The sequence below is a fragment of the Dipodomys merriami genome, unplaced genomic scaffold (genome assembly GCF_024711535.1).
Source record: "Dipodomys merriami isolate MVZ:Mamm:240054 unplaced genomic scaffold, mDipMer1.0.p SCAF_492, whole genome shotgun sequence".
In the NCBI taxonomy this organism is placed as follows: domain Eukaryota; kingdom Metazoa; phylum Chordata; class Mammalia; order Rodentia; family Heteromyidae; genus Dipodomys; species Dipodomys merriami.
In genome coordinates this window covers 456,410-528,498 of record NW_027206060.1, presented here as the reverse complement: position 1 = coordinate 528,498, position 72,089 = coordinate 456,410, and the positions used below count along the sequence as shown (strand labels likewise).

Sequence of the window (72,089 nt, the reverse complement as noted above, 5' to 3'; positions counted from 1 at the left end):
ATAAAAGATGATTGGTTATAAAATGAGAACAAGGATGTGGTTCACACAGGAGGGTTCCTGTCAATAACTACATGTTCTGAACTCAGACTTCAGGGTTTACAAAAAAAGAGATATTCTTTACTTTAAAGCAATAAAACCTAATCGGTTATATTTTCTCAAAATACGTAATTCTAAATATTTCACTATTCTTGGCAATAAAACTATTGCAAATTTTACAACAGATGAACAATTTTAGATTCTAATCAGTCAAGCAAGCAAAACAAAAAAATACAACTTTGGCCAGGTGCTGGTGGCTCATGTCTGTATTCCTAGCTACTCAGGAGGCTGAGATCTAAGGATTACAGTTCAAAGTGAGCGTGGACAGGGAACTCTGTGAGACTTATCTCCAAATAACCTCCAGAAACCTAGAAGTGGTGCTATGGCTCAAGTGATAGAGTGCTTTTCTTGAGCTGAATAGCTGAGGCTCTGCCCCCAGGCCCAGAGTTCAAGCCCCACGACCAACAACAACAAAAAAAAAACTTTGTAGGACTACAGGTAATATATAAATTTACTCATATAAAATAGAAATAGCAACATAAACAAATAAAACTTTAGAACAACAAAACTGAATCTAGTTATATAAAAGACATAAAAAGACGAACACCATAGCCTGACTTCAAGCCTCAGGACCAGCACAAAAGAAATAAAGAAATGTAGAAGAAGGGAAGGAATAGTCAGTGACAGAGTTTTGAATTAATCAATCACTGGTGGCTTACACAGGTTGTATTAGCTACATAGGAGGCTAAAGCCAGAAAATAACATTTTTTTTCTTTTTTTGTTGTGAAAATACTATTCAGAAGGGTTACAATTAGATGGGCAAGATAATGAGTACATTTCTTATCAAGCATTATAGCCTCCTCCTTTGTTTCCCCTTCCCATCCCATCCTCCTCCCTGTCCCCCCGCCAAATCCTCCTCCCCCGCACCAAAGTTGTAAAGTTCGTTTTCGACATAACAACTTGTACGTATCATTGTTGCAATGGGTCCACATATATCCTTGTTTAAATGATTAGTTTTTTCCCTTCCCCTCCACAAATTATAACAACATCAGATACAGTGAAAGTAGAGGTTATACCGTGGGGGAGGGACATAGAAGGGAACAAAGAAATAATCTTATAAATGTGTTAGAAACAATCACATGAAAGAAAAAAAAATATTTGAATACATATCTTAGGGTTCAATTCGTAACATCAACTTATCTGACCTTTTCTGCTTGTCTCAGACATATACTAGTAATTGCAAATAAAGGAAATCATGGGACCTATGTTTCATTGGGCCTGGCTTACTTCACTTAATTTAATTTTTTCCAAGTCTTTCCATGTCCTTACAAATGGGGCAATGTCATTCTTTCTGATGGAGGCATAGAATTCCATTGTGTATATATACCACATTTTCTTGATCCATTTGGAGTTGATTCTGGTTCACGGTGATATATGAGGATCTAGATTTAGTTTTCTACACGTGATTAACCAATTTTGCCAGTACAATTTACTGAAGAGGGTGTCTTTCTTCCATTCTGTTTTTTTTAGCTTCCTTATCAAAGATTAGATGGCTATAGGTCTGTAAGTTCATTTCTAGGTTTTCAATTCTATTCCATTGTTCCTGAGGTTTATTCTTGTGCCAGTACCAAGCTGTTTTGATTACAATGGCTTTGTAGTAGAGTTTGAAATTTGGTATTGTATTCTTCCAGCATTTTTCTTTCTTTTGAGGATCGTTTTTGCTATTTGGGGTCTTTTATGGTTTCAAATGAATTTTTGGTTTACCTCTTCTATTTCCTTGAAGAATGAGGTTGGGATATTGATAGGTATTGTTATGTCAAGGTCGCAGGATCCCCACCAAGAAGACCACCGAGAGTCAAACTCTATGGCTGTTTTATTTAAATGGGCTGCAGCTCAGGCCTCATTCTACACTCCGACACAGTGGAGCCCTGGAGGAAAGCCCCAAGATAATGATTTTCAGGTCTTATAAGGGCACACAACCAGGTGGTTTAGCACCACGTGTTGCTCTGCTCTGAAACAAGCAACAAATGGTCACTGCCTCAAATACTCTAAACTTTCATTCCCCCCTCCTTGACTTCTGGTCCTGAGCCCCAATCTTATGGCTCTAGCCCAAAACTAAACTCCAACAGCTCTTGATCTTGAACGAGTATACCAATAACAATCATTCCATGTTTCTTTAGTTGAGGTGTATGTGGATTGGCTGAGTAGGATGCTTGGAGACTTCCCATGTTTCCCCACGGTCGTTCAGGGCAAAGGGGTCAGCTGGTCTGGCATGGGGGCAGTGGATTCAAGCAGCAATGCCGTCCACCTTAAGGGCAGTAGGTGTAGCTAAATAGCACCATGTAAGGTCCCTTCCACAGTGGTTCCAGGGATCTCAAATTGTGCATTCGAACAAACACCCTGACCCTGGTTTAAACAAATGGGAGGTAGGAATAGAAGCAGAATCATATAATGCTCTAAGTTGGGGCCACATACTCTTATGCACCAGCTGTAAATAGTCAAACTTACACAGAATTTCAGTATCATCAAAATCAGCAAGCAGTTCAGTCTGAAGGCTAGGGATAATGGGTGGAGTGTGTCCATACATTATTTCAAAAAGAGTAAAGCCAAGCCAATAGGGTGAATTTATTATTCTAAACAAGGCAAAAGAAAGGAGCAATACCCAGTCTGTGCCAGTCTCCAAGGCCAATTTAGTTAAGGTCTCTTTTAGAGTCTGATTCATTCTTTCTACCTGCCCTGATCTTTTCCCAGTGTCACGGCTATTCCCTGACTTACTTTTGAAAAGAAGGCGGGTCCATTGTCCCACCCGATGGTGGATGGGAAGCCATACCAGGGTACGATTTCTCCCAGCCCAGGATCTTCTTAGCCACGAAGTTCATTGTCTCATGCTTTGTTGGGTAGGCTAAAACCCATCCTGAAAAGGTGTCTACAAAAACTAGCAAATATTTATATCCAAATTTTCCAGTTTTAATTTCTGTGAAGTCTACTTCCCAATACACAACTGGCCTATCTCCACAGAGGTGAGCTCCTTTTGTAACCTGTTGATTGGGGGTATTGCTAAGCTGAAAGGCTTTACAATTTTTAACAATTTCCTCAGTGAGTTGATTTCCTTGCCTAATTTTACTTCTGAGTGTCAGAGCAAGTCCTGCAATCTTCGGGTTCCCATGTGAGAGACCCGATGGATTCTCTTAAGAATCCCTTTGCCCAATCTTTGTGGCAAGATAAGTTTCCCCTCACCATTTTTCCACCAGTCTTTTTTTTCCTTCTCTGTCCAGGGGTTTAGAGGCCACGGGAGTTTTCTTTATCTACTCCAAGTCTTCTTGGGAGTACTGAGGCTCAGGAGTCAAAGTTCATGGCCCTGGGTCTACTAAAGTCAGTACTTCCACTCTGGATGGAGGGCTGCCTCCTTAGCTGCCTGATTGGCCAAGTTTTTTCCTTTGGTTATAGAATCAGTTCCCTTTTGATGGCCAGGACAGTGCATAATGGCAATATTTGCTGGTTCCCATATGGCCCGGATGAGGTTTAAAATTTCTTATTTGTTTTTAACATTGTTTCCCTCAGCTGTCAGCAGCCCCCTGTCTTGGTAAATGGCTCCATGGGCATACACAGTGGCAAAAGCATACCGACTGTCCTTGTAAATGTGTAGTCTCTTCCCTTTTCCCATTTGTAGGGCTTTTGTTAGTGCCACTAGTTCTGCTCTTTGTGCAGATGTTCTCTGGAGGAGAGCTTCTGCCCACACTACCTCAGTGTCCGTGGTGACTGCTGCGCCTGCATACCTTTTTCCATCTCGAATGAAACTGCTGCCATCTGTGAACCAGGTATGCTCAGCATGCGATAGTGTTGAGTCCAACAAATCTGGCCTCTTTTCCTTGGCCCAGTCTCTCTTTTCATGCTCAATTTCATGTTCTCTCTCTTTCCTTTTCTGTCTTTGCTCCAGTCTCTCTCTTATTGTAAACCTTTTCTGCCATGGCTACTAGATCCCTAATAGACTTTTCACCAAATCTGTCTAGAGCTTGCAACTTTCGCTTTATGTTTGGTGCAGCTTGATTTGTATAGGCAAACATAATCATCTGAGCGACTCCTCCTTCTCAAGATCATATGGTGTATATTGACTAAAAGCTTCCATAAGCCTCTCAAGATATTCTGCTGGACTTTCACTTCCTCCCTGTCTTACATCATAAACCTTGGCCATAGTAATAGGTTTGCAAGCCGCTGCCTTGAGACCTGCCAACAGAGCCTGGTGGTAGACGAGGAGTCACTCCTTACCTTCATCCATATTGTAGTCCCATGTTGGTTGGATCTCAGGAAAATAGGCAGCGATCAGGGCAGGATCCACGGTGGGCGCTCCTGTCGGGACAGGGATATGTTTCCGGGCTGCCTCTCGGATACCATCTCTCTCTTCGGTGGTAAAAAGGACCTGTAAAAGCTGACTGCAAGCATCCCAAGTGGGCTGATGAGTAAAGAGAATAATTTCAAGGAAATGAATTAAATCCTGGGGTTTCTAAGAAAAGGGGGCATTTTGGGTGAGCCAATTGTATAGATCACTAGTAGAAAATGGCCAATATTGGAGTTGCTGTTGACCCTCCGCATCCACAGGACTTACAGCTTTTAAGGCAAAAACAGCTGCATTAAAAGGGGGGTTGATACCATGGCATCGTCGAGTAACTAGCCCCTCAGAAATTTTAAAGGCAGGTGCCGAGGGTTCTATAGTTCCCTCCTCCTCTTGATCATTCTCAGATTCTGCAAAAGGAACCTGGGAGTATGGGAGAGGAAACATTTCTTCCATGTTATCTCCCTGAAACACTGGGAGGTACAATTTCGTTTCCTCTATCTTAGTTTCTTTCTGTAAGTGTAGGAGGCCAGATGGAGTGATGCCCATGTTTTCCAGTCCCATCAGCCTCACAGAAAAAAAACAAACAATAAACAGTACAAATAAAACACACACAGGCCTGACAGTTATGAAAAAAGCTTCACACGGCGGGGTTCCAATGACCCTCCCCACCCACATGGCGGGGATTCTCCCGCCCCACACGGTGGGGTTCCAAAGACCCCAGCTCCACACAGCAGGGTTACCCCGGCCCCAAAAGAGGATCTGGGACATCTCCCAGTTCCTCCAGGTTTGTAGAGCAAGTCCGTCCCCTTCGACAACCCTTTAGGAATCGGAGCGGCCATCCTCACAAGAGAAAATGAAAGCAAAACAGACAAATGACAGGACAAGACAAATTAACAAAGAAAGCACAGTTTTACCTTTGGAGTCTGAAGTCTCTGGGGTCTTTGCGGGGATCCTGGATGAGCCCCCACTAATGTTATGCCAGGTTCGCAGGACACCCACCAAGAAGACCACCAAGAGTCAGACTCTACAGCTGTTTCATTTAAATGATGGGCTGCAGCTCAGGTCTCACCCTACGCTCTAACACAGAGAAGCCCAGGAGGAGAGCCCCAAGCCTAGGATTTGCAGGTCTTATAAGGGCACACAACCAGGTGGTTTAGTACTACGTGTTGCTCTACTCTAAAACAAGCAACAAATGGTCACTGCCTCACATATTCTAACCTTTCAGGTATCACATTGAATTTGTAGATAGCCTTGGGAAGTATTGCCATTTTTAAGATGATGATCTTTCTAAACCAGGAGCATAGGGGTTTTTGCCACTTTCTAAGTTCTGTTTTGATTTCCTATTTTAAGTTTTTAAAGTTTTCATCATAGAGGTCCTGCAATTCTTTGGTTAATTCCTAGGTATTTTATTTTTTGTGGGGCTATTACAAATGGGGTTGCTTTCCGAATTTCAGCCACACATTTCTCATTGTTGGCATACAGAAAAGCCATTGACTTGGGGGGGTTAATTTTATACCCTGCTACTTTGCAAAGCTTTGAATCAGCTGGAGAAATTTGGGACTGTCGTCTATGTGATTCTTTAAATACAAGATAATGTCATCTTCAAAGAGAGAGAGTTTTACTTCTTCTTTCCCAATTTGGATCCCCTTTAAGTTTGTATCTTGTCTTATTGTTGTACCTAAGCATTCTAAAACCAGATTGAAGAGCAGTGGAGAGAGTGGCCATCCTTGTCTGATTCCTGAGTAAAGAGGAAATGGCTGTAGTTTTTCACAATTAAGTATAATGCTGGCTGTAGATTTGTCAGCCTTTATTTTATTGAGGAATGTTCCATGGATTCCTAATTTTTCCACAACCTTCTTCATAAAGGGATGTTGGATCTTGTCAAATGCTTGTTCTGCATCTATTGAGATAACCATGTAGTTCTTATCCTTGCTCCTGTTGATGTGATGAATAATATTAACTGATTTTCATCTATTGAAACAGCTTTGCATCCCTGAAATGAATACGGTTTGATCGTGGTGTATGATTTTTTGGATGAATTGTTGAAGTCTATTGGCCAGAATTTTGCTGAGAAGTTTTACATCAATGTTCACCAAAGAAATAGGTCTATAGTACTCTTTCTTTGATGAGTCCCTGCCTGGTTTGGGGATGAGGGTCATGATGGCTTCATAGAATAAGTTCAGTAGTGAAATTTCTCTTTCACTTTCATTGAACAGTTGGAGGAGTATTGGTGTGAGCTCTGCTTTGAAGGCCTTGTAGAATTCCGTTGTAAAGGCAACTGGTCCTAGGTTTTTCTTAGATGGGAGGTGTCTTATTGCTATTTCTATTTCAATGCTTGATATGGTTCTGTTAAGATGATTAAACTTATGTTGTTTTAGTCCCGGCAGGCAAATATTTGCTAGGAAAAGTTCCATTTCTGTCAAGTTCTCAAACTTATTAGCATAAAGTTTTGAGAAGAATTCCCTTATGATGTTCTGAATCTTGGATGTTTCTGTGGTGATGTTTTCATTCCCATCTCTGAGTTTATTTGTTTGGGTGTGTTCTCTTCTTTTTCTGGTAAGTTTTGCTAAGGATCTGTCATTTTTAAAAATTTTTTCGAAGAACCAACTCTGTTTTGTTGATACCTTCTAAGTTTTTTTGGATTCTAATTCATTTAATTCTGATTTAATTTTAATTATTTTTTCCATCTACTGGATTGGGGTTTATCTTGCTGCTCTTTATAAAGGAGGCTCAGATGTCTCATTAAATTGTTGGTTTCAAATCTCTCCAATTTGTTGATGTAGGTGCTCAGAGCTATATACTTGCCCATGAGTACTGCTTTTGCTGTGTCCCAGAGGAGCTGGTAATTTTTTTTGTTCATTTTTGTTGAATATCATGAACATTTGAATTTCCATTCTAATCTCTTCCATGACCCACTGGTGATTCAAGAGTGTGTTGTTCAGCCTCCATGTGTTACAGGATTTTCTTTGATGGCTTTTGGTGTTGAGTATTAATTTTCTTCCCTTTCTGTCTGAGAGAATAAAAAGTAAAACTTCAATGTTTCTGAATTTGGACAAGTTTGCTTTGTGGCCTAAAATGTGGTCTATTTTGGAAAATGTTCCATGTGTTGCTGAGAAAAAATGTGTATTCTGATGCTGCTGGGTGAAATATTCGGTAGATGTCTGTTAAATATAGTTGATCTATGCAGTTGTTTAGATCTGTGGTTTTTCTGTTGAGTTTTGGTCGAGTTGATCTGTCTAGTGGGGAAAGTAGTGTGTTAAAGTACCCAACAATTATTGCCTTTGGATCTATGTGAGATTTGAGGGAAAGTAGTGTTTCTTGGATAAATTTGGGTTCTCTATTGTTTGGTGAATAGATATTTGGAATTGTAATATCCTGCTGAAGGAGAGATCCCTTAATCCCTTAATCAGTATGTAGTGACCTTCTTTATCTCTTCTCACAAATTTTAATTTGAAGTCTTTTTTATCTGATATTAGGATTGCAACTCCCGCCTGTTTATGGGGGCCGTTTGCTTGGTAGATTTTGTTCCAGCATTTCAAACTGAAAACATGTTTGTGTTTATGGGAAAGATGTGACTCCTGAAGGCACCTGATTGAAGGATCATGCTTTTTAGTCCAACTAGACAGTCTATGTTGCATAATTGGAGAGTTAAGATTGTTAATGTTGAGAGACAAGTATTTGGGAGTTCCTGCCATGTTATCCATCTTCTTAGGGGCTGGAAAAACTGGGTTCTTCCTATGGTTCTTGGATTCTCAGTTTGGGTGAGGTTTCTTGGCCTTTATTGTGATCTTGTTGGTTTTCTATGTGTAGGACATCTTTAAGGATCTTTTGCAGGTCTGGTTTGGTGGAGATATATTGTTTCAATTTTTCTTTGATATGGAAGGTTTTTATTTGACCTTCGATTATGAAGGAGAGTGTAGCTGGGTGCAGAATTTCAAGCCCTTCTTGCTTTGATTGTGCCCACTGAGAAATATGAGGTGAATCAAATTGGTTTCCCTTTATAGGCGATTGTTCTTTTCTCCTTGACAGCTTTAAGGATCTTTTCCTTGGTCTGAATTGATCCTGTGTGGATTATAATGTGATGGTGGGATGTCCTATTCTGGTCTATTTGGAGTTTTAAAAGCTTCTTGTATCTGAAGAGGCCTATCTTTTTGCATGTTTAGGAAGTTCTCTCCTACGATCCTGTTAAACAAATTTCCTAGACCATCAACTTCTGTCTCTAGGTGCTCCTCTACACCCATTATCCTCGTTTTAGGCCATCTGATGGTATCTTCCAAGTGTTGAATAGATCTATCATATTTCTTGTATTTGTCTTGGATGCTTGTATGTCCTTTCTCTGTAATATCTAGGTGGCCTTCAATTCCAGAGATTCGATATTCTGCATAGTCTAACCTATTAAGACTTTCTACATTTTTATTTCTTTTCCTTGTAGTTGGTCAGCTTTCATGGATTCAAATTTTTTGTTGGAGCTTTGTTTTAGATCTTGTATGAACTTCTTTCCTTCCTTAATTTGGTGTTCATTGTTTATTCTCAAATCACTTATTTGATTGGTTATGGTTTACTTGTACTCCCATTATTTCTCTTGGGTTCCATTGAACATTCCCTTTCTGGTCTCCCTGACTTCTTTCAGCTCTCTGTTTATGGATTCCATGAATGCCTTAGGTGATCTTTCTGTATACTCATCCTCCGCTCTCAATTCCTCCATTACTCTTTGATTAGCTATTTCACGTTAACGCAGTTCCTGGAGTTCTTGTTGCGTGTTCTCAGCCTGCTCATACCATTCCTTTATTTTTATTTGAGTGTTCTCAAGCTTCTCACGCAATTCCTGTATCAATCTTTGAGTAGCTTCCTCATGCTCATGATATTCCTGTATTAACCTTTGTTTTGCTGCCTCTCTCTCCCTATGACACATACCTTTGCAGGTTTTCAGTCTTTTCATTTACAATGTCTACAAGTAGTATTTTTAGGGCTTTTTGGGAACTCTCCTTTGGATTATTCATTATCTTTTCTGTCCCCTAATTATCATGAGTGGGAGTTGAGATAACTGGACTTGTCATTTTTCTTGTGTTTTTCCAGGGAGCTCTGCCCATTTGGGATGAAAGTAAACCAGTTTTGTCCTAGCACACTATTTTAAGGCAAACATCAACCAAAGTGTGTAATTGCACAGTCAATAGTCTGCAGATACAATCTAGTTCAACATCAGACAAGTATGTATTAATGGGCTATGAACCGCAGAGAAGAACTTGGCAAACAGAAATTATTAGGTTTAGGGAGAGATGTGGATAAAAATAGGAATAGAGGGATGTGGAAAGACAGAGGGTGAGTTAACTGAGTCATAATCTCTAAGCAGGAAAAATGTTGGATAGAATGCTAGCAGAGGGAGAGGAAAAAAAAAGAAGAAGAGAAAGAGAAGAGACAAGAAAAAATAGAACAACAAATATTAAAAATTAAGAAGTGCAATGCTTAAGAAGTATGCAAATTTGAAAACAATATTCAGAGATGAATATGGATAGAATAAGAGCAGGGGAGGGATAGAAAGGAGCTGTGGCAAACTTAAAAATAAAAATGCTTAAAATATTATATAGGTATAAAAAAGTAGTACTGCTATTAAGAAATTTATGTCTAGGCAGTTTTCAATTGAGCAATAAATTTCTGGACTAAGTGTGTACAAAATGGGGCTAAGATCTAATAATCGACTACGGGTACATCTGAAGATGAGGAAAACAGCAATTAAGTCTTGCAAAGAATAATGAAAGAAAAAAGTGAAAAGAATGAGAAGGAAAGAAAAAAAGGATCAAATGATCAGTAGAGCTAAACAAAAAAAAAATTTTAAAGAAAAAACAGTACACACACATATACCCCTAAAATTGAAATTACAAGTAGAAGAAAAAGAGTTAAGAGAAAACAAAAAAAATTATAGTTAAAAATTTAAATAAAAAAAAACTTTTAGAAAAATAATTTTTTAATAAAAGGTACAAAAAAGAGTTCTTTAAATTTTTTCGGAGGATGGGACAATCCAGTATCTCCCTTGTGTCCGTAACCAGTCTCTTGTTGGAGTCTCTAGTCTGCTTGAGGTTATTGATATTCCTGTAGCTTGGATGGTTTCTTAAGTCAGTTTGATCAGGCAGAAAAATGCTCTGCTTTATCAAGGAATTTGTGATCCTCCTTCCAGGCTACTTCAATGAGAGGGAGATCTGCTTTCAGTATCATAAAAAAGGGACATGGCTGTTTCCTCCAGTTTGGATATGCTGTGAGGAGTCTAGGTTCTGAGTACAGTTGAAGCCTTTCAGCAGTGTCTTCCCTGAAGAGGTAGCTTCTAAGAAACTCACATAGCCCAGCCTGGAGCCATTCTCAGGTTTTATGTTTACTGAATTTCAATTGATTGTCAAGGCTGCTGTAGGGAGGGGCAGCCTCTGGCTCTGTTTACCCAGTGAAGAAAGCCACTGCTGGGGCTGGCGGCCCAAGCTGGTTGACTTTTCCCTGGAGGGATCTGAGCCTGGACGGTCAGGTTAGGTTCCTGTGACCTGCTAAATGACTCTTGTTTTTGTTTTTGTTTTTTTTCCAAGTCCTGATTTGGAGTTAGCTGCTCAGCCAGGCTTTGTCAGTATCAAAGATGGAGATTCCCGGTAGAGGGAGGGAGGGGTGGCCTTCCCTCCTCTTCTCCCTGAGAAGGAATGAGGATGTCAGGCTTCTACTCACGCTGGAGTCTTGGTTCCTGGGTCGTCTCTGGTCTGTGAACTGCAGGATGAAGATGTGTGCCCCTTGTCAGTTCTTGCTGGTGTTGAGTAGAATCTGCTCGCCCGCCACATCTGGCACCTTTGTCCTGGACTATCTGTGTTGTAGGTATCGTGGCTAAGGCCGCCGCCACCGCCACAGCCACGCCTACCGGCAAGTACTCAGATTTGTCTCCTTGCCTCAGTTTTCTGTCTCTGGCCTAACTCTCTATACTGTGATGGCAAACTTCTTTGATTCTCTGTCTTAAGACTGTTCACTGGAACATTAAAACTGCTTTGTATACAAAAGCTTGTTTAGCCTCCAGCTTCTCCTTTGCCATCTTCACGGAACTCATCAGAAAATAACATTTAAAGGCAAGCCCAAGCAGGAAAGTACATGGGACATTTTTTCTGTGTGTGACGGTCATGGGAGTTGAATTTGTTCTACTTTACTCAAGGCTAGTGTTCTATTACTCTCAGCTCATTAGTGGGAGCGCTACCAGCTAATTGGTGGTAAAGAGTTTCATGGAATTTCCTGTGCAGGCTGAATTCAAACTGTGATCCTCAGATTTCAGCTTCCTGATTCATTCTGTGATTTGCATGAGACTCTTATCTCCAGTGAACCACCAAAAAGAAGAAAAAAAAAAAAACTCCTGGAGGTTGTCCTGTAGCTCCAATGGCAGAAATGAGACAATGATTTCTGGGACAGGACCCACACCTTGTGATCAAGCTCCAGAACTAGCACACACAAGAATAAAATAAATAAATGAAAACAAAAGAGGAAGAAGAAAAAGGAGAGCCAATTTCAGAGTTGAAAATGAGCAATACTGAGGTGGCTTACACTTGTTATTGTACTTACTCAAGGGTCTCACATCTGAGAATCAATGTTCAAGGCCAGCCAAGGAATGGCAGTGCATGGACTCAACTCTAATTAGTCAACTACAGTTTTTTTTAAAGCTCCAAATTGTGCTGTGGCTCAGTTATTAGAGGGCTAGTATTAAAAGTGTAGTGGGATGGGACTGGGAAGGTGATTCAAGGGGAGAGTGCTTGCCATGCATGCATGAGGCCTGGGTTCCATTCCTCATCAACACATAAGCAGGAAAAGCCACAAGCGGCACTATAGCACACGTGGTAGGGATCTAGCTTCAAGCTGAAGAGGTGAGGGAAAGCGCCCAGGCCCAGAGTTCAGGCCCCTTGACCAGCAAAAAAAAAAAAAAAGGATCTGGAGCAATACCTAGGCTCTGATTTATAGCTAGAAGCCCAGCATACATACGGAAATAAAAAGTAGAAAATAAAGAAATGTGTAAGAAAATCCAATTCAATTTTCAAAATGAGTCATGAGTTTTTGGTTTTTGAGTGTAATCCTACATACTAAGATACTTAGAGTGTTATGGTCTCTTATCACCAAGTCACCAGCAAAACAAACATGAAAACAGAAGTGAAGTTGTAATTGGAATTGTAAATCACCAGCCTTGAGTGAGAAAGCTATGAAACAGGGTCCTGGCCCAGAGATCCAGCCTCAGGTTCACAAAAATGTTAATAAGAAGAGAACCTGGGGCTGGTGACTTATGCCTGTAATTCTAGAACTTCAGGAAGCAGAAATATGGGTATCCAGTGTAAAGGCCAACTCAAGCAGGAAAGTCCAGAAGACAGTTGTTTGTTGGCCATCCTGGTGCTAGAACTGTAATACTCCCACAATTTTGGCAGTAATTGGAGGTAAGGATCTTAGATTCCCTGCTCAGCCTGGCTTTGAACCATGATGGTCAGATTTTAGCCTCCTGAAACAGGCCATGCCTTGCATGAGTTCTGGCTCCAGCACCAGCACACTCACAAAAAATGAAATGAATACATGCAAAGAAGGCTTGAAGATAAGAAGAACCGATACCTATGGGCTGCAATGAGTCTATCAGCCCCGCACTGGTGGCTCATAACTGTAATTCTGGTTACTTAGGAGAGTAAAATCTGGATAATATTTAAAGGCCAGACCAAGTAGGAAAGTCCCTAAGACTTGTGTGTGTGTAAGTATGTCTGTGTGTGAGTCCTGTTGCTTGAACTTGTACTGTTTTGCTCAAAGCTCTACTAATCTCAGCTTTTTAGTGGTTATAATTGTAGATATCATGTACTTTCCTGCCCAGGCTGGCACCAACTTTGATTCTCAGATTTCAGCTTCATAAATCTGGTCTGGCTCTACATTATATTCATTTCTAATTAAACACCAAAACAGAAAAAATTCCTGGAGTTTAGCTGTTGTTCAACTGGGAAAAAATTTCTGGAACAGCACCTAGACCCTTAGTTCAAGCTGGAGAACAAACAGAAGAAATAAAAAGAGGATTGAAGTACAAAGAAGAGTCAGTGACAGAGGTTGAAATGAATCAAACATTGGTTCCTCACACATGTTGTACAATGTACTCAGGAGAATTAAATCTAAGATTCACCGTTTATGACTTGCACAGGCAGGAGAGTCCATGAGACTTAATTGTCTAATTTGTCAGCAAAAATAAGCTACAATTTGTACTTTGGCTCATTCGGTTGAGTGCTAGTCTCAAATAGAAAGTTTGGGCAGCACCCAAGTTCTGAGTTGAAGTCCTAGACATGCATTTCAAAACAAACAAACCAAGAAAACACCACTAATTTAAAAATGATGGGAAAAAGAGAAAACTAAGATTTAAAAATGAGCCATGGTTTTTGGTTCCCATGTGTATTCCTATCCATTCTAGGTTAAAAGCTAGACTGGGCAGGAAAGTACATGAAAATGTTCACCCCAACTACCCAACCAAAAGCTGGATGTGCAGATATGATTGTATATGCAAACTACTGTGTTAGGTGCAAAAGCTAATTTAAAAAAGTGCTGACCCAGAGTTCAATTCTTAGTGCTAAAAAATTGTAGGAGAAGAGAAGAAAGGCCAATTGTAAATTTAAATATAAGCCTGGTGCTTATTTATCATGGCTGTAGTTGATCCATGGGTGCAGAAATCTTGAGATCAAGTTTCAAGCCAACCCAAAAAGCAAAGTCCAGGGGACTTTGTGTGTGTATGTGTGAACGTTTTTTTGTGTGTGTGTGTGTGTGTGTTTCTGTGTGTGTGTGTGTGTGTGTGTGTGTGTGTGTGTGTGTTTTCTGTGTGTGTGTGTGTTTCTGTAGTATCTTTTGCTTAGTGCCCTTGCATTCCCAGTTTTGGGTGTTGACTTGAAGATAAGAGTGTCATGGACTTTCCTGCCCAGGCTGGTTTGAAACATGATCCTCAGATTTCAGCCACCTGATTGAGCTGGAAGTTGAGCTATGGCTCAAATTGCAGAACTGGGAAAATATTTTCTGGGACTGCACCCAGACCCTGAGTTCAAGCCCCAGGACATGCATAGAAGAAATGAGTAGAACTAACCAAGGAAGAGCAACTGACAAAGGCTTAAATGAATCAAGCATCGGTGGCTTATACATGTTTTACTAGCTATTCAAGAGCCTGAAATCTGAGGATGATGGTTCATGGCCAGCCCAGGCAGGAGAGTCCATGACTCTTGTCTGTAATTAAATAACACCCACCCAAAAAGTGCCAAAAAGTTATATTGTTTCTCATGTAATAGAGGATATGCTTGAATAAAAACTTCTAGGACAGAATATGAGCCCCAATTTTAGACCCAGGATCAGCAGCACATGCAAATAATAAAAAGTAAACAAAGAAGTTAGTGACAAGCACATATTAAAGTTTTAAAATGACACAAGGGTTGTTGGTCCTGTGTATAATCCTAACTACACAAGAGTTTGACATCTGAGGATTGTGGTAACAAGTCAGCCTGGGTAGGAACGTGCTTGAGATGCTTATCCCAGATATCTAGCACAAAGCCCTGAGCCAGAGCTGATGTGGTAAAGGAATAGCCTTCAGTTAAAATCTAAGAAACAGTCCCCAGAGGCAGAGGTCAAGCTGCAGGGCAACTAAATATTACAAACAACAAACAATCAATGCAAAGGAGAGTGGAAGAAGAGAGACTGAAATCTGAGGATCCACAATTCAAAGTTAATGCATGCAAGAAAATCCATGAGACGTTCTGTGTATGTGTGCATCTGTGTGCCATCTTGCAGCTTGTGTGTGAGCCTCCTTGAATTTGTGCTAGTTTGCTAAAGGACAGAGCTCTATCACTCCAAGAATTTCAGTGGTTAATTGGAGGTCACGGTCTCATGAACTTTCCTTCTCAGCCTGGCTTGATTCATGCTAGGCTTTCCTTAGAGTCTTATCTCCAATTAATTGTCAAAAAGAAAAAAAAGTCTGGGAATTAAGTTATGGCTCAAGTGGCAGAATTGGGCAATCAGTTTCTGGGACAGTAACCAGGCCATGAGGTCAAGCCTCAGGACAATCACAGAAGAATTAAAGAAAAAGAGGCTAGAACTGCAGAAGATCCAATGACAGAGGTTTAAATAAATCAAGCATGGGTAGCTCACCAATATTCTATCAGCTACTCAGGAGGATGAAATCTGAGGATCACCATTGAAGGCCAGCTGAGGTAGGAGAATCCATGAGACCCTTATGTCTCATTTGTCACCAAAAATATGACACTAGCTGTGCTCTGGTTCATGTGGTACATTCCTAGTCTTAAACAGAAAGCTCTGGTACAGCACACAGGCCCTGGTGCTGAGGTCCCAGCACAAAAACATACAAAAACAAAGAAAAAAGAGCACAAATTATGAAAGATGAGAGAGATAAAATTATTATTTCAAAATGAGCCATGGGTTGTTGGTTTATTTGTGTATACTGAGGAAGTTGAAATATGAGGATCACAACTCAAAGCCAGACTGGCTAGGAAAGTGATTGAAATTCTTATCTTCAACTACCTAGCAAAAGCTGGAAATGAAGGTGTGATAGTAGTTATAAAGTATTGAAATTTGGTGAAATTCTGGAAGTAGTTTCCTGGTCCAGAATTCAGGCCAAAGTCGACCAAAAACAAAACTGACAGAAGAGAAGAAATGACCATTTGAGATTAAAAAAATAAGCCTGGCACTGGTGGTTCATGTTTATAATTTTAGCTCTCAGGAGGCTGAAGTTTGAAGATAGTATTTAAAGGCCAGTCCAAACAGGAAAGGCCATGGGTTTTTTTTCCTGTGTATGCCAACCTAGGGCTTGAAGTTGTGTAGGAGATCTACCACTCTCAGAATCTTGGTAGTTGATGAAAAGAATCTCAGGAACTTTCCTGCTCGGGTTGACTTCATACTATGATAATCAGTTTTCAGCCTCCTGAGTCTTGCTGGGCTTTACATGAGACTGTTATCTCCAAAAGGAAGAAAAATAAAACCTGGAGATTGAGCTGTGGCTTCAATGGCAGAAATAAGAAAATAATTTCTGATAAAGCACCCAGACCTTGATATTAACTTCAGGACTAACATACATACAAAGAATAAAATAAATAAATATGGAGGAGGGTGGGAGAAGAAAGAGCCAATTTCAGAGTTTAAAATGAGCTAGGCATAGGTGGCACACACCTGTGATAATAGCTACTCAGGAGGCTCAAATCTGAGGATCACAGTTGAAAGCCAGCCCAGATAGGAGAATTCATATACTCAACTCTAAGTAGCTACTTAAAACCAAATAACATAAAAAAAATAGCCACAGTTGTGCAGTGGCTCATGTTTTCATTGCTAGTCTTGAGTAAACACCTCGGGGATAGCACCTGGTCTATTTTGTAGACCCAGGACCAGCATATTTAAGGAAATAAAAATAAAAATAAAAAGGTGTAAGAATAGCAGGAAATATGGATTAGTGCTAGAATGCTTGCCCAGCATGTTTGAATTCCTGGGTCTGTTTCCTCAGTACCTCATAAATAGAAAAGCCTGAAAGTGGCACTATGGCTCAATAAATAGAGTCCTCAGCTTCAGTAAAAGAAGCTTAGGAACAGTGCCCAAGCCCTGATTTCAAGCCTCAAGGGTAGGGAAACAAAGAAAAAAGGTGTGAGAAAATCCAATTAAAGTTTAAAAATTATCCATGAATTTTTGCTTGATGTGTATAGTCCTAGTGATTCAGAAGGCTGAAATCTAAAGGTTGTTGTTCGTAGCCAACCTGGGCAGGGAAGTGCCTAAGTATCCAACTAATCAGCAAAAAAATCCAGACATGAGGTTGTGCTTGTAGTTGGAAAGCAACAGCCTTGAGGAAAAACCTATGAAATAGTGCCCTGTCTCAGAGATCCAGCCTCAGGATTACAATAAGCGAATTAAGTGATTGGAATTAGAGAACCTTGGACTGTTGGCTCATGTAATTCTAGAAATGCAGGAGGCTGAAATATAAGATCCAGTGTAAAGGCAAACTCAGTCAAGAAATTCCAGGAGACTGTTTTGTGTGCGGTGGCAACACTGGAGGTAGGTTTTGTTGATTGAATGGAAATGAGTTTCATGGACTTCCTTGCTCAGGCTGCTTTCAAACAATGATGGACAGATTTGAGCGTCGTGTATCAGGCCAGGCCTATCATGAGTTCAAGCTCCAGGACCAACAAACACAAAAATAATTAAATAAATGAAAAGAAGGCTAGAAGAAGAGAAAAAAGAGGCAGTACCAGAGGTTTCAATGAACCAATCATTGGTGGCTCATATCTGTGATTCTAGCTACTCAGGCTGAAATTTGAGGATATTGTTTAAAGCTCAGCTCAGTTATATGAGTACATAAGATATCTCTCTCTCTCTGTAACTATCTCTCTTTTTCTCCCTCTGTCTCTCTCTCTCTCTCTGTGCCAATCCTGGTGTTTGAACTTTAACTATTTTCTTTAATGGCATACTTACTTTCAGATTTTTAGCGGTTAATTGGAGAAAAGGGTGTTAAGGACTTTCCTCAATTTTCAGCTTCCCGAATCTGGCTTAGCTCTACATGAGTCTCTTGTCTCCAATTAACTTCCCCCCAAAAGCCAAATGTTATGGTTAGTCCCATATATGCACCGAGACAGCATCTGAGCTGCAATTTCTACTCATAGGACAAGCAAAAATGAAGACAATAAGAAAAGAAGGTGGAAGCAAGCACATATGAAAGTTTTAAAATGACACAAATGTTGCTGGCCATGTGTGTAATACTTACTATACAAGAGGCTGACTTCTAAGGATTGCAGTGTCAAATCAGTCTGGGCAGGAATATGCTTGAGACTCATCTTCAGCCACACAGCACAAAACCTTGAGCTATGGCCGAGGTTGTAAAAGCACCAGCCTTGAGTGTAAACGGTAAGATACAGGTCCCAGAGTCAGAGGTCAAGCCACAGGACCAATAAAATTTCAAAGAAGAGAAGATGAAGAGAAGATGAAATCTGAGGATAATGGTTCAAAACTAGCCCATGCAACAAAGTCCACGAGCCTTTCTCTGTGTGTGCATCTGTGTGCTGTCCTATGCCTTGAGCTTGTGCTGTTTTGTTCAAGGATAGCTCCACCACTCCCAGCTTTTCATTGATTAATTGGAGCTAAGAGTCTCATGGACTTTCCTGCCCTAGATGGCTTTGAACCATGATCCTCAGATTTCAAAAAACTGATTCATGCTGGGGTTTGCATAAGACTCATCTCCAATTAGCTACCAAGAATTAAAAAAAAAAACCTGGAGTTGAACTGTGACTCAAGTGGCAAACTGGGCAATCAATTTCTAGGACAGCACTCAGGGCCTTATTTCAAGCACCAAGACAAAACATGTATAGCCACAAGTTATATTTTGGCTCATGTGGTAAGCCATTAGTCTTGCAGAAAAAGCTCTGGTATTGTATCCAGCCTGATTTGTAGCCCCAGGACTAGCACATAAACAAAAATAACAAACAAGAAAAATTTTAAAAAGAAAAATGGGAAAAAAAAACACATTAACGTTTTTAAATGAACAATAGGTGTGTGGTTCATGTGTATAATCGGAGCACTTCAGGAAGCTGAAATCTGAGGATCATGGTTTGAAGCCAGACTACCCAGAAAAGTATATTAAAATATTATGTTCAATAAGCCAGCAAAAAGCTAGAAGTGGAGCTATGGTTGAGTTGTAAAACAATCCTTGAGTCAAAAAGCTAATAAACATAGGGTGCTGAGACTCTAGCCTGTAATCCTAGATATTCAGAGTTTGAGATATGAAAATCATGGTTCAAAACCAACCTGGGAAGGAAAGTTAATGAGAACTTATCTCCAGTTAAACACCAGAAAACCTGAAGTTTTGCTGAGGCTGAAATGGTAGAGCATTCACCTTAAGCTGAAGAGCTCAAAGACAGCACTCAGACTGAGGGTTCAAATCCACCCTCCTTAAAAATAGGTAAGAAACAGTAAAGAAGCCCAGAGATCAGGTCTACTGACCACAATTAAAAAGCAATGAGGTTGAAGGCAAGAAAGAGCTGAGTAAAAATATTAAAATGTCAGAATCTGGTTGCTCATGCCTGTAGATTCTAGCTACGCAGGCCGCAGTTCAAAGCCAGCACTAGCAAGAAAGTCCATGAGACTTGTGTATGTAATTACCAGTACTAGGGGTTGAACTTGCCCTGTTTTACTCAAGTCTAGAGTACGACAATCCCCAGCTTTTTGGTGATTAATTGGAGATAAGAATCTCAGACTTCATCTGGGAAGTTGGCTCAGTGGTACAGAGCTAGCCTTGCATGCATGAGGACCTGGGTTTGACTCATCAGAACCACATAAGCAGGAAAAGCCGAAAATGTTGCTGCCGCTCAATTGATAGAGCACTAACCTTAAGCTGGAATGCTGATGGATAGTGCCAAAGCCTAGTTTTCAGGCTCACAACCAATGGCAAAATAATAATAATAAAAAGAACCTCAGACTTTGCTGTTCATACTGGCTTCAAACCAAGATCCTCAGATTTCAGCCTCTTTAGTTGTGCTGGGTTCGCATGAGACTCTTCAAAAAGAAAGCAGCTGGAAGTTGAGCTGTGGCTCAATTGTCAGAACTGAGCAAAATCTCTGAGACAGTGGCCAGTATCTAGATAGAGAAAAAAAACATAAAAAATTTCAAAAATTAATAATAAATTGTAATACAGAAAAAATCATGTTTAATATGATACAAAGGAAACCTATTTTTTTAAGGGCAACAAAGAGGAACATACTACAAAGTTTCAAAATGACATACAGAGAGTAAGGGGAAAAGGGAAAATTTAAAATTCATGTAAATATTAATTCCAAACTGTCATGACCAAAATCTAATATGATCAGAAACTTATCTCTCACTTGTAATTGCTTACAAAAAATTGTACCTCCAGTTTCAGCACTAGCATGGGGATTTAGGAAGTACCTTTCTATGAAGCCTTGACTGAATAGGGATCTTCCTGCTTTAGCCTCTTAAGTTAGAAATACAGGCATTGCCCTAATTTTAATACACACATTACACTTTAAAACTCAACATCAATATTCAAATAATGGATTATGTGTAAAAGCATGAGTAAACATCCATCAGAGAACCTCTGAGCAATACAATCATAACAGTAGAGGAGCACCTACAACTTAAGGTAGATAATAGAAGGATGATTTGGCATTTTTTGTATGTGCAGGGGGTTGAACACAGGGTCTCCTGCTTGCTAGTTAGGTACAAAATTCAGTGATTAATTATTTCCACACTACTTTGTAACTATTACCTTTTCTTGTGAACTTTCTTTTCAATACTGATGGAATCCACACAATGACCTGCACCAGAAAATTATTTTTTTGTTTTGTTTTTGGTCAGTCATGGAGTTTGACCTCTGGGTTGGGCACTGTCTCTGTGCTCTTCAGCTCAAGGTGAGTTCTCTACTGCTTGAGCTACAGCACCACTTCCGGTTTTCTAGTGTTTTACTGGAGATAATAGTCTCACAGAATTTCCTGCCCGGGCTGGCTTTCAACTGTGATCCTCAGATCTGAGCCTCCTGAGTAGCTAGGATTACAGGTGTGAGTCACCAGCGCCTAGCCCAAGGCCCCAGAAAATTTTAATCATTCATTTTTTCCTTATGGAATGATTGAGTCAATATATTTCACATAAATAGACTATTTTGTGTCCATCCATGACAGACATATATTAATTGCAGCCTTTTGTGGATGTCATAATTTATGCACACCTCATATTTTATAAACCAATTCATCTGGGCCCACATTCAGCAGCTTGTTCTGAGAAGAATAGTAGCTATTTTGCTAGCCACCTCTATCCTCTGCCATCTCCTACTCAAATTAGTCTTTGGTATCAGTTTGAGTCTGCTCAGAGGGTAGAGCCAGCCTGGGCTGGCTTTGAACCATGATCCTCAGATCTCAGTCTCCTGAATAGCTAGGATTACAGGCATGAGACACCTGCACCAGGCCATCATTACTTCCAAGAACATTTCAGGAGGATGGAATAGGATAGCACCACATACATTCATTAGCAACTGCCCTATGGTGAGCCAGATGCTCAGACCAAATCAACTGACCTTGATATTGTCTGGTACTCGTGTATGATTTGTTTTGGTGTAAGTAGTGAACAGCTCTTACAACATGTGTGACAAGCCTCCTGGCTTCATCCTCATACAGGCGGCAGAATTTTCAGATCCACCCCAGGAGGTACCCCTAGTGGCCAGTTCCATGATGAGATACACATACTCTTCCTTCTCCATTACCTGGTACAACCTGATGATGTGTTTGTGCCATACCTTTTTCAAAATGTCCACCTCATTCTTTATCCAATGATGAGGACTCTCACTTCAAGAGTATTTTAAATGCCACGTCCTTGTCTGTGAGCTGGGAATGGGCCAGCTTCACTTTTCCATAGGTACCTGTGTCAAAGAGCTCTTTCTTCTGGTATTGTTTGATTATTTCCTCCTTCAAGGAGCTCAAGGATGATTCTTTCTGTACTTCCATCCTTCTGCTACAATGGCAGGTAGCAAGTCTACCTAAATAAATTAAATAAAGTAAAGGAAAACCCAGAAAGAGTAAAAAGAAATACTAAAATCCAAATAACAGCCCGTCCCCACAACCCAAAAAATAATTTAGCTTTGATTCAGTCCAGGGGGTCATCAAGCAAGAGCTCCAAGCTCTGTTAACTGACATAGGTTGGAGCACAGTGGCTTACTGTATATCCTGCATGACCTCACACAATGGAGCAATCACAACTAGGCGTCATAGAAGAAATGGACCAATCAGAATCTGGGCCAGTGAGGTCAGTGAAAAAGTGGACCAATTACAGCCTGCCAGCATTGAAACACTAGCTCTTAGGCCTCAAAGACTGTTACTAAGGAATCCATGTGGCTTCATATTGCTCTGGTCATTCTCGTGGCATTTCTAAAACCAGTAGTACAGTGGTCAAAATCCTCTGATTTTCTAGAAGACTCATGAATCTTATAAATTGCTTTTCTGGAGACACTAGCTAATAGCCTCCATTCTTGATGCCCACCTTATTCTATGACTTGTTCCAGCAAAAGCACTGCACAAAGGCCTCCGTCCTTCTCAAGGACAACTCTGTCCTACAACTTCCTCCTGAGGGGACATGTTCCAGGGTGGCTTTGAGCCACCACCCTCACAATTCACCTTCCTGAGTAGTTAGGATTATAGGCCTGAGCCATGGGTAGGTACTTAGCACATCTCTTACATTTGGAGGAAGTATATTTGTTAGAAAGGTGGGTTTTACATATGTCCTTTTAACACTTTAAATTTTTTGTCCTTACTGTCTAATAGTGAATCTAGTTTCTGATGAGAAATTTGTCTTAATATAATTGAAGATTACTTGTGTGTGATGAGTTGTGTCTTTGTACTTTGGGATGTTTTCTGTTTTTGTTTAATTAGAATGTATCAATTTGGACCTGTGTAATTATGTTAATTGACTTTTTTGATCTGATAGATTGCTGCATAGGAGGGTTCATGCTTTCAATCAAAATTGGGAAGGTATTGGTTTTTATTCCTTCAAATCTCTGTATACATATATGCATTATACATTATATATTCACATTGTATATGTGAATATATATATGCCTATATGTTTATATTATATATACATTTATATACATATATAGTTTCACATAGCTCCCACTTTTGTGATTGTTTATGGTAGGAAGTTTAGATTGATCCTAGCTACTTCATCAGAGTTAGAGTTTGAAGTTCTCCTCTTTATTTCTTGATAAAAATATGCATTACTCGGCAAGGATATTGAAATAAGTATAAAGCACAAATAGCTTCTCTCTCTCTCTCTCTCTGTCTCTCTCTGTCTCTCTGTCTCTCTCTCATTTCCTGCCTTAGTCAGGTCTCTAATCACAGGGACATTGCTTGTCGGGTTCTTCTAGTGTGCTGTGTTCTTCTGCAGTGTCATATTCTGCTTCAAAGGCCGCCAGGCCTGCACCTGTAAGAGAAGCTTCTCAAAGGCAGCCTGCATGGGTGCACCTTCCTGCCTCTGTCTTGATGTCAGAGCCCCACAGCTACTTGGGGTGGCCTTAGCAGATGCCCCTGTGCCAGGACTGCTGACTGGTGACTGTGCCAGCACAAGCACAGCCTCTTTTTCTTACACATCAGAGGTCTGCGTTGGAACCGGGGGTATTCCCTGGTTGGTGGCTATGCTTGGAGCAAGGCTGGGGGCTGCAGAAGCCTCACTGTGGCCTGACTTCAGGGGCACAACAAATGCCAAAGGTTTCTCTGGGCTCTTTTCTGAATACATGGGCAGATTCAAGAGCAGAATCTGAGCTCAGGGGGGGCCCTAAACACAGGGTGGGCAATGGAGCTGGGTGGGGCAGGGCTGTCCAGGCTGGCAGGGGGCAGATGATGAGCTTATATTAGTAGTCTGCTGGCTCCAAAAAAAAAATTAGACTTGCTTGCTATCCAGAAATATCCCTCTAAATCTGGTTGCACCACATAGTTCCATGCTGGTGGGAGGAAACTGCTGAAGACTGCAGTAGATGGATCAGGAGTACTTGGTGCTCTTTTTGGGCAATTCATTGCTGGCCTGGCAGGGGGAATCTGAAGTTTCCATAATATTACAGCTCCAAGCAGACACTAGGCTTGGCCAGCTGCACACTGGGCAGGCTGGTAGGTGAATCTTTGCTGCATGGCTTTGCAGAGTCCCCTGGCCCACCTGCCAGCAAAAGAACCTGCCTAGCATCTCCTCAACCATAGAACTTGGAGACAGCAGCCCTCACAACATGGACATGAAGTGTCCATCTGGCTAGATTCTGCTGTGTTCAGTGCGAGTCTGGGAGGAGCGGTAGGCCTGCTGGTGGAGGGAGCAGATGCCCCTTCCAAGACATCTGGGGGAATAGAGGGCCCTGGAAATGGGCTCATGTAAGGCTAGTCTGTCCTGTCCAAAGACAACACCTCCAGCTTGTATGACTGTTTGGTTGGGTGAGGGAGTCACCCTTTGGTGGCAGTGTTATTAGGAGACAGTGTTGGCGAGATTATCCCAAAATTAAACCAACTTTTGAGCAAGCAAAAGAGTAAGTCTTGTTGAACTGATATGGCAGGTGGAGTTGAGGTCATGGCTGCTTTTGTCTTGAATGACCCCGAGGCTTTGTCACCAAAAGACCTGTGACTGGATGCTATCATGGAGTGCGATGGTTTTAGGAAATTTATGAGAGAGCCCCACTTGGCTTGTAAGTCACTCAATAGGGCTAACACTGGGTGCGGAGTTTGGGCTTTAGAGCTGGGCACCACAAATTGATCTTTTTTTAATTTTAATTTTTTTTATTGTGAAAATAGTGTACAGAGGGGTTACAATTACATGGGCAAGATAGTGAGTACATTTCTTATCAAGCATTGTAGCCTCCTCCTTTGTTTACCCTTCCCATCCCTTCCCATCCTCCCTCCCCCTCCACCAATCCTCCCCCCAAGTTGTAAAGTTTGTTTTCGACATGACAACTTGTACTTCACATTGTTGCAATAGGTCCACCTGTATCCTTATATAAACGACTTGTTTTTGATCTTTTTGAAGGGCTGCCGACACCATCTGGAAGCTGTTGGACATTTAGGAGGTGTGAGTACATCACGAGATAGGTGTGGGCCTCTGAGCTTCATCCATTGTTTGCAACAGGGCTGAGCCCTCCAACCCATATTGTCCTGGTGCCTTCAGTGTGTGGGCTGGTTTCTGGCAGTGAGAAAAGTTTAATGTGTCCTCTATTCTCTGAGCCTCACTAGAAAGTTCTATTGTTGGCAGGGATGATTCTGTCATTGGGAGGTCTGTGTGTTCTCTGAGTAAGGGAATCTACAGTTCTCAGAACACATCTTGGCTTTCTCTCTGAATATTTAGTTTCTGTGAAAGACTGGTCTCTGAAAGGCCTAAGTGTTTAAGGTTTCAGATGCTTTATAAGTTTCCAGACATATCCAGGGCTTGTTCTTTTTTATCTGTCAATGACAGCTCTAATTTCCTCCTTTAGTCATGGTCTATTGACCCCTTTGACTCTGGCATAAATGAGGAAAGACAGGCAGGGCTGTTGTGTTGCTAAGGAAAGCAGACAGGGCTGCTTTGTTGCTGAGAAAAAGCAGGCAGGCCTGTCTTGTTACATAGTTTCATTTTATTCCCCGATGTTGATAAATAAAACCTCCAGATTGGACTTCAGGAGCTGCCCATGATCATTGCTCCATTTCTTTCCCCTGCTCTTACCATATTGCCTTGTTATTTAAATTCATTTTTACTTTTAATTTTTGTCAGAAACAAAGAGGCAATTAAAAATCTATATGTAATGTTAATTTTTATTCTTGAATTACTAAAATACATGAAGAACATGTCAATTAAAGCAGCATAAAATGACAGATGGCGTGAGCTTGATCACTGTCCCTCTACTCTGTCTCTCTTGCTCTACCTTGGGGTGACCACTGCGACTAATTAGTAATGTATCCCTGCATCTAAACTAAATGTGGTCAAACAACAGGCTATTAAAAAGAGACTTGCCCACAGCTATCCAAGTCACTCAAACTTCTATCTTAGTAGGAGACCAAATTTCCATTCACACCATTTAGATTCAAAAGTCTACACTCAGGTTCACAGACCTGAGCCAAGTCTGTGGTGGAACCAGGACTGAAGGTGCTAACTTATTGTTCACTAAGGGAGAAGTCTGAAATAGCTAGAAATCTGCCCTTTGCCTTTGCCACTAAGTCACAGTATCAGGTCTAAGGACCAAGGAGTTACACAGGCCTTTTAGTGGTTACTAAACTGGGTTTTAACTTTTGTAATTCCAAGTTTCTCTTCAGATCAAATATTGGGCCTGCACAACAGCAGCCCATTAGGAAGTGATGTCCAGACCTTGTGCAAGTGTCTCAGACTGTTTGAATTTGTTTTTACTGAATTGTCTTTTTGCCTACAATCCACACCTATGGCCAAATAGAGGCTTTGTTACAGCTAGCTGACTGAAGACACTACACTGGAACTAGTTCTGCAGACTTGTTCTGGAATATGGCTGTTTCAGTCTTAGATTTAGAACTCCAGTCTTTCTCTCCCTCTCTTTCTCCTCCCTCTCTATCTTTCAATAAACTATTCAAATAATCATTTGTTGAACAAAACCTTGGAAAATTGTCATAACATTAAACCATAGTGTCCACCTTTCAAGTCTGGCCATTTTGTTAACACAAGTTGAGAACAAGCAAGAAAAACCATAAATGCACATACAGATGCACACACCCACACCCACACCTATACTGGATAGACACATACATACAGAAACACAAAAAAAATCAAAGCACATTTAAACCTTGTTTTTTTTTAATACTTTAAATACACCAAACCATTTGATGCCATCAGGAAATCACTAGCTCCCTCTCCCCACATGCACCACACACACAGACACACACAGATACACAGACATAGACACACACAGACACAGACACACACACACACACACAGATACACAGACACACACAGACACACAGACACACAGACACAGACACAGACACACACACACACACACACACACACACACACACACACACACACACACACACTGCCAGTACTGGAGCTTGAACGCAAATGTGGGTAATATCCCTGAGATTTTGTAATGAAAGATACCATTTTACTCATTTGCACCACAGCTCTACTTGCGACTTTTTGGTTGCCAATTGGAGATAAAAAAAAACACATGGACTTTCTGCACAAGTTGACTCCAAACCTTAATATGCACTTCTCAGTCTCCAGACTGATTGAACAAGTTACATCCTCACCAGCAGTGATAGAGCTCCTTTTGCCACATCCATGACAGCATTTGTTACTAATCACATTAAAATGTTTTTATTGTCCTTCCTTACTGCAGTGACGTAGAATTAGGGTGTTGTTTTTGTTTACATTTCCTTTATGTTCAGAGATATTGAACATTTCTTCTTGTGTTGATTGGCCTTAATTACTTATTCTGAGAAGTTTGTCTTTAGGTCATTACCTCATTTATTAATTGGGATGTTATTTCATGGTTTATTGGGGGCAATTTTTGTGCTATCTACATATTTTTTTCCTATTAGGATCTCGTTTGATGAATAGCTCATGGAATTCTTCTCCCATGCCATGAGTTTTGTATTTGGCTTGGTATGTTCTTTGTCAGGCAGAAACTTAAGTTTCATGCAATCCCGTTTATCCAGTCTTTCTTGGATTTCTTGTGATCATGGATCTTTAGTTAGAAAATTTCGACCTGTGTTGTAGAAGTCATAGTGTTTCCCCTGCCAGTTCTTGTAATATTTTCATGGTTTCTGGCCTTATATTGATGGCTTGACATATGTGGACAGCATTAATTTAATCTGCCTACAATTCCTTGGTTCACAGACACAGCAAAGTTATACCCCTTCTAAGTAAGATGAGGTGTTTCATGATGGTTTGGAAAGGGGATGTCTACTCAGAAGTGTGAATATGGAAATCATAGGAGGTAGGCTCAAGCATAATTATTTTTAATTACATTTTTAATTGTAAGTACAATGAATCCTAATCTGTGATACTTTTTTCATCATCTCCCCATCTCTGAAACAGCTCCTTCCTCTCAATTTTCCTAGTTTCATTGGATATGCATTGAAAATTGTGACTTCATTCACCTCCTACCCCCCATTCAAGTGCCAGTTTCCTCATTTACATTTTATTGTACTGTTGGATTTTCTAAAGAATTACACCATTTAAATTCTTTCCAACATATACTGTACTTCATGAAATATATTTAGGTATACGTGCATACAATACTCTGTATGTTTTCATATAGACCAAGCTTCCCCATTTGAAAGAAAACATGCATCCTGACTTCACAAAAAATTTTCCAGTTCATCAATTTCTTTATAAATGATGGAATATTCTAATTCATGAGTAATGTTACTCTGTATATATATATATATATATATATATATATATATATATATATATATATATATATATATAATTTTCTTGATTCATTCATCTATTGAAGCTATTTGTGCAATATAAATACCTTGACAATGAACATAGATGTTTAGGTGGCCTTACTTTATCGGGATTTTTAGTCTTTTAGATAAATGCCCAAGAATGGTAGTACTGAACCACAAGGTAGGTAAAGTTGTTTTGTGGGTTTTTTTCAGTGTAGTTAAACAAGATTACATTCCTACCAACAATATTTTATAATCAAGCTTAAATGAGATGTAAAAAGAGAAGCAAGTCAAGTGATTCTGTTTTTAGTGTTGTTGTTATTGTTTTTGTTCGGTTATGGGACCTGAACTCTGGGCCAGGGCACTGAAACTCAGCTCCTCAGCTCAAGGATAGAGCTCACTACCACTTGAACCACACCACCACTTCCAGCTTTTTCTGCTTATGTGGTGCTGAGGAATCAAACCCAGGGCCTCATGTTTGCACGGCAAGCACTCTATCACTGAACCACCTTCCTAGCCCATCTCAAGTGTTTTGGTTTGCATTTCCTTTATGGCCAGAGATATTGAACATTTTTATGACTACTGGACAAGTTTATTTCTTCTGAGACGTCTCTACTTAGCTTGTTTGCCCATCTGTAATTGAGTTGTTAATTCTTTGTTAGTATAATTTATTGAACTCTTGGTATATTCTGACATAGACCTGGCAAAGATCTCTCCTTCCATAGGCTCTCTTTACGTTGCTAATGATGTCCTTTGCCATGCAGAAACTTCTTAGTTTGGCACAATCCCATTTGTGAATTCTCTCTTTGATTCCAACCATTATTGATGATGAACTTTATATTCATGCTCAGTGGGAGCCAAGGTGAACAAGGCTTATATTCTTGGAACACTTCTTTCTAGAGTTCAGTGATACTTCTAGAGTGATACGCTAGAACATAAATTTTTCTTGTATAGTCTCAAGAGAGGTTGTCCTAGTGACTTTATTTCTTTATATTTCTTCCTTAACTTTGCACATCTGGTGTACAATATGATGACTGATGACCACATGGGATACTGAGCATTGTAAATTTTGGTTTGTTGTATTGATTTTGCTGTGAGGGATAATGTGCACCATGGAGTTGGAACACTACATACAAAACAATGAGGGGAGCTACTTTTTTGTTTGTTTTGCCAGTCCTGGGGCTTAAGCTCAAGGCTTAGACACTGACCCTGAGGATCTTTTGCTCAAGGCTACCGAGCACTCTAGCACTTAAGCCACAGTGCTACTTCCAACTATTTCTGTTTATGTGGCACTGAGGAATCAAACTCAGACCTTCATGCAAGCACACTACCACTAAGCCACATTCCAGCTGTTTGGTTATTTTTTAAATGCTGTTTTTTTCATGAGTTTACCACTTTCTTGATCAGGCTTGCTTTGAACTGTGATCCTCAGATCTCAGCTTTCTGAATACCTTTGATCACGAGATACTGGTCCCTGGCAAATGGTGAATTTTAACCTACTTTTGATATTCCTCATCAATGAAACAGCTGAGTAGGTAACATGAAGAAAGGAGAAAGGCAGAGGAAAAAGCAACAGTAGTAGATACTAGAAAAACAATTGAAAGTAGTACAAAAATTGGCAAAATGAAGTAAAGGTTGCAATTTAATAAATAGCATTACACCGATGTTGCGTTTTTATTTTACAAACATACAATACTGGTATATTTCATTAACAGTAGGACAATGAGGGGACAGACAAACTGTTTACATTTAGACTTTTCTGTATACTGAATTTATGCCAATAAAATTTATTGTAAAAAATGTCAACGAGGCTAGGTGTGAAAACCTATACTTTTAATCTCAACTCTTAGGAGTTAAATTGGGAGGATTGGAAGTTTTTATATAAGTTTTAGCAAAACTATGTCTCTGAAATAAAAGAAAGAAAAAAAACTCTAATCAAATATTTCATGTGCAATTTTGTCCCAGAAAATGCATTTTTCCCCTGTTTTTAGGTGTCAAACCTGGAAAATTGCCCATTGTATACAAGTCCTTTACTACTTGAGTAATGCCCCAAGCCTTTTTACTTACATGGTGTTTTTTAGTTTGGATGGCTGGGAGTCTTTCTTTCTTTCTTTCTTTCTTTCTTTCTTTCTTTCTTTCTTTCTTTCTTTCTTTCTTTCTTTCTTTCTTTCTTTCTTTCTTGCTTGCTTGCTTGCTTTCTTTCTTTCCTGCTTTCTTCTTTCTTTTTTTTGTGGGGATAGACTATGATTAGCTGGAATAATCAATATATACCATCTCACCTAATGCATCTCTTATTTGACTGCTCCAGAAATTTTTTAAAAAGAAGAAACACTTCTTAACTAACTTCATAAGCGCAATGACAAAATCAGAATGCATGTATAGTAATTTTACTTATGAAGAGAAAGGCAAAAGTTCCTAAAAAAAGAGAATATGTATCAGAAATGGATAGATTACATTTATTCCTTTTCCATTTTTCCTGTGTGTGTTTTTTCTGAAGATTTAACACAGGATTCACACATAGAAATCAAGTTATTCTACCACCAAAGTGCAAGCCTACATACATAGCTACAATTTAGGAAATCTAATGCAATTTATTAAACTAAGTAAAGAACAAATCCCATATAATCCCAATAGATGCTGACACAGAAGCATTTAATATTTTTAATATTAGTGAAAATTCTGAAACAAGGAAAATAGCTTTAGCTTAAGTAGAATATTTATCAAGCACTTATAATATTCTTTAAAAATAGCTGAGGCATTTCTGATGCAAACAAGAGAGAAATTTATCAATGATGGCATTTGACAACACATTTGATGTTTTAACTGAGAAGAAGAAGAAGGAGAATGAGGAGGAGGAGGAGGAGGAGGAGGAAGAGGAGGAGGAGGAGAAGGAGAAGGAGAAGGAGAAGAAGAAGAAGAAGAAGAAGAAGAAGAAGAAGAAGAAGAAGAAGAAGAAGAAGAAGAAGAAGAACAACAACAACAACAACAACAACAACAACAACAACAACAACAACAAGATCACAGAAGATTGCATAAGATTGCAATGGAAGGAAAATATTGTGATTTGTGAGCAAGATTGCATGGTAGTCTACATAAAAATTCAAACATGTTTACCGTTTTACACTTTTACATGCTTTCAGTAAGTTGGGTACACACGAAGTCTAATAATGAAGAAATAAAAAAAAAACCTGTACATCTCAAACAAACAAAATTTAGGTGGTTAGAGTGTAGTTGTGGAGGTTGGAGGAAAGGAATTGTAGGGGAAAAACAAAGGAGGAGGCAACAATGCTTGATAAGAAATGTACTCATTACCTTGCTCATGTAACTGGAACCACTCCATACAGTTTTTTTATAATAAAAAATTTGTTTAAAAAATAATAAAATTAAAAATAAATAAAAAATAAAAAATCTATGCAGGGAATTTGAAACTTAGTGGTCGAGTATTCACCTACTATTTGTGAAGGGTCCTTGTTAAATCACCTGCAAAATACAAAATAGACCAAAAACTTTAAAAAATGATACATGAAGGAAAATAAAGCACAGGGGTTGGGGCAAGTAAGTGGTTTACTTCCAAAGAAGAAGTAGCAACAGATGATTTTGGGGGTACATACTTGGAATCCAATCATCCGTTCTTTCGTGGTTCAAGTGTTCAAGGCTAGTCAGCTAAAAAAAAAAGCACAACAAAAAACGAGGAGGAGGGACATGACAGAAGAAATAATAATCTGATACAAATTAAACTTCATCTGGATGGTGGGAAGAAGTCTCTCAGCTCTGTTATTTTCTTTTAAATAAGTTTCTAGCCTTTCGACCATGTGAGAATGCAGCAACAAGGGAACACATTAAAGGCCTGGTGAAGCTGACCTCTCAGCATATTGAATTTTCTTGGTTCTAGATAATGTCCTTCAGAATTTCTGTTGAGTACCCATAAGTTTCTCTAAGCTATTGGGACCTTGTCTTAAGGAGTTTTGTTATAGCATCACAATGGAATTGAAATAAACAGCTATACCTCTTTCTCTACAGGAAGACTCATGGATTTGGCAGTAGGAGAGTTCAAGCGGAGGACCTCCAATTGTTTAGTTAGGGGTTCTACCATCTAAGTTCCCTACTCCAGGCCTTGTTCTTCACTTTGAACTTATCAACACATTGCCTTATGGATTTCAAGGATTCTGATGTAAATTATCTCAGAGGAAACTATCATGAGAAATGTTGATGCTCTATTTTTTCTCACTCCTATAGATGTTAATAACCCACTTCATGGAGATGTATGGCATAGGGCATTTTGATACAGTATCAGATGATTCTGAAGCGATACCACTATCCTTTTGACATCAGTCATTCTACATTTAAAGAAGAAGACATTGAATATCTTGAGTTAACTGATGAGGTCTTTAAAAGGCAAAAGTTAGAGCAGCTTTTCAGATTATGGATGCCATGAAATACCCTATTGGATTCAATTTCTGAGTGAGAAAACAGCTGTTTTCCATTATCCACCTAAGTATAAAACTTACTGGGACTTATTTTCTTTGCATTTTAATGTAAATGACAAAAGTGCCCATTTTTTGACTTTATTAGGGGACTCTTAGTATTACATAATTAAATAGTTGTCAAAATTCACTGAGCTGAATAGAGAACATAATTTATAATAATACATGGATGTATTTTATTAGTAAATACTGAAAAGGAAAAAAAAAACAGTATTTCTACAGAAGATTCATCCTGGCAATAGTCACTTTACAGTAGGCTGGTACTTCCTGCCTTCTTTCAACCACATGCTATTGTTGAATGTGATATTGTTTTAGATCTACTCAAGAGCTATGGGGCCCATCTTGGATTCCATTAAAAACACACCAAAGTGCATACTGATATTACAACTTTTTAAAAATCAGAAATTATTTATTATATGGTACCAAAACACTAAATCACGTCCATAACAAATAAGGACTTTAATATTATTTTAAGCAGTTGTGCAAGAAGGTTCTAATTCAACAAAGAGGGACACCTCTTATACTTTAACAACTTCTTTGAATTTTCTCTTTATTGTCAAGATAAAAAAAAATCTGGTTGTACTTTAGTGAAAGTTTCCAATTGAACTCTTCGTTATGTGTCCCCTGCATCTAGGAATACATAGGATTCCACTTTGTTTTTAGATTGTTGGAGCAAGTTCCAAGACTTGCACATATAGTGAATGGAAGCCACTGGTTGATGTATGCTCCTGCACATGGCCACTGTTCTGGCAGGAGCAGACATAAGGACATGGATACTACTCAAGGACAAAATCCTTGGGAGCAACCGTAGGATCTTGAAGCCAACAAGGACAGAATGCACTTTCTGATACACTTTATGTTCCTGCAACACTGCCAAGGCAGCACCAGTGGCATCATTCTGTGCACCTCACATCCTTGTGGAAACCTTGGCAACAGTCCTCCAGGCTCAAGACCAGAAGATCCAGTGGGTTCATTCCAAGCTGTGATTGGTCCATTGCAAATATTGTGAGTGGTCTCTGCAGTCCATTACATTGCTGAGAGTTCCTGGTGACCTGCAGGACTGAGTGCTACATTGACAGTTTCCTTTAGGTTATTGCTCTGGGGTTTTTATTTTCTTAGCTAAGTTTAGGTAGATTTACTCCTTGCCATCTTAGCAGAAAGATGGAAGAACATAGTGTATTATCCTCAAGCTCTTCAGAGAAGGAGATTTTCAATGAACAAGATAGTTTGAAGGTGATCATTAGCTATGGCAGGAGATTTTCCCTGAACAATATAGCATGAAGGAGGAAATCATTGACTATGGAAGCTATGGATATGGAAAGTTGGCCTAGCAACACCTCGTAGTCAATAAGGTTGTAGTGAAAATAATCCTGAAGATGAGAGTTCAACAATTGTTAAATCAAAAATGAGATGGACAGGCCGGGAAGGTGGCTCAGTGGTATATGTTTGCCTTACATAAATGAGGCCCTGGGTTCGATTCCTCAACACCACATAAACAGAAAGAGCTGGAAGTGGTGCTGTGGCTCAAGTGGTAGAGCAGTAGACATAACCTGAAGAGTTCAGTGACAATGCCTAGGCCCTAGAGTTCAAGCCCCAGGACCCACAAAAAATTTTTAAATGAGATGGACATTATTAAGATTTTCCATCACCCAAACATGATCAGGTCATACCAGGTGAGGGAAATGGATGAGCACAAATATTTGGTAGTGGAACTGGCCATCCAGAGACCTCCTTAGACAAATGTGAAAATCATACTGCCTTTTCAAGAATGAAGTCAGGAGTTTATTCAAACAGATTTTGAGGACTGTGCACTACTTTAATGAAACTGAAAATAACTGAAACATTAAACCCAATAACATCGTGTTGGATGACAAAGGCAATGTGAAGTTCAATGACTTTGGCATGAGCATAAGGATTTCCGTAGGGTAGTTGCTGAAGGACATATTTGGTACCTTAATTTTGTCCCTATAAAATATTGCTTCCATGAATATTACAATGGCTGCAAAGTAGATAGCTGGTGCGTGGGAGTCCTCATTTATATTCTACAGGGATGGCAAATATCCCATTTGAAAGTATGAATTTTAACCTTATACAGGTAATTGTCTTGGAGGCCACATACATTTCTCCATTCATCTGTCTCCAAAAGAACAAAATATCATCTTGAAATGGTAAACTGCATAGCCAAAGCAGAGGCATAGTATACAACAAACAATGGAGATCAGCTCAACCAAATTGAGGGATATTTCCTATGTCCTGATGAGCCACTTGTAATGAGTTAAACCCTATTATTCTTGCACTCTTGTGTGAGATGAGCTACAGCCTGCCTGATACACACAAATCAATATTGGACAGGACATTCGATGAAATCATGGTCATAAATGTTTTGATTTAAAAAAAGTCTTAAAATAGAATGACAGCAGTGAAATTAAATCAGTGCCTTCAATTGTTTCAGTGTGCCCAACTCCTGCAGATAAATAGTATGTATATACGTATATATCACACAAATATATTACATATTAAATATATGTCCAAAACTTATTTTATACAAAATTAGGGGACAGTGTTATTAGATTTATCCTTGAAAAAAAGATCAACAAAAAATTAAACATTGCTCACTTTGGCAGCACATATACAAAAATTGGAACAATACAGAGATTAGCATGGCCCTTGTGCAAGAATGACTCTCATATTTGTGAAGCATTCCTGATTTTAAAAAATAAATAAATAAAGACAGATAGAGATCCCAGTTTGAAGTGTGAAAGTAAGTGGAAGGCCCATAAATTCAAATCCTAGTACTGGCCCATAATCATACATTGAATTAATTTTTGTATGTCTTTTATTATAAAAAATACTGTGCAGAGGGGCTACAATTAAATGAGTAAGGTAATTTCCTATCAAGTATATTTCCTATCAAGCATTGTTGCCTCCTCCTTTGTTTTTCCCCTACCATTCCTTCTCTCCCACCTCCACGAGTATTCTCCCCACCTCCGAAGTTCTAATGTTTGTTTTCAACGTAGGGTCTTGTACATTGCATTTTTACAATGGGTCAACCCGTATCCTTATTTAAGCATTTTATGTTTTCCCTTACCTTCTCCAAATTAGAAAAATGTATATACAAGATGCAGGGTACCAGAATCAAATGCAGTGAAAACAGGAGTTATACCATGGGGGAGGTACAAAGAAAGCAACAAAGAAATCAATTTATAAATATGTTGGAAACAATCACAAGAAAGAAAAAATTATCTTGGGGTTCATTTCGCCTAACATCAACTTGTCTAAAAATTTCTGTTTTTCTCAGACATATACTAGTTATTGCAAATAAGGGAAACCATGGGATCTATGTTTCTTTGGGTATGGCTTATTTCACTTAATATAATTTGTTCCAAGTCTTTCCATTTCCTAACAAATTGGACAAAGAAATTCTATGGAGGCATGGAATTGTGTATATATACCACATTTTCTTGATCCATTCATCATATGAGGGGTATCTGTGTTGGTTCCATATCTTAGTTATGGTAAATAATGCTGCAATAAACATAGTCGTGCTGGTAGCATTAGTATGATCTTGTTTGTTAACATTTGGGTAAATGCCCAAAAGTGCTAGTTCTGGGTCATAGGGAAGCTCTATGTGGAGTATTTTGAGGAACCTCCATAAACTTTCCAAAGTGGTTGAACACGTTTACACTCCCACAACAATACAGTAAGGTTTTCTTCTATCCACATCCCCTCCAGAATCTGTTGTTATTAGAGTTCTTGATTATAGCCATTCTAACTGTGGTGAGATGGTACTTCTGCTCTTTTTATTTGCATTTCTTTTATGGCTAGGGAGGTTGAGCATTTCTTCATGTGTCTATTGGCCATCCTTCTTTTCTCTTCAGAGAAGTTTCTTTTTGAGTCTTTAGCCCACTTATTTAGTGAGAAGTGGTTTCTTTGAGGATTTGTTGTTGGGAGATATAATTTTTTGAGTTGCAGGTATATTTTAGATATGAGACTCTTTTCTGTTTAATGGCTAGTGAAGATCTTTTCCCAATCCATAGGCTTTCTATTGATCTTGTTAACTATGTCCTTTGCCATGTAGAAGCTCTGCAATTTCATGCAATCCCATTTGTCCAAACTTTCTTTGATTTGTTGTGTTTCTGGGTCTCCATTAAAAAAAAATTCGGCCTGTGCCAAGGAGACCTAGGGTTTCTCCTATTCCATCCTATTTCATCAGAGTGTCTGCTTTGACTCAGAAGTCTTTGATCCATTTGGAGCTGATTCTGGTGCAGATTGATATATAAGGATCTAGCTTAAGTTTTCTACAAGTGATTAACCAATTTTGCCAGCACAATTTACTTAAGAGGCTTTCTTCCATTCTATTTTTTTAGCTCCATTATCGAAGATTAGGTAGCTATATATCTGTAGGTTATTTTCTGCCTTTTCAATTCTATTCCATTGTTCCTGATGTCCGTTCTTGTGCCAGTACCAAGCTGTTTTAATTACGATGGCTTTGTAGTGGAGTTTGAAATTTGGTATTGATATTCCTTCATCACTGTTCTTTATGTTAAGGATTTTTTTTCTATTCTGGGTTTTTTTACTGTTCTATATGAATTTTTGGATAGCCTCTTTAATTCTTTGAAGAAAGGGGTTGGAATATTGATAGGTATTGCATTAAATTGGTAGAAACCCTTGGAAAATATTGCCATTTTCACGATGTTGATCTTTCCAATCCAGGAGCATGGGAGGTTTTACCACTTTGTAAGTTCTGTTTTGATTTCCCTTTTCATGTTTTTAAAGTTTACATTATAGAGGTCCTTCCCTTCTTTGGTTAAATTAATTCCTAGGTATTTTTTGGGTGGGCTGTTATGAATGGAGTTGCTTTCCTGATTTCAACCACGCTTTTCTCATTGTTGGCATACAGAAAAGCCATTGATTTTTGAGGGTTATTTTTATACCCTGCTCCTTTGCCAAATTTTAAATCAGCTTGAGTAATTTTGGTGATTTGCTTTTCTTTTATGGCTAGAAATGTTGAGCATTTCTTCATGTGTCTATTTGCCATCTCCTTTCCTCTTCAGAGAAGTTTCTCTTTAAAACTTTAGCCCACTTATTTATTGCGCAGTTGTTTCTTTGAGGATTTCTTGTTGGAGGTTTTATTTTTGTGAGTTCCAAGCACATTTTAGATATGAGATCCTTGTCTGTTGTATGGCTAATCTTCTCCTAATCGGTGGGCTTTCTATGGATTTTGCTAGTTATGTCCTTTGCCATGCACAAGCTCTGCACTTTCATGAAATCCCATTTGTGTAACTTTGATTTGTTGTGTTTCTGGGTCTCTATTAAGGAAATTTTGACTTGTGCCAAGGAGACCTAGTGTTTCTCCTATTCTTTCCATTACTGTTTTCAGGGTGTCTGCTTTGACTCTGAGGTTGACAATTACTTTTGTAAACCGAAACTTGTTTGTTTTTTCCATCTTTTGTGTTCATAGGAGTGTCTGTATTATGTGTAAACAGGCTGTTCTACAAGGTATCTTTCAGGGTGGTAGAGTAGTTATTATATGGCTCTATGTATTTTATAACGACATAGAGCTTTCTCATGACTTACCTACATAAATCTTTTAATGTTATTTAAGGGCCAAGAAGAATGCCAAACTTACATTTTTGTGTCTATCCCCATCCTATTTCTCCCTATTGTCTAGTGGTTTATGTAACACTCAGCATAACTGACACTGGCACATGGAACAGACATAGACTTGATGGATCTTGGCTGTGAGATGGCCCCAAATACAGTAAATATCAGAATCAATGAGATCGAAGCAGTTGTCCAAGGTGCCTAGTTGTATTAACATCCTTGGCTTCCAATGGTCTCACCTGCCTCGGTCAGAAGCCTGTGTTAATGGTCTGTCACCATCAAAGCTCATACTGAAGTTTAACTATTCAATGTAGCAGTGTCAGGAGGTAGAAACCTTAAAAGATGTTTCAGTCATAAATGGATAAATGTTATCTCATCAACTCTCAAGGGACTAACGTTATCACTGTTATCAGTTGTTAAAAGCAACCTATGACCCTTAATCCCTGTCATTCTAGCACATGCCATAATGCTGAGATCCTCTGTGATATGATGCACCTACGGGGCCTTGTCCCATGTGCTACCATGCTATATAGACTTTCCAGCTACTACTATTAGGCTTGAAATAGACCTTATATTCCTCATGAAGTATACAGGTTAATTGATTTTAAACAATGACAAAATGGACTGAGATTTTATTCCTTTTGTCTTTTTCATGGAACTGAGGATTAAACTGAGGGCCTTAAACTTACTAGGCACATAACTTGCCACTTGTGCCTACATGCACCCAACTCTTTTTCTTCCTTTCTCAGTTTGCTTTTCATATAGGATCTTGTGCTAACTTCACCCAAGTCACCCTTAGTACCCCATGCTCCTATACCTCTACCTCTCAATATCTGGGATTACATGACTGTGACACCACAGTTTGCCCTTTAGACCATACTACTCTTTAGGGGAAAGAGATACAGATCCCTGAGATGTTTATGTGGGTTTGTGTGTCTGGTTGTGTGCTTGTGTGTGTGTGTGTGTGTGTGTGTGTGTGTGTGTGTGTGTGTGTGTGTGTGTGTATACACGTGAACTGTTCTTGATGATTTACTTAGTACTGAGGGTGAATCTTCCTTAAGAATCTGTATTCTTAATTCATTCCACTGAAAAAGAAATATTTCTCTGTGTACTAATGGCTCATAACTATAATTCTAGCTCTTCAGAATGCTGAGATTTTTGACATTATTAATGTTATCCCAGGTATTAACCCAATGTTATCCCAATGTTATGCCAGGTGAGCCAGGAAAAGTCCATGACACTCTTATCTCCATTTCATCACCAGAAAAGTCAGAAATGGAGCTGTGGTTTAAGTAATAGAGTAATATTCTTGAGGAAAAACATAGGAATAGCACCTAGGCTTTTATCAAGGCTCAGGACCCATACATAATATCCAGAAAGCACTTGTGCTATTACAATGAGCTCTTATGCTATTGCAAGTCACAATTATGTCTAATGGATTGTCTCTACAGGCCAGTTGCAGTAAAAAAAAAAAAATTTTGTAGTGCTCACTTTGGCAGCACATATACTAAAATTGGAATGATACAGAGATTAGCATGGTCCCTGCACAAGGATGACATGCAAATATGTGAAGCGTTCCATATTTTTTTTTTAAAGAATCTTGTATTACTTCATAAGATATGTTCTTTCTGGACCATCTTTATGCCTCATTTTTCTCTCTGGAATGATATTGAAATAGAGAAAATATTCAGTGAGGAATTTGGTTTCTGGATCCCTCCCTCATTCATTATTGACATGTTCTGTCTTTTTATTTTTTGGCAGTCCTGGAGCATGAACTGAGGGCCTGGGCACTGTCACTGAGCTTCTTTTTTGCACAAGCCTTGCACCCTTTGACCTGAGCCACAGGGCAACTTCTGGCTTTTTCTGTTTATGTTGTACTAAGTAATTGAACCCAGGGCTACATGCATGCTAGGAAAGCACTCTACCACTAAACCACATTCCAAGCCCCATGTTCTCTTTTTAACATATGTCTAACATGTTTAGCTCTGTCCCATCTCTGAAGCCACGGCCATTGTTCTTGAATCTATCCTCAATTTAACTCCTAACTGTGTTTCATTACCTATAACTGCCAAAATATTTTCCACTCCACCCAAGGAACTATCTTTCATTTTCTTAAATTTCACACTTCATTGGTTAATGTCAAACAATAACTCAACATTACCAGTGTCTGAAATTGAGGACACTTAGAATAATAAATAGCTTTTTCCAATGTTTTTCTTTTTTTTAATTCTGAGGATTCAACTCTGGTTTCTGCGCAATCCTTCAGCTCTTCAGCTCAAAGTGATTGCTATACCAGTTGAGCTACAGTACCACTTCCAGCTTTCTGAGTGGTTTATTGGAGTTAAACCTTTCATTCCCAGGCTGCCTTTGAACTGGGAACCTCAGATTTCATCCTCCAGATAGCTAGGATTACAGGAATGAGCCACCAGTGCCCAGATAATAAATAGCTTTTTTTTGGGGGGGGGGTCCAGTCATGGGCCTGAACTCTGGCCTGGGCGCTGTCCCTCATCTCTTCAGCTCAAGTCTAGCACTGTACCACTTGAGCCACAATGCCACTTCCGGCTTTTTTTTCTGCGTATGTGGTGCTGAGGAATCGAACCCAGGGCCTCATGCATGCAAGGCAAGCGCTCTACCTCTGAGCCACCTTCCCAGCCCCAATAAATAGCTTTTAATGTGTATCAGGTGATACACAACAACTCAGACCCTTGGGAAGTCTTTTATCTTCCAGTCGGGCAGGATCTAACCCCACTATATGCTCTGGTAGATAACAAAATTAAACAGATTCTACAAATGTAATTAGTTCCCACAAGAGTTGGTATGAGTTATTTCCAAGGTGTGAGTGCAAATTAAGGCCTTTCTAGAAGTCAGTGATGCAAACAGAATGAATCAAACAGTAAGGAGAATATGTTTCTCAAGAAAGTATGGGGGTGCCTAGGAGCTGACAACAGTGGCTGTATGATAGGAGACCAGAAAGCAGAAACCACAGTCTCACCACCACAGAACCTAAACCCTACTAGGCATCCCATAAGCTTGTAAGAGATACCCACATTCTGTGAGAGACTATAGGCTAGTGGCCCCTGCTAGAAACTGAGCAGCTACTATAGTCAAACCACACCCAAGTTACCAGCCCAATCTTATATCCTACAATAGTTGGTATTCAGTGGCCAAACAAATTAATTTGTGATAATTTGCCACATAACATGACAAAATAAATGCATATCTCAGACTGCTGGTGTCTTACACCTGTAATCCCAGCTACATAGGAGGCTGAAATCTGAGGATCCAGATTCAAAGGGATCCCAAGCAGCAATGTCTGTGATATTCATTTTGCCAATAAATAGCTAAAAACTGGAAATGGTGGTATGGCTTAAGTTGCTGTTCACTATTGAGCCATGCTTCTCCTTTTAGCTCTCTTTCAATTATTTTCATAAATTTTAATTTTCTTTACAACGAATGACATATTTTTTGTTAGTTAGTTCTTAGTATGCTTTTATTGGATTGCTTTGGTATGAACAACTCGGGATTGAACTCATACCTCATTTATGGGAAGAAAGAAATCTAGCGATGGGGAAAAAACCAGTTGTTTAAGGATACAGGTGGACCTGTTGCAACAATGAGAAGTACAAGTTGTCATGTCCAAAACGAGCTTTACAACGTCGGTCTGGGGGGGGTGAAGGGGGGGAAGGAAAAGGATTGGGATTGGGGGGGAGGGGGGAGGCTGGGAAGGGATGTGAAGGGTAAACACAGGAGGAGGCTGCAATGCTTGGTAAGAAATGTACGCATTATCCTGCCCATGTAATTGTAACTCCTCTGTACAGTATGTTCACAAATAAAATAAAATTAAATTTAAAACAACAAAAAAAAATAAATCTAGCACCTAAGTCACAATTCAGTTGTGGCAGTTTTTTGTTTGTTTGTTTGTTTTTATTTGTCGTGGGGATTGACTTCTGGGCCTCGGTGCTATCCCTAAGCTCTTCAGCTCAAGGCTAATGCTCTACCACTTTAGCTACAGTGCCAATTCCAGTTTTCTGTGTGGTTCCTTGGAGATAAGAGTCTCATGGACTTTTCCTTCCTGGGCTAGCTTTGAATCGTGATCCTCAGATTTCAGCCTCCTGAGTAGTTAGGATTTTATGTGTGAGCCACCACCACCCGGCTATGGTAGGTTGTTTTTTTTTTTTTTTTTTTTAGCAATTTGAATTTCTTATTTTTGTCCTAATTTAATTTAATATTTTATTTTTTTAATCCCAGGGAATTGAGTATAAGATCCTTTATATGTATGTATGTGCATGCTTTTGTGTACATATGTGCCAATACTGAGGCTTGAATTTCCTTAACTTTTTCCAAGCAAGGCTGACACTATACAACTTGAATCACACCTTCAGTATTTTCATTGCTGCTTAGTTGAAGGTAAGAATCTCTGATTTGCTACTTTGAAGGCTTAGTTTTTGGATGACAGTTAAGAGCCAAACTGTGAGGTCTCCTTACCACTTCCCTCTAATATCTACTTAGGAAAAGCTGGAAGTGTCACTGTGGCTCAAGAGGTAGAGCACTAGCCTTAATGAAAAGCAACTCATATAAAGTGCCTAGGCCTGATTTAAACCCTGTGTCCTGCAGGTTAAACAAATAAACTCTGAATTGTCTGACAAGTCTAGTTTTAAAACATGATCTTATCAATCTCAGCCTCTGAAATTGCTAGATTTACAGGTTTAAGCCTTTAGTAATGGTGATAGTTTTCTATTATTATTGACAGATGCTTTAAAAAACACATAATGTAGCTAACAGTGGCTCATGGTTATAGTCCTTGATATTATGGACACTGAGAACCTTGGTGTGAAGTTGGGCCTAATGACAGAATGTCTATGAGTCTTATCTCTAATTAACAACCAAAAGGTTGGATGTAGAACTGTGGCCCAAGTTTTAAAGTCATAACCTTGAGCAGAAAAATTTTAGGGACAATGTTCAGGCAATGCATGCAAACCCAAGATCAGCACAAAAATTAAAATAAATAGAACATAAAATAATCCTAGGTATGGCTAGTGACAGTTTGCCTAGTTTTCCTAAAATTCTTAGTTTGATAGCCACCACAAAGATAAATAGACAAACCAACAAATTATGTATCCATAGCCAGATGAAACATTTGCTTAGAAATCTGCACTAATTATATTTTTAAAAACATTTCTTACACTCTTTAATTTAGAAAATTAGCCCCAAAATAATGCCAGTTGAAGAGAAATTGTATGTGATGACTACTTCAGAAACAATACATTTTTTAGTTTTTTAAAAGGAGATGTCACGGATGTCACGTATTTATCAACTTATATATATATATATATATATATATATATATATATATATATAATTAGTAAATAAATTTCAACTAAATATAAACTTCATTGTCCTCTAAATTGAAGTGTTGACCTATATTTTATATCAGAATGAGCATTTACTCGTTTCATTTTTAAAAGTCAATTTAAGTTTTCTATTCAAATTTTATACAAAAAGAATGTGTTTGGTGTTCTAGGAAAGTTCTCCAAAAGTTAATGTAGAGCAGTATGTAGGGCCATTGTGAGATTAACTAGGAATTCTGAGCCATGAAAGACTAAAGTTTTAAAGTTGAAATAAATACATGTCAGAGATATAGAAACAAAACTTGGGTTTCTAGGGATAGACTTTCAAACCCTTTCAACACATTTGGCTGGGTAGATGGTGCTACATTTGGTAATTTTGCTTCACTCGAAAATTCTTGTTGAGGTTTTTGTGTGTAAGAAGAAAATCCCTTTGCTTTCGTATTTATGAACTTCATGTTAAAACTTTAGCAATGGACCTTCTGTGGCCCCTTTTTAACTGGAAGTATTTCAAGATTTTTAAGACCTCAAAATCCTTTTGTACTCTCAGCCAGGCTGTTTTGAACTATTTACTTTCAAATTTATTAGCATAATCCATTTATCATTGTAGGGAGGAGAATCCTATGTGAATAAAGTCTACTTGCTAGAGTTGTTTGTAAGTAATGAAGCATTGGGTATTTTGGGGTTAGCCTCTGTAGAGTAGACTGGATTGCGATGACATTTCCATGATTTATAGGTAAAATCACCCTCTTCCACTAGAGGTGCAGGATCAAATGAATGATGGGCATTGGTTTAAGGTTTCTTTTATTTTACTATGTATGAATCTTCCATCATATATATATATATATATATATATATATATATGGCTTGAATCTTCCTGATACGTTGTTTTATATACATTTGGTTTTACACGATGTGAATTATAGTTTTTTAAATTAAATAAGCAGGACATTTGGCTTTAATCATGTAAGAATTTGATTAATTTTCAGAGGAAAAATATCATCAGAATTAAATTAGGTTATCATCATTCGAAAATAAATATTGAAAAGATATAAAGCAGAATAATTTATGGGGTGCTTAATATATTCAGCCTTTCTTGTTTATAAGGTTTGTTGTGACCTGATGGTAATAGATTTGCAATGGGTAAAAGTGTTGTTGGTCACACAGAGTTGTTACTTCAGCAAATGTATGAGAATGTCTGATGATGTTGAACCCTAGGTTTCTGAGAGGAAAAACACAGATATAAGTCCTCAAAGATGCTGACTAAAATGAATGAAATTCACACTCCATTAATAGGAGGGAAGGGCACCATTTTGTTTGCTGTCTTCAACAGCCAAATGCATTTTTCTCTGTAGGTGATTATAAGCAAAGAGGAGATTGTAGACAGACTCAATTCGTGGATCCTATTCAATGAAGAGAATAAGGAGATGTCTGGATGGCTGGTGTAGACGAACAACAATTCTACATACAGCAGACAGCATTATTGAAGAAAGGTTTGAGAAGTTTCAGAAGGTGAGCCAGCAGTGTCCAGGCAGGTGTAGTTTGAACACCCTTCTCACTGCTGAGAATCTCATGTTACAGGCAAGTTTTCTATAAGGATTGAAAGGAACAGTTGCTTCTTCTGCATTGGCAAGTCTGATAGGAGAAGGGGCTTGTGTCTCCTAAAGTATCTTGGTGTCTCAGAACCCTGAAGGAGTCTAGTTATTGCAAAAGAGCAGAGGTCATTCATGATTAAATTGATGATTTCATGTAGTCACTAGGCCTCAGATGTAATGTAGTTCAGTAACACATGTAACAAGAATTCATGTAGTTAAATGAAATTGAGTTATATCCACTTGTGAATTAGAAGTAAATTAGAAGTAGATTAGAAGATATCCATGAGAGAAATCAGTGGGGCTGTTGTATCAAGAAAGTAAGAACAAACCACATTTTGAATTTGTTTAGTGAGCACTTCTTGACTTTCCAACGTTTCCCTGTGAAATTGCATTAACTCTCATATATGATGAGAATTTCTCAATTACAAAACTCTATAAGACGCATGCCATGTTTGTGGCTAAGAAATAAATGCGTTGGGGGCCAGGCACTAACGGCTCAATCCTATAATCTTAACTATTCAGAAGTCTGCAAACTGAAGATTGAAGTTCAAATCCAATCAAGACAAAAATCTCCCTTTAGTTCTCCAAAACCATGGAAATGTAACTTTACCTCAAGTTATAGAATACCTGCCTTAACAGAAAAAGCTAAAACACAGTGTCCAGGCCGTGATTTCATATTCTCATAGTGGAACAAATAAAAAGTAGAAAAGAAAGATGGAGTAATAATGGAGCTTCCTATTTTCATAACTTACCAGGACCACATGGAGTTAATAATCCTTATAAGTGAAAAGAAGGCCCAGTTGAAGCAAATGAGTAAACAGTTAAAAAGGGCCAGCAGCAAGACAAGAGACTTCAAGAGGGTTGACAAGCTTAGCAACAAAATCAAGAGCATTCATCTTCAAGAAAACACACCTCTGTAATCCCATATACACCTTTGATTATTCTCATCGCTATGACCATCCTCTAACGTTGGCTAAACTTATCCACTAGAGTCACCGAACACAGCGTATCCTTCGTGACATTTCATGGATAAAGTTGCTTGTCCTCATTGTCATCAGCCTTTCAGAATCTTCAGTGAAGAGCATGTTTTTCCACTTTGCCTGTATATGGTAGCATCCTCTTCTATTTTCCAGCAAAGAAACTGTGGCTAGCAGGCTTGAGAATGGTTACATTCAGAGGTTCTTCAGTTTCACATTTTTCCTTTCCTTTCTTGGTAGGTGAGTTGGAATAAGAAAAAAATTAAGCAGTATGTTTTATTTAACTGAAAAGATTTATTTGAAAATACTACAAGTTATCATTCTTTAAATATATTTTTAATTCAAATATAATAGGGCTAGTATTAATGCTGCATGCCTTTAAACCTAACTATTTAGAAGGCTGAAATCTGAGGATAGTAGATTCACGACAGACAAGGTAAAATGGACCATGATACTCTTATCTACAACTAAGAAACAAAAAGCTAAACAAGGAGCTGTGGCTCAAATGGAAGTAGGTCAACCTTGAGCAAAAAGGAAAACCAAAAGAAACTAGGCCCTGAATTTAATTCCTAGTACTAGCACATATATGTTTGTGTGTGTGTATATATACATATATATATATATGCACATATATATTCTATATGCATGCATATATAGTCATATATGTGTGTCAATATATATAAATTGTATATGCATATGTATGTAATTTTATAATAAATTATTAGCAAGTGTCAACTATATACAAGCAAATATTTAGTGTTGCTCTTAAAAACAGATTCATATGCAATTATGAACCCCTGTGATTTATAGGAGCCAACATGAAAAGAAACGTAAACCAACAGATTAGGATATTAATAGAATGATTTTTGTAATAGAATAGACTGTATGCATAAGATTAGGCAAATGATATTTAGTCATTTTCCAAAACATTGAAAGCAAAAGCATAATAGTACAAGAAATCACATTTAGACATGGACTATGCCTCTCAGTGGACATGTAGAACAGGAAAATATGATAGCTATATGCATATAAATATACATGTGTGCATATACATTGTCATATATGCATATATATACATACATACATACACAGGTACATGCACAACAGAATTTTATTTATCCATTCAAAAGAATTATAATGAATCATTTGCAAAGAAAGGAAATAAATTTGGGAAAATCATGCTAAATGAAGTAAGGGAAGAAAGCCAAACCCAGAGAAACAAATGACATATGTTTTCTGTTATATAGGAAGTTAGACATAATATAGATCAATACAATATGCACACTTTGTGGTGGAATCCAACTATACACCTAGGTATGAACTGAAATATGGATAGTTCAGAGAATAATTCAAAAAATGTAATTCCTTAGAATAGCTAACTCACATTCCAACAAAATAAACACTACGAATCAAGTACTCAGAGGTATGGATGGAGTCAAGGTGAGAAGAAATAGATAAATGAAGCAATAAATTGGAGTGAAATGCAGTGCTCTAACTTAATGCATATCCTACCAAATGAAGAAACTTGAGGAAAAGGTGGGAGTGAGTGTGCTGGGGAAAATTATGAAAGAGGTGAGATTGTACTCAGTACTCATAATGAATGTCAACTCCTGTGTACAAGTTGAAATCAAAATGAAATTAAAAATCCAATACTCAGTATGCTCATGAAAGTATTTCAGTGATGATGATTCTCTGAATAGCTAACAAACAATGAAGAGTTCAATCAAATAAGTAGCAGAAAGGGAAATGATGTTCGGCTGGAGAAGAAGTTTAAGAAAAGAGGGGCTAGATTAATGAAAAGAGGAAGGAATGGCAAATATAATCATTATATTAATGATATCAACATAAAAATGGAACCATGTAACTTGGAAGATGGGTAGTTTGGGGAAAGATGGGTAGATTAATGGAACAGTAATCAAGATGCATTGTACTTATAAACAAACTCATTGAATTGAAACCACTTTGCACAATGATAAATACAAATGAGTAAAAAAGACAAAAAATAAATTTGTGCTTCATTTTTTGTAGCACAAGTAGTAAATCGTAAGTTATAATTTGGATAAAAAGAAAAGTTAAATTAGCTACATGACAAAATAAGAAACAAAATGTCTTGTGGGTAACATTGTCTTTGGAAATATCCGTGCCTCATAATATACTTTTCAAAAATATCAATATTTGATTACTTTGATTTTTTTGAAAATAAAGTGATCTGTGGACTTTCAGACACTATTATCATAATGCCTAATGTTACATAATTTAGCTAGAGTTGATAAGATAATCATTGTTACTTTTCTTATATTGTAAAATATAAGGAACTTTTATGATACCACTACATTATAACAGAGATACTGAAGTTTCCTTCTTTAAATTGCTCCACAGGATATTGTTACATATAACCTGATACAAGTCCCAAAATCACAAATATAAGTAAAATTACTTAGAAGGAAATGGTAGGAGGACAATTATTATCTAACACAATCAATGTCAGCCATGGACTTCCTGAAAGAGAATCATACACAAATGTGTTTGTTTCACCAGGCTTCTAGTGCCAAACAAGAAGTGTTGAAAAGACCCATTATGGCAAACTACTTCTCAAAGTCAGATCACTATATAGGCAGACCCTCCAAGACTCCTACCAAAGAAACAGTTCCTTTAGTAATTTATGTTTTTTGAATTTAGATAATGAATGAACATTTTTCACAAAATTAAATTTGAAATATCTTTGATCGGTTTTTCCATGCTTAAAACTAGCAATACAATAAATAATAGTTGCCACAATTTGGAACTTTTCTGCATCAATGGAAAAACAATCTGGAGAATACAGATTCTAGAAAGAACCAAAGGAATCCAAAGATATATCTATTTTCCACACAATTGTTCAAGTGGAATGAAGGCCAACATAGTTTCTTTAAAGTAAGAGTCTAATGTCTGCACACCAACAGTTAACAAATGTTTATTCCAAACTTAGTGATTGTACAATAGGTAGACTTTGTAGACTTTCTTATTTTTGAAAGAAAAAATCTACTTGAGTGAGACACAGGAACCCTAAGACTTACAGATAAAGCACACAGTGTGTTAGAAGAAGAAACCATGGTAGAAAAATGAAACTTCCTTTTGTTGGTCACGAGGACTGAACTAAGGGCCTGAGTACTGTCCCTCAGCCCTCTACCACTTTGGGACAGAGTACAACTTCTGTTTTATTGTTGATTAACTAGAGACAAATCTCATAGACTTTCTTCCCAGGCTAGCTTAGAACCACAATTCTCAGATCTCAGCCTCATGACTAGCTAGGATTATAGATGTGAGCCACCATTATCCACCACCCCACAAAATGAAACTTTTCAGCTTCTAGTGAGTTCAATTTTCAGTGGCCAGGAAAGACCTCCTAGAATGGTGCTTGCCACTAAAGAATTGAATTTACAGAATGAGCAACAAGGATGTTGTCTGTTATTAAAGATGCAAGTATGAAAGGGTGCTATTAATTTCAGTTATTTTTTTCAATATGATTGACCTTCAGTACAAATATGATCTTGTTGTCACCTCTTGGAAGGAGCAGAGACTGGGCCTATGCTACTGCAAATGTAAGAGACTAGAAAAAGAATACCCTATGGTACACAAGTAGTTGAATGCAGGAAAGAAGCAACATATTCCTGGCAGGGGAAGGCATGGGAGAGATAACGGCCTAGAGAAAAAACTGGTACTCACAACATTTAACCCCTTCTCCTCCAAGGAACTGACCTCCCACATAGTGGCAGTGACATAATTCACCTAGTGCATTTTCTGATATGAAGGAAGGTGTCATGTCTCACTAAACAACACAATTGTAGTCAAAGAAAGGGAAATTCTTTTGTGTGGCCCTTAGGCCCAGTCTCAGTTAATCTCCACATTAGACTTTGTCCAGTTTCTATTCTTACCAGAAGGTCCCTAATCAGGAGGAACATGTGGTCTCCTGGATTCCCATTGGCCCTTTGGGAACTGAGACCACTATCAGTTCTAAATCTGATCCTTCTATCAAGGTTGTGGTGGTTGGTGGGAAAGCTCATCCTCTGAATTGTGCCCTAGTACAAAATCTCTTCAGAGAAAGTCAAGGAATGACAGATTCTGCCTGAATTTCTCCATTTCCAAAGAGGTCAATTAATATCTGATTCTGAAGCTCAGGTGGAGGTCCTTCAATAGTTCCTCTGAGCTGGAGTGAAAGTTAGCACAGACTCCAAGCCATACTCACATTTCTCCAGCTCTTTTTCATGACCCGAAAGATCACAGGAGTTGAGTTCAGAAACAAGGAAAAATGAGACTAGCAGAAGAATCATGGTCAAGGGGAGGAATTAGACACCGTGAAAATGAGGTCAGAAAATCTCATAGGATCACTTACATCATTCAGTAATCACATAATAAGATTAATGAATAAAAGTAATAAATTACTACCTAATTAGTAACTCTACTTCTCTGACTACAAGTGTTCTGTAAAAAGGTAAGTGACCTGGACTATGTTGATTAGGAAAAGAGAGCACATTGTTTCATCACAATGTTCTACTAAATATCTTCATCCATAGCACAGGTTTTTCTTGCTCTCTACTTCTCTGATACTTTTCTTTGCTGGATTCTAAAAGTAACCTTTGAAAGTGTTAACATCTTCAGATGTAATTACATTTTATTTTATCCATTTTTTATAAAACAAATTATGGGGAAAATCTGTCTATGGGACATTTTCTTCAATGACCTTTTTATTTGATGTTATTAAGTTATTTTTATTGTTTCACTTTTAAAACTTGAGCAAAATGATTTGTTAAATTAACACTAATTAGTTGCACATCTTTCATATTTTACCTTGTTTATAAATGTGAAAATATATCTTGATCAGCACCCCATATGTTTTCTTCATCTTCTTTCCTCCTTTTCCACACAAACACAGATATATTCAAACAATCACATCAACAATTTTGGCCATATTCTCTCTTTTTAACAGTTCTGATCCTTCTGTGAATTTTTGCTATTACATATACAAAAGACAGATCCTGATTTGTCTTCTCATAAACATTTTAAGTGTATATTATGAATTGGAATGTTTCTTCAGTGTACACCAAATATGCAATTACTTCATTCAAATTGGCCATGCAGATGAATGTTTTTCTAACCTTCATCCATCTTCTATCATTCAACAGTTTTTGATGAGTCTTATTTTATACCTTCTTCATTCAACTTTTCAAAATAATTTGTTATTAAACTTCTAGCATTATCTTTTTTTCTCAATTGTTGCTTTCTTAAAATTGCTTCAAATTATAAACTACATATGATGGTCCTGTATGTGTTCACTGATATATTTAACTTTTGGTCTAATATTCACCTATTACAGGATATCTTTTTTTTGTGGGGGGTGCGGTTGTGGGGCCTGAAATCTGGACCTGGGCGCTGTCCCTCAGCTCTTCAGCTCAAGGTTAGCGCTCTACCCCTTGAGCCACAGTGCCACTTCCAGCTTTTACTTTTTGCTTATGTGGTGCTGAGGAATCGAACACAGGGCCTCAGGCATGCAAGACAAGCGCTCTACCACTGAGCCACCTTCCCAGCTCCTTACAGGATATCTTTAACCTGTAGTAACTACTTTGAAAATCAATATTGACGTTCCTCATAAAAGAAAAAACACAATGCCAGAAAAGCCCATGAAAATAGTATTAGGTGTATATGCAAAAATACTTTGCAATGTAACAGTAGAAGCATTAACTTCTCTTATATTCCAGAATATGTTTATAGCTATGAATAGCCCATTTTTTTAATTCCATTTACTGGTACAACTAGGTTGATTGCAGATCTTGGTTGTTATGAATACTGCTGCCATTAACATGGATGTTCATGTTGAATCATATTCCTTCAATATGTATCCAAGTTTCTGTAAAGGTCATTAAAATATGTGGGGTTGTCTTTGGTATTGTGTAAACTTCCACTCTGAACTACATATAAGTTGTACTCAGTTACAATGCCACACAACCTCTCCAGCATTTGGTTTATTTGTTTGAGTGGCTATAAGTATTTTAATGTGTAAGATGGTATGTCACTGACTTTTGGGTATGTATTTCCTATGTGGATAAGAATTTCAAATATTTCATTTATTTATTAAACATTAACATTTGTACTTCATTCCTGATCAGTGTCTTTTTTGGTATTTGATCAATTTTTAAGTTTTATAATTTGTGATTTTTTCCTATTCCAATTATTAACATTAGTTAAAAAATTTATTTCAGTGGTCCACAATTTACTAAAATCTAGTGATTGTACATTTATAACACTGCTTTTGTGTTTGTTTGTTTACACCCAGGAAATTATTTTAATAAACATGTTGAACTTCTTTCACTAGAAATGTAGATTGAAAGGATAGTGTCTCATATTAGTGCTAAGATAATCTCAAAATTAACAGTCACAGCCTAGGTCCAAACAGTTTGGCTAAGTAACACATTAACACAGCACAAATTGCATTTAAAGAGATCAAAGAGCTTCATAATGGATCAAAGACCTTGAACTCAAAGCAGACACTCTGAAAACATTACAGGATGGAATAGGAGAAACCCTAGCTCTCCTTGGCTCAGGCCGAAATTTTCTGAATAGAGACCCGGAAACACAATAAATCAAAGAAAGTTGGACAAATGGGATTGCATAAAGTTGCAGAGCTTCTGCAGGGCAAATGACATAGCTAGCAAGATCAATAGAAAACCCACGGATTGGGAGAAGATCTTTACTAGCCATACAACGGACAAGGGTCTCATATCTACAATATACTTGGAACTCAAAAAATTAAACCCCCCAACAACAAATCCTCAAAGAAACAACTGCCCAATAAGTAAGTGGGCAAAAGACTTAAAGAGAAACTTCTCTGAAGAAGAAAGAAGTATGGCCAATAAATACATGAAGAAATGCTCAACATCCCTAGCCATAAAAGAAATGCAAATCAAAACAACATTGAGATATCACCTCACTCCAGTTAGAACGGCAAAAATCAAGAACTCTAACAACAACAGATGCTGGAGGGGATGTGGACAGAAAGGAACTTTACATCATTGTTGGTGGGAATGTAAACTTGTTCAACCACTTTGGAAAGCAGTATGGAGGTTCCTCAAAAGACTTCACATAGAACTCCCCTATGACCCAGCAATCCGACTTTTGGGCATTTACCCAAATGTTTACAAACAAGACCACACTAAAGCTACCAGCACAACTATGTTTATTGCAGCATTATTTACCATAGCTAAGATATGGAACCAACCCAGATGCCCCTCAGTAGATGAATGGATCAAGAAAATGTGGTATATATACACAATGGAATTCTATGCCACCATCAGAAAGAATTACATTGCCCCATTTGTTAGGAAATGGAAAAACTTGGAAAAAATTATATTAAGTGAAGTAAGCCAGGCCCAAAGAAACATAGGTCCCATGGTTTCCCTTATTTGTAATATCTAGTACATGTATGAGTCAAGCGGAAAAGTTCAGATAATGTGATGTCAGAAAAATGAAGACTTTGATGTGTATTTTAACGTTTTTTTCTTTCATGCATGTGTTTCTAACGCATTTATAAGATTGTTTCTTTGTTGCCTTGTATGTCCCTACCCCACAGTATAACCCTGCTTTCACTATATTTGATGTCAGTATAACTTGTGGAGGAGATGGGGAAAAACCAGTTGTTTAAGGATACAGGTGGACCTGTTGCAACAATGAGAAGTACAAGTTGTCATGTCCAAAACGAGCTTTACAACGTCGGTGCGGGGGGGGGGGGGGTGTGGAGGGGGGGAAGGAGAAGGATTGGGATGGGGGGAGGGGGGAGGCTGGGAAGGGATGTGAAGGGTAAACAAAGGAGGAGGCTGCAATGCTTGGTAAGAAATGTACGCATTATCCTGCCCATGTAATTGTAACTCCTCTGTACAGTATGTTCACAAATAAAATAAAATTATATTTAAAAAAAAAGATGTTTAAAAAGGCACCACCTTCATGCAGCAAATGCTGAAGTTCACACGCAGACCCTAGGAACCTGATCATCAGGAAGATCAGGGGACAAAAGTATACAAACGGACAACTTTAGAACGTTTACTAAAGATTGGTGGAGGGGGGAAAAACCACTAGATACCAAAACTCAGTGCTGAAGGAAAGAAATGTTTTATTCCTAACCTCTGCTCTGTCTGAATCTCTCACGTCACACGCACACACACACACACACACACACACACACACACACAAACCTCTTGTACACATAGAAACCCAGGGGCAGCTGTATCTCGGACAATGAAGCTTTTTTCTTCTTCCACTGAGATAATCAAATGTGATAGTGCAGTTGGCTCCACAGCCACCCCACACTTGAGCAGGATGAAGAATAGGATACTTAGACTGCAGCATAGCCTTGTGTATCCCTGGCTTTGTGTGTAAGCATGGAGTTCATGGTCTTGTAGGCATAGCTGGTCAAGCTGAAACAGGGGTACACTTTGCCTGGAGGATGGCACACCATAAGCCTTGCATGCATGGTGAACCAGGTTTGAGAAGCCCTGTGAGCATCTATGTAATGACCTCTCAATGGCATGGAGTTGACACTGTACTTGGATGAGGCAGGAGACCGGAGGACAGCTGGAATCCAGAAGGTGTGCGAGGCACCAGGGTGAATGAGCTTTTCTGTGGAAACCCCTAGGGCAACTAAGGAAGTTCCCCGCCCACATGTGAGAGCCACCATGCTGGTTCCCAGAAGACTCACCTGGTCTTGTCCATGGTTCCAGTCCTGATCTACAGCTGGAACATCCCCGGTGGCCCTTGTCCTGACTGGGCTGAAACAGCATTGGCCAGGCATGTTTCCTTCACCCCACTGTGCATGACCTCCCTGCTGCTGCTCCGTGAGGGCAGGCTGAGGCTGGGCTGGCCGTTCCTGGTGCCCAGTGCAAAACCAGTCATAGGCTGAGCCCAAAGCAGTGGAGCTGGCCCTCACAAACTGCCAGAGGCATCGAGAGAGGCATAACTGCAGCTTCAGTCCTGTGGCCACCACCCTCCACACCCCCAGAGTTTGCCTCCAAGTCCTCCTCTTTATTGTTGAAATTCTTCATCCACTGGTTCTCTCATTTCTCATTGTCTACTTTGACAGGACTTGAGACTCCTTCCTCTCCTCACGAGGCTGCCAGGCCCCAGGGGATCCGCCCCAACCATCCCAACTCACAGACACTCCCCAGAAGCTAGCCAACATAGGGGTGGCTGCTGTCAGAGAAGCTGACCTTCCCCCCCTCCTTCCTCCCCTCACCAGCCTCTGCCAGGGCCTACATTCCACCCCCCACCACCCCCAGCCCCAACTCCAGTGCAGCCTCCCCTGCAGCCTATACTCCCCTCCCCATCACCCGGAGCTCCAACCCTAGTGTAGTGTCCCCCATGTCTTACCCTCCTCTCCCAACCCCCACCCCCAGCACCAACTCCAATATGGCCAGTGCTCTGGGGAACACAACCACGTGGCCCAGGTGGCATCAAGGGTGCCACAGTGTGCAGCTGGCTGAGAGCTGGAGGCAGCATAGGTCTTTCTGATCAGTGTCTTTCACTTTACTTACTCATGTATTCATTGTATTAATTTAGTACTTAATTTTTGGATCTTATAAGTATCATTTCATTAATCCTTTGCAGAATAGCTGGTAGAAATATAGTCCCAAAATTTAGATTGTCTTTTTAAAAATTCTTTCCAGATTCAGAGATGTTTTAGGTAGTTTTAATAATCATGAACTCTCACTTCCATAGCAGAGTGCTATTAAGAAAATGATTGCTTATGCATCTGTTATTAATTATTTACAATACTTAAAACTTTTAAAATTTCAAATATTACAGGAAGAACATGGTTCATGATGACTGGATGTTTGTGAGTAGGTTGAGTGGTTGCATACATTGTGTGTGTGTGTGTGTGTGTGTGTGTGTGTGTGTGTGTGTGTGTGTGTGTGTAGGGAAGTGTACACGTATTATTGAAATCACGGATACAGATGATGAGTGCTGTTCTGAAATTGTTTCCTTATTCTGAGATATACATTGTGGTGTTTCTTTGTTGGTGGTAGGCTCTGACTACTTGCCTTTGCCTGATGTTCACTTTCCAACTCAATTTTTCAATAAAAGTTTCTTATTTCTTATTGAGCATACAGGGCTGTGGTATTACTTTGTCTTTAGTCTGTCATCAATGATCATATTTTCCGCTTTAAAAATTAACAATCAATATAATTTTACTTCCTGGTTGATTTTCCCCCATTAATTTGCATTTATAAATAAGTATTAGAAGAGTTTTGAGCTCAGTATTCATAATGAAAAACCATTTTGAATTCTCTTGTTAGCACCAAGATCTTGAATTTCTTTTGTGGTTTTAGTACACAATACCCTCCTTTGTGATTTTGGCATGAGGAGACAAACAATTCCAAAAGTTTTATTCATTAAAATATCAGATAATTCATAATTTTGATTATATCTAGTGGCAAAATGAATGTACTTGCTCAATAGATTTGCTTAATAAATCAATGCACAAAAGTACCACTCATAGGGGCTGAGAAGGTGACTCAGTGGTAGACTGCTTACTTTGCATGCATGAGGCCCTGGGTTGGATTCCTCAGCACCATGTAAGCAGAAAAAGCCAGAAGTTGTGCTGTGACTCAAGTAGTAGAGCACTAGCCTACAGATGAAATGCTGAGAGACAGTGACTAGGCCCAGAGTTCACCAACAAAAACAAAAAATAAATAAATAAAACTCATAATCAAGGACATTAATTTCAAAGGTTCATTATCATGATACCTAGTGGCAGGGTACCAAGACATATTGGACCTCTGTCACAAAGCTTTAAGAAGGATTTCAACACCTGACAAGTACTGAAAACAAAAAGTAAAAAATAGCTCTGCCAACAACATAGATAATCTGCACTCAAACAGAAAGTTACTAAGAATGGAATACTTTTTATAATATTTCTTAAGAGATTCTGGCTGTATATTAATTATCATATAAAGTAACCTTTAAAAGCTCCATAGGTGGATCTGAGTCTTAAGGGCCTCTAGCGAAAACTGGAGAAGAAAATTATCAACCTGGATTTTAAAAATTGTTATTGTTAAGGAAGTGTACACATGGGTCACCATTTTGTAAGTCAGGTAATGAGTTCATTTCTTATTGGACAGTCTCATCACTTCCTTTGCACTCTCTCTGTTTTTCCCCCCTGTCCCTGTCCACAAGTGGTATAGTTCATTGTCAACATAATATCTACAGAGAACCACTGCTGCATTTGCTCCCCTGTCCTCCTTGAGTTTCTGTGGCCCCTCACTACCCATAAATGGATAAATAAGAGCAGAAAAATCCCTCTTGTTTCCAATTGCTGGAATTCATTTCAATATAAACATCAGTAGTTTTATGAGAGTGTCAGTCTCTGTCCACACATCCCAAACACTTATACTTCATGCAACCAGTCATAACTCCCACCAGATTCTAAGTTCTACAAAGTAGTTCTTTTCACTTTCTGAGATTCAGAAAGATTAAGTAACTTACTGGAAATACTGGGCTGAGCATTGAAGCTCACTCTTATACCTTATATACTTCAGAGAGTGAGATCTGAAAATCATACTTTGAAACCAACCTAGATTGACATATCCATTACATGTTGATCTCCAGATAACCAGCAGAATTGTGTGTTTCAAGTGGTAGAGTTAGAATGCCACTAGTCTTGATTGGGAAACCTAAAGGATAGTGCCAATATGTTGTTTTTTAAGAACCAATGTGGTTCCATACAAAATCTGACACCACACACACACACACACACACACACACACACACTTGAAAAAAGAAGTTAGTGGGCTGGGAAGGTGGCTCAGTGGTAGAGTGCTTGCATTGCATTCATGAGGCCCTGGGTTTGATTCCCCAGCACCATATAAGCAAAAAGAAAAAAGCCGGAAGTGGCGCTGTGGCTCAAGTGGTAGAGCGCTAGCCTTGAGCTAAAGAGCTGAGGGACAGCGCCCAGGCCCAGAGTTCAGGCCCCATGACCGGACCCAAAAAATAAAAAAATAAAAAAAAGAAAAAAAAAGAAAAAAAAGAAAAAAGAAGTTAGTAACGAAATCCAAATAGTTTTTTTTTTATATGTTTTAGTATTGCTTTAGTGAGATTTGACTTGGTTGTCTCTACTGATGAGCCACAATTTGAAAACTGTTGAAATGACTACCATGTCCATGCTCAGAGAAATATTCTCCAATTTGTCTTCCTCCTTTTCCAGCAATGATAAATTGTCTCTCCTTGGCCCAGTTTCCTCTTTTGGGACTCAATATCTTAGAATTTTCAGTCTTAATAACCAGGATCATAGGTGGCAACTACTGTACTGGACGGTATCTGCCTTGGGGAGTGTTCAAAGTTCACCATTCAGATTATTAGCACTCACCCATGATGACTCTGTGCTCAGAATTGGGAACTTCTTAGGTCCAGGAATTCAGGAGAAGCACTGTTTTCTACTTCATATTTTTTATTTAAGAGAAGCTTCCATATATTGTCTACTTTAAGCATTGTGTGATGAGAAAGATTGCCTCTAGGAGACAGAAGCACTGTACTAACTGTTCCTCTCAGAACACAGGAGGAGGGAAAAGAAGTTCTGAAAAAGTAATATAGCCTAAACATTGAGCTCCTAGGAACTCAGGCTATCTGTTATCTTACTTTCAACCTAGAAAGTCAGAGCTTGAAAGGGCTTGTAAGCTCCATTTATATTCCTGATCATGGGGCTCCCTTCCCCTCAGGCCTTCTGACCCTTTGTTTAGGGTTTGACAGTGTCTCTTTCTTTCTTGTTACTTCATTGCATATTAAGCACACCCAACCATGGGTTTCCATTGTCCTAGTAGATGTTTTGCATTCCAGTACCTGCCTTCCAGGGAACTCTCTTCTTGGGCCTTCATATGCATAGGTCCATAGAAGTGAGTGACTCACATACTGTGGAGCATAGTTGCTCAATGATGATCAACTCAGAGACTCAGGCAGGTTGAGTTTGGAGCCTTTCTGAGAGACCTTAGCCTAGCCACTGTGGGCAACATTGACAGCAATTCCTCAGAGCAATACCACTGACAGAAAGTAAGCCCTGACTAGTCCTTAGTCCTTGACAGTTCTACTTAGGGGTGTGAACAAATGACCATGCCCTTACGGTATTGCAGAGTACCCCAATCACTGAAGTCATTTTGAGCCTAGGAGAAAAATCTCCCTTTGTATAGCAGTACACATAAGAAGCTGATGATGCCCCCCACACAAATGCTCCAGGAGAACAGAGTGTATGAGTGTCTACACAGTTGGAGAATCAGATTCTGAGGGGTGGGAAGGAAAGATTTCAGATATTGCACTATAAAGTAATTATAAGTTTTTGAATTGCTAACCCAACTTCCTTGCTGATCCTTACATTTTGTTTCAGGAAGTGGTGGAATATTTATGATCACAAAATGGAGTTTTTAACCCCAGGCCCAAACTCTAGATGACATTGTTAGATCTTCCCACATGCCACTTATGCCAAATAAAGAGATGTGGTGGAGATCAAGAAAGGACATTGATTAGATGTTAGCCATGACAAGACAACACCTTAGCACAACTTCAGAACACTAAGCAATACTCACCTACATTTCTATTCATCCATGTCATTAGGTCTGAGTTGTATCTAGGAGTCCTCAGTACCTTCAGAAAAGGAAGATCTAGGACAGAACCCAAGATTGGTCTGGCATTTTGGACATAAACTAACTTGTTTGATGGAAATCCTGTGTACTGTCCTATAAATATGTGCATTTACCTTACTACATTTGATTCATATCCTCTTACTAAATTATCTATGATTGGTTCGGTTGCTGCCATAGCAGCTGTCTGGTGGCTCCATTTTGATTTCACTTTATTCTACTGAACTAGTAATGGAGATGGAGAGACTGACCACAGCACATTTGCATGTTTCTCAATGAGCAGTGATTGGCTGGGGAGTATTTAAGATTCTACCTATGTTCTTAGTTGCCTAGTACCACCTTGGATTCCAGAGTCAATATTGATAAACAGGTACAGAAGTTACATGTAGCTTGCTGTGCCGGATTCACACCTAGATAGGCAGATCAGAAATTGGAAGGGTTTGGTGTGAAAGCCACAGGTTGATACAAAGCAGAAATGAAAGGATGTGGAGATGAAGTAAGCAACATGGTAGGAAAAGGAGAGATAGTAAAAGGTGATGATTACCTAGAGGAGACAAAGAAAGTTGGAAGCAACATTTGGACCTGTAGATCAAAGTAACACATCTGAGGTAGAACAGTCTGGATTTCCAGAGCCACAGAAGTTAGAAGAGCAGAAGCAAGCGTTCTTGCCCATTTCAAGGGAGCTCCCAGAATGCTAGGGTAAGAACTGGTAGCTTCCCAGAGCACTGCTGCTGAGCACTACACAGATCCCTTGCTACCATGATAATTGATGTTGGAGATGAGCAGTGAGATCTGTAAAAGGTGATTTCAGCCGGGCGCTCGTGGCTCGCGCCTGTAATCCTAGCTACTCAGGAGGCTGAGATCTGAAGATCGCGGTTCAAAGCCAGCCCGGGCAGGAGAGACCGTGAGATTTCTATCTCCAATAAACCACCAGAAAACCGGAAGTGGCGCTGTAGCTCAAGTGGTAGAGCGCTTGCCTTGAGCTGAAGAGCTGAGGGACAGTGCCCAGGCCCAGAGTTCAAGCCCACGGCCAACAAAAAACAAAAACAAACAAAAAAAAAAGGTGATTTCAGCTCACAATCTGGAGCCTGTTCTGCAGCATTGTGGAGTGTGGTCTCTCAGGATGCTAAGGGAAAAGATCCGAAAGCCAGTGTCAAAGATTGCAATCTATTTGGAGTAGACATTTATGGATGGAACATGCCTGAACCCAACATGCTGATAATGAGCTGCTAATGGTAGTTCCCTAAAGATCTAACAGCCAAACTGGAGAGGGAAACTCTGATCTCTGCACTACATCAGTCTACCATGCCAATTGCTTTATCCTAGTACTGGCTACCCAGTTTGCACACTCTCGACCTTTTTAACCTGATTGTGCCACCCTAATCCTTCACAACTTTTACACTTTCACGTTCTCTTTTCCTCCTTGTCCCTGCTAAACTGTCTGGATATCCCAATCCTTGCAAAGCTGTTGGTGCCACTGTCACTCAGCAATTACAGTCACAATTCCCCTTTCCCTGGTATCCTATTCTCCGCTACTCCACTCTGTTACTCATAATTCACAACACCATGGTTCCAGCCACCTGGTCCCTGGCAACCTTGTTGCTGATACCCCCTTCCCTAACAAAGCAAGGGAAGAATGGGGACAGCCAGTCGACTTGGGTACTACTGTCTTCTTGTAGGCACATTGGGACGTTATTCCTCATGAAGGACAAACTGGAGGTGGAAATGAAAGAGGTTAATCAGAGGTGACTAAAATCTAGAGACATCAACATGTCACTGGTTGTTAGAAAAAGAAGGGCCCGAGGTGAATATTAATGGGAAAATAAAATTTTTAAAAGAATTTTGGGAATGATGCAATGGATTTAGCTTATTCTCTTCTACTAGTTATCTGAATTATTTTATAACGTAGATATGCAATTGTTTTGCATTGTAAAAATTACATGAAATTGCACATTGATGTGGTACTTATATTAATGTATGGAATAGTTACATAAGATCACGTTAATAATATTCAATATTTTATGCTATATGATATGCTCACCAATCTGCCTTTGTCAATATGAATTGAGCTCTCTATCAGTAAATGGAATTTCATTGTCAAATACTAGAAGGAGATTACTGATGCTAGTACCAAAATGAAAGCTAGAACAGGAAAATTGAATAAAGCTACATGTTTGAAGGGAGGGTTCAGTGTTAAGGGTTATGATGAAAGAGAAATTCTTCACCATGTAATCTGGGAAGAATAGAATGTGTTTTGTTGAAATACCAGTTTTTTAACCTTAGAAAGAAGAACATCATCTTTATTTTGCTTTTTGGAAACTTTTTAATGATTGGTTTACAAAAAATTATCAATATGACTGAAAATTCACTAATGTGAATGGTCAGATTATCATTATACTCAAAGCTGTCTTGAGAGACAGGGAGGTTAGATTCCTTTGCTATTAAATTAATGGAGTAGTCTTACTTTGGAATGGACAGATAACCCATGACACTTGTTCCAAAACAAGAAAGATACTGGAGAAACAAAAAGAAGAAGGAGACCCAAAGCTGCTGAAATGAGCCTATTTCCCATTTGGACTTAAAAGGGGTATTTTGTACAAACAATAAGAATTTCATCTTAATATTATAATTCCAAAATCTATGTGCTACAGAATAGCTTTTAAATGTAATATTTAATGCTTTGGATTACTTGAAGACAAAGTTATACAGAAAACCTTAAATTCCAGAAAAACTGCAATGCTCCAACAAACAACTAGATGAAATATAATTTAAAAATTCAGCCGGTTGTAGGAAGATGGTGTTGCTCTCACAGGTAACCCCATTAAGTGTCTCTGACCTAAAGAAGGTCTAGTGCCACAGCCACACTTTACCTCAAGAAATCCACTCCAATAAAACTCTAAACCCCTAAAGGCGTTTTCTACTACAAGAGGACTATCCTAGCAGGCGAATATGAAAAGGCAAAAGAGAAAGAGTGAACGGGACCACTGTGGCACACCTGCACCACATGCCATGATGTTTTGGGACTTTCTGCAGACTTTAAGCAGAGGAGTGCAGACTTTAAGCAGAAGAGCACCCAAAAGCTGAAGAAAGTGCGCAATACTATACCCATGGAATGTTAGGAGGGAATCTGGTGAAGATCTCCCAGTTGGTGAATGCCTCCTCTAACCTGTCCCCCACCTAGAAGGGCTATGGGGAAGGAGTTAACTTAGTAATACCGCCACTATTACAATTGCCAGAAATTGGCACCATCGGGTAAGCCCCCCAAATCAGCCCAACCTGCAGCACTGGCAGGATCCCTGTGGGCCCCCTGCAACCCTGCACAAGGCCTCCAGGAAACCAGAGCTGTAGCCAATCCAACGTTGTATGCTCTAATGGCCAATTGCTCTGGCTATTGGGCTTTCTGCTGAGACCTGCTCCCTCCCTGCTGTCACCTTGCACAGACCCCAGGCTCTCAGCTGCTTCACCACCAAGCTTCTGCATGCATCTCTGCCAACAAACCTAGCAGCCACAGGCAGAAATTACCAAGACTGCCCTCCAGTGTCTGCCACCTTCCACTACATCTGCCGCACTCCAGCATGGCTACCCCCCGCAGTCCACATCAGCCTGCCACACCAACCTCTACCCAGTCCTCCCTGTGCCAGGGCTCCCCACACCACCAAATAGGAGAGAGAACCTTCAGCATCAGCAAAGCCATCCCCCACCTGGATCTGCTAACACCCAGACTCTCTGATTGAGAACCATCTTATCCACCATACGACAGGCTCTGTGGTGCAGCACACCATCAGCTACAGATCTTGTGAGTAACACAACTGGATCCACGCTCTGTGAGTGGTAATTTTCTGAGGGATCCCAAAGCCCCCTGACACAAGCCCACTTCCAAAAGGGATGGATCACATCAAAACTGAGCACAGACATAAGCTCTGTTCCTAAGGCTCCTGTGGCTATCTGGCAAAGCCTGGGAACCCAACTCCAGGCTTATGATAGCAGTCTACAAGCCTGAAACCCTCCAAACTCCCTGCCACCAGGCCTGAGAATGGAAATCTAGATAGCAGGCACCCTCCCCAATCAAAAAGACATCTGCTCCCAACTAAGCCACAAGGAAAGTGGACTACAGCAAGGCATATGAGGTTCCATCAGGAATCTGCTCTGAGGACTACAGGGAGATTAAAGCTCCCCAAAGTACCAGAAAAATCCAATCTTTAGTATTTTCTTCTTGCTTTGGTTTTGCTTTGTTCGTTGTTATGCCTGATCATTTGTTGTTCATTTGTACTTCTATGTGTTACTTATGTGTATTGTGATTTAGGATTTGCTATTCCACTTAAAGTTTCTATTTTTCATTATTATTTGGTTTCTTCTTTTACTTTCCAATTTGCTAATTTGTAAGTTTTTTCCTCTTTCTTTTCTTCTCACTCCCCCTTCACCTCTCTTTCTCTACCTTATACTACTACTCCATCAAGGCTACCCTGTCTAGTTCTATACACAAATAAGGCCTCCTTCTATGAGAGTAAAAAATAATTACAGGAGTTAACTTAGATTAAGCAACTTTCCAATAATATCTGGATGATCTTTTTCTAATCTCAGCAAGTCTCCCCAATATATATATATATATATATATATATATATATATATATATATATGTATATATATAAATTCTTTTTCTTATCTTCATCTTGATCTCTAAGCTACTTGCTACATAAGCTTTCTTGGAATTATTTAAACCTTTTACACTCAGTAACAAGTATTTATTCTACTCCTAGTAAATATACCCTTCCCAAAGCTGTTCTTACCCCTCTACTATCATTATACCCAAGTCCTCTCCTGAACTTAAATTTGTATCTCTCCAATCCTAATCCTTCACTTCTCCATCTGATCCAGCTCATTGATCCCTAATGATTTATATCTGACCAAACTTACAGTTGGTTCTATATTTGACTACAAAATTGGTTCCATTTGCCAACTTTGAGTACAAGGGGCCCATTTTGTTAACTTTAAGGAGCAAACTACTTATTAGTCAAACCTATATTGTCTGAAAAGTTACAACTATATGCAATCTCGACCCAGAAGCTAAAATATCCCTCTGCAAGCAAGGAAAAAGAGAGCTAAACAGGAAAACACCTAACCTTACCTCTGAAACCCTAAGATCTACAAATGTACACGACACCAGGTTGGCTCTGGTCCTAAAAGAGTGTCCTGTTGTACTAGTGTGGTTCTTGTCTCCAAATGGGTAGAACTAACTGCAGAAACACAAGAAAAATAGCCAATAAACAAATCCCACCACCATCTCCACATAAACAAGCTACATAGCAGTCCCAGAATGACTTAGAAGATGATGATCAAAATAGATTAAATGCATGGCTGGTAAACCTGCTAAATAAAAAATTGGACACCCTACATGGGGTTATCAGAGGCCAACCAGAAGTTAGTAGATGACTTCATGGCCCCCACAAATAAAAAGATAGAGGAACTCCAGCAGAGGAGAAAGAATCTAATTAAAAGATAGAAACTCAGATTAAAGAGTGGAAAAAGAAGTCAGATAATCAACTCCAGGAGGTAAGGTAATCTATTCAAGGCTTGAAAGAAAATCTTAATTAGAAGCTGGGCACCATTAAGAAAGACCAGCAAGAAGGAAAGGAGTTAAACACCAAAGTAAAATGTCTTCAACCTAGAATGGAAGAGGACAAAGAAAGAATATCAGTAGCTGAAGACAATTTGGAATCCATAGAGAAAGAGCACACAATTATGCATAACAAAATTAAGAATCATGACAGATCACTGAAGGAAATACAGGATACATTCAGAAAGCCTAATATGAGAATAATAGGATTACAAGAGGGCTTGGAGAGGCCAATGGATTAGGAAATGCATTCAGCAGAATCCTAGCAGAGAACTTCCAAAATATAAAAAGGACATGCCTGTCCACATACAAGAAGCTTTTAGAAAACCAAATAGACCAGAACAGAAAAAGTCATCCCACCTCCACATTATAATCCATAACGGCTCAATAGCCACTAAAGAAAGAATTATAAAAGCTGCCAGGGAGAAGAGAACAATCACATATAAAGGTAACCCAATCAGAATTACCTCAGATTTCACAGAAGATACTATAAAAGCAAGAATGTGCTGGAAAGAGGTCTGCCATGTGTTAAAGTCAAATAGCTACCAACCAAGAATAATCTACACAGCTAACCTCTCATTCACAGCCGGACAAAAAAAAACCTTCCACAGCAAAGAATATCTGATGCACTATATTGCTAACAAACTAGCTCTTCAAAAATCCTCAAAGACATTCTAAATATAGAAAACCAACAAGGACAGAATATATGCAATGAAGCAGTCCACAGAGAAATATCAAATCACAACAAGACCAGCCAAGGCACAGCTTCCCCCCCCCCCACCAAATGAATAAAATGGTAAGGACAAACACCTCTCAGTCCTAACCCTCAATACTAATGAATGGTCTTAACTCTAATTAAGCAACATATATTGTCCAGTTGGATCAAAAAGCAAGATCCTTCTATCTCCTGTCTTCAAGAGACACACCTGGTCCACAAAAATAAATATATTCTGAAACTGAAAGGCTGGAATAAAATATATCAAGCAAATGGACCCCATAAACAGGCAGGACTTGCAATCCTAATATCAGATAAATAGACTTCAAATTAAAATCAATGAGAACTGATAAAGAAGGTCACTACATACTAATTAAGGGATCTCTCTTTCAGGAGGATATTATGATCCTAAATATCTAATCACCAAATAACAGAGCACCAAAACTTATCCAAGAAACACTACTTTTATTCCAATCTCACATAGATCCAAAGACATTAATTGTTGGGGACTTTATCTCTCCTCACTAGAGAGATCAACCCGTCAAAAACTCAAGAGAAGAATATCGGATCTTAAAATCTGTATAGATCAACAAAACTTAACAGCATCAGATTACACCTTCTTCTCAGCAGCACATGGGACATTCTCCAAAATAGACCACATTCTAGGCCAAAAAGCAAATCTGTCCAAATTTAAAAACATTGAAATTATGCCCTGCATTCTATCAGACCACAAGGGAATAAAATTAGAATTCAACATCAAAAGCCACCAAAGGAAAAACTGTAACACATGAACGCTGAACAACACACTCTTGAACCACCAATGGGTATTGGAAGAGATTAGAAAGGCAACTCAACTGTTCATGATATTCAACAAAAAGAACACACATATTACCAGCTCCTCTGGGACACAGCAAAGGCAGTACTCAGAGGCAAGTTTATAGCTCTGAGTTCCTGCATTAACAAATTGGAAAGATCCGAAACTAACAACTTAATGAGGCACCTAAAGCTCCTTGAAAAAAAAAAAACAAGAAGCTAAACCCAAATCCAGTAGATGGGAACAAATAATTAAAATTAAATCCAAATTAAATAAATTATATTTTAAAAAACTATAGAAAGAATTGACAAAACAAAGATTTGGTTCTTCGAAAAAATTAAGAGAATTGACAGACCCTTAGCAAATCTTATGAGAAAAAAGGAGCACACACCCAAATAAACAAACTCAGAGATGAGAATGGAAACACCACTACAGAAACAGCCAAGATTCAGAATATACTACGGGCATATTTCTCAAAACTTTAGGCTAGTAAGTTTGAAAATCTGAAAGGTATGGACAAATTTCTAGCAAATATTGACATGCCCAAACTAAACCAAGATGATTTAAACCAACATAACAGACCCATATCAAGCATCGAAATAGAAGCAGCAATAAAAGACCCCAAACTTTGCCAGGCACCAGTGGCTCACACCTATAATCCTAGCTACTCAGGAGGCTGAGATCTGAGGATCACAGTTCAAAGTCAGCCCCTCCATAAAAGTCCGTGAGACTTTTATCTCCAATAAAACACTAGAAAAAAAAACCAGAAGTGGCACTGTGGCTCAAGCGGTAGAACCCTTGCCTTGAGCTGAAGAGGGCAGGGACAGCGCCCAGGCCCAGAGTTCAAACCCCATGACCGACAAAAAAAGACCTCCCACCAAAGAAAAGTCCAGGACTGGATGTATTTACATCTGGATTCTACAAGGCCTTCAAAGCAGAACTCACACCAATACTCCTCCATCTCTTCAATGACATTAAATGCAAAACATCCCTATCACACTCTTTTTATGAATTCAGCATAATCCTCATCCCAAAACCAGGCAGGGACTAAAAAGCAAGGTGATGGACATGAAGTTCAGTTGGGGAAAAGAAGAGAAGGAATTCACAAAGATGACAACAGGAGAGACCCCAATAGGAGAGCTGACAGAAAACACAGAGAGAAACAGGGACATATACAGGTTCAAACAAGTCAGAAAGTCAACAGGTCATAGCTCCAAAAAAATGTTCTAGAACATTTCCAGAAAGTATGTTCTTGAATAGGTTCTAGAATAGGCACTGGAATAGTCTCCAGGATTGGGTCTGGAACATATTCTAGAATCTATTGTACAATGTTTTCTACAATAGGTTGTACACTCAATATGTATGAAAATAGTGAAGAGAAATTAGAACACATAAGGACAGTATGGTTGATGGAGGCATATTTTAATCTTTAATTTAAATTTTTAATTATATTTAATTTTAAATTACATATGTATATAATTTATACATAAATTTTATGTGTACATTTACTTATATATTTATATAATTTTATATAATTTATGTATGCATATACATTAGCATATATTATATTATACTTTATATTATACATATATTATATTATAATTACATTAAATTATATACATATATATGTATTTATGCACAAATTATATACATATATGTAGAAGCAAGTCCACAGAAAATCAAGTTAGAAGCATGTCTTTGTGGCTTAGCAAAGAATGACATTCACCTAAAGTAAGCTTCCAATATTCATGCAATCACCTATGTAATACTCACAGGAAGGATTCAAATGATGAAGATGGGATTTGTACATTAAAGGGGTATTGGGGATGACCAATAACTACTATTTCTCTTTAGTGGAGCATGTGTGCCAGAACTGGGACTGAACTCGGGGCCTGGACCCTGACCCTGAGCTTTTGTGCTCAAGGCTAGCACTCTACGATTTGAGCCACAGCTCCACTTCTAGCTTTTTGGTGTTTAACAGGAGATAAGAATTTCACGGACTTCTTTTCTGCCTGAGTTGGCATTGAACCATGATCCTCAGATCTCCAGCCTCCTGAGTAGCAAGGATTTATAGGTGTGAGTCACCAGTGCCCAGCTGACACACCCTTTTAAAGGTACAAAATTGAAATTATTGGTTACTATATATACTCAATTATCCTTGAAAGAAGTATTTGATTCTGTAAACTTTTATTCAAAATGAAAAACTATCCAGGCACCGGTGGATTATATATTTAATCCTAGAGACTCAGAAGGCTGAGATCTGAGGATCTTAATCTGAAGCAAAAAAAAGCTGGAAGCAGAGCTGTGTCTCCAGTGGTCAAACTAGGCTTGAGCAAAAGAAGCTCAGGGACAGCACCCAGGCCCTAAATTCAAGCTCCAGGACAGGCACAAAAATATTTAAAACCATATATAGATGCATGGAACTGAATGCCCTAAATTTAAGCCCAAGGACAGGCACAATATATATTTAAAAATACATTTAGATGCATGGAACTGAATATGGAGCTTATATATAAACCCCAACATCTGGAGCCAAGTGATTTTTGACCATGCCCAGAAAAGACAGGCAGGTACTGGAAAAGGGACAATCTTTTCAATACTTGAGACTGGAGAAATTAGATATCTTGCCTGCAGATGAATAAAATCAGATCCCTACCTTTAGCAGTTTCAAAAGAAGAAATCAACTCAAATGGATCCATGATTTAAATAAAGATTTGAAACTGTGTGATTATGATGTTTATATGTAATATTTCAATCAGGTAATACTTTATTTTCCTCACACATTTTCTTTTGAGCCTAGGACTCAAATTGGGTATCTGATGTTTTTGCTCATTGGCTGGTGCTCTATCACCTGAGCCATGCCTCCAACCCCAAACACCATTGCTGTATGACAATTGCAAATTAGGGACAAGTATTGGGAAAAGCATACTAGCACATTACTTACAGGAACTCACAAAGGATCAAGGCCATCACAGGCCAAGTCCCTATAGAATAATGAGATGGGATTGTTTTTACAATCAAATGACTCTCACACTCTTACCTTTCCTTCTGGCCTCCTCAATTAGAGCCAAGCAGCTTTTGGTTACATTCATATAGGTGGACTTTCTTCTCTAAAACCTTTTTCTTATTAGACAACTTAAAAAATAAAAATAATCCAGGTGCTGGTAGCTCACACCTGTAATCCTAGCTATTCAGGAGGCTGAGATATGAGGACTGAGGTCCAAAGCCAGCCCACAAAGGAATGTTTACGAGACTCTTATCTCCAATAAACCATCAGAAAACTGGAAGTGGTACTGTTGCTCAAAGTGATAGATAGCTAACCTTGAGCTGAATAGCTCAGGGACAGTGCCCAGGCCCTGAGTTCAAGCCCCACGACTCACCAAAAAAAAAGCAAAAATACCTTTATGAATACACAGATGAACAATAACACTTTCACTAAGCTCCCTTCAAAAAAAGGACAGAATACAAACATATATAGTAGCACAAAAGAAATTTTTAAATGAAGTTGTAAGTCATTTTTTGAGATAACAGGATATTCCTTCCACATACTAGAAAATGGGTTTTGCAAGATTGGCCAAAAGAAGGAAAATCGTAAGGAAAAAAATAGTCTCATACTGTAGGATGCTTCAGAAGACATTGTGAAAACAGCTATAACAAATTAAATCACATTTCTTAATCAGCAGTTTCTTCACTAAGCATTTAGCCTAAAGTATGCCAAGGAAATTGTAGAGCTGAATATAAAGCAACCAGAAAAGAAAAAAAAAAACCATAAGCATCTGTCAATATCAAACGGGGCTAGACACCTGTGGCTCACACCTGTAATTCCAGCTACTCTGGAAGCTGAGATCAGAACATCAAAATTTGAAGCCAACCCAGTCAGGATTATCTGTGAGATCTTATCTCCAATTAACCAACAAAAAGTAGAAGTGGAGCTATGGCTCAAGTGGTAGTGCTAGACCCCAGTACTGACACACACGCACACAGAGCCATTGGGTTGCATCATTAAGTATTGCACATCCCTACAATATAATCCTGCACAATCTTTAAAAAGAATAAATTCAACATATCACACTGGCACAGAAAGGCTTCTAAGATAAATGGTTTAGCTAAGAAAATCAAGGTTCTACACAGAACACCCTCATATTTTTTTACGTGTCCCCAAACTGCTTTCCAGAAAGGAAAAGCTGTCACTTTGTGGAGAGAGGCTAGAGCTCAGGAGGAAGAACTTTGGTTGGCTGCTATTTGGTTTTGTGCTGTTGAAGGAACTCCGGGCCTCATATACATTAGACAAATGCTTTACCATCAAGCTATACTTCCAGCCTTTGCTTGGTTTCTAAGCCTTTTGAAATATATCTTTTTTTGCGGGGGAGGGGGGGTTCCGGTCTGGGGCCTGAACTCTGGGCCTGGGCGCTGTCCTCCAGCTCTTCAGCTCAAGGCTAGCACTCTACCACTTGAGCCACAGCACCACATCCGGCTTTTTTCTTTTTGCGTATGTGGTGCTGATGAATCAAACCCAGGGACTCATGCATGGAAGGCAAGCGCTCTACCACTGAGCCACATTCCCAGTCCCCTTCTAAGCCTTTTGAAAGGTTTAGTGGCCCACCATAACTAAGAATCATTTTTTTATTTTTTTATTTTTTTGGTGGGTCCGGTCATGGGGCCTGAACTCTGGGGCCTGGGCGCTGTGCCTCAGCTCTTCAGCTTAAGGCTAGCGCTCTACCACTTGAGCCACAGCGCCACTTCCAACTTTTTTTTTTGCTTATGTGGTGCTGAGGAATCAAACCCAGGGCTTCAGGCATGCAAGGCAAGCGCTCTACCATTGAGCCACCTTCCCAGCCCTCATTTATTTATTTTTAAATCACCAATTGTAAAGAGAGAGATCATGCATGAAAAGCAATAGATTAGTTCTGGCTCCAAGGATGAAAATGGCTTTCTGAACTTTTATTCAAAAATTAGCAAGAAGCTGTGTGCCAAGTCATGCCTATAATCCTAGCTACTCAGGAGGCTGAGA

General features: G+C 38.9%; 2 non-coding genes across 2 annotated transcripts; both read left to right on the top strand.

Annotated features, from left to right (window-relative positions):
- Positions 1-35,373: 35,373 nt before the first annotated feature.
- On the top strand, positions 35,374-35,477 carry LOC138809340 (U6 spliceosomal RNA). Its single transcript, XR_011366813.1, has one exon. It is a non-coding gene; the product is annotated as a U6 spliceosomal RNA (small nuclear RNA).
- Positions 35,478-39,852: 4,375 nt separating this feature from the next.
- LOC138809339 (U6 spliceosomal RNA) lies at positions 39,853-39,956 on the top strand. The gene has a single exon (XR_011366812.1). It is a non-coding gene; the product is annotated as a U6 spliceosomal RNA (small nuclear RNA).
- Positions 39,957-72,089: the final 32,133 nt, after the last annotated feature.